Source organism: Papaver somniferum, chromosome 9 (assembly GCF_003573695.1).
Source record: "Papaver somniferum cultivar HN1 chromosome 9, ASM357369v1, whole genome shotgun sequence".
NCBI lineage: Eukaryota > Viridiplantae > Streptophyta > Magnoliopsida > Ranunculales > Papaveraceae > Papaver > Papaver somniferum.
In genome coordinates, this window is record NC_039366.1 from 88,617,689 (window position 1) to 88,689,777 (window position 72,089).

The 72,089-nt window shown below is 37.4% G+C and overlaps 6 protein-coding genes across 8 annotated transcripts in view; 4 read left to right on the forward strand and 2 right to left on the reverse strand.

The window, feature by feature from the left end:
- Positions 1-16,502: 16,502 nt before the first annotated feature.
- On the forward strand, positions 16,503-19,887 carry LOC113307847 (acyl carrier protein 2, mitochondrial-like). Its single transcript, XM_026556307.1, has 2 exons — positions 16,503-16,841; positions 19,324-19,887. The coding sequence occupies exons 1-2, from the start codon at positions 16,629-16,631 to the stop codon at positions 19,498-19,500; spliced, it is 390 nt and encodes a 129-aa protein (XP_026412092.1). The 5' UTR covers positions 16,503-16,628; the 3' UTR covers positions 19,501-19,887.
- Positions 19,888-21,751: 1,864 nt separating this feature from the next.
- LOC113314405 (protein GAST1-like) lies at positions 21,752-22,914 on the forward strand. Its single transcript, XM_026563201.1, has 4 exons — positions 21,752-21,937; positions 22,347-22,397; positions 22,506-22,539; positions 22,656-22,914. The coding sequence occupies exons 1-4, from the start codon at positions 21,869-21,871 to the stop codon at positions 22,835-22,837; spliced, it is 336 nt and encodes a 111-aa protein (XP_026418986.1). The 5' UTR covers positions 21,752-21,868; the 3' UTR covers positions 22,838-22,914.
- A 2,764-nt stretch (positions 22,915-25,678) lies between these two features.
- Positions 25,679-26,395, forward strand: LOC113312250 (putative pentatricopeptide repeat-containing protein At3g23330). The gene has a single exon (XM_026561007.1). The coding sequence runs from the start codon at positions 25,679-25,681 to the stop codon at positions 26,393-26,395; it is 717 nt and encodes a 238-aa protein (XP_026416792.1).
- Positions 26,396-26,399: 4 nt separating this feature from the next.
- On the forward strand, positions 26,400-27,928 carry LOC113312251 (putative pentatricopeptide repeat-containing protein At3g49142). Its single transcript, XM_026561008.1, has 2 exons — positions 26,400-27,348; positions 27,894-27,928. The coding sequence occupies exons 1-2, from the start codon at positions 26,400-26,402 to the stop codon at positions 27,926-27,928; spliced, it is 984 nt and encodes a 327-aa protein (XP_026416793.1).
- A 6,899-nt stretch (positions 27,929-34,827) lies between these two features.
- On the reverse strand, positions 34,828-38,020 carry LOC113313962 (protein trichome birefringence-like 38). Its single transcript, XM_026562734.1, has 5 exons — positions 37,266-38,020; positions 36,229-36,400; positions 35,954-36,132; positions 35,702-35,860; positions 34,828-35,354 (listed from the first exon to the last, which is right to left on the reverse strand). The coding sequence occupies exons 1-5, from the start codon at positions 37,634-37,636 to the stop codon at positions 35,048-35,050; spliced, it is 1,188 nt and encodes a 395-aa protein (XP_026418519.1). The 5' UTR covers positions 37,637-38,020; the 3' UTR covers positions 34,828-35,047.
- Positions 38,021-68,079: 30,059 nt separating this feature from the next.
- LOC113308909 (phytochromobilin:ferredoxin oxidoreductase, chloroplastic-like) overlaps positions 68,080-72,089 on the reverse strand; it is a 4,108-nt gene continuing 98 nt past the window's right edge. The window contains exons 1-8 of one of the 3 annotated variants that reach the window (XM_026557358.1): positions 71,863-72,089; positions 70,463-70,582; positions 69,647-69,741; positions 69,280-69,373; positions 69,061-69,192; positions 68,741-68,845; positions 68,581-68,631; positions 68,080-68,489 (exon numbers count right to left, since the gene is read on the reverse strand). The exon at positions 71,863-72,089 is cut by the window's right edge and continues 98 nt beyond it. In XM_026557358.1, coding sequence (XP_026413143.1) covers positions 68,304-68,489; positions 68,581-68,631; positions 68,741-68,845; positions 69,061-69,192; positions 69,280-69,373; positions 69,647-69,741; positions 70,463-70,582; positions 71,863-72,048 — 969 coding nt within the window. In that variant the 5' untranslated portion in view covers positions 72,049-72,089 and the 3' untranslated portion in view covers positions 68,080-68,303. Of the gene's footprint in view, positions 68,490-68,580; positions 68,632-68,740; positions 68,846-69,060; positions 69,193-69,279; positions 69,374-69,646; positions 69,742-70,462; positions 70,583-71,551; positions 71,715-71,857 lie in introns of those variants that run through there. The other 2 variants (XM_026557359.1, XM_026557360.1) reach the window with 2 other exon arrangements.

Sequence of the window (72,089 nt, forward strand, 5' to 3'; positions counted from 1 at the left end):
GAGATTAATCTCTCGGTTACAATATCAATTTCACAATTCCCGATTCGATCTTTCAACCCTGGTCACAAGATGGTAGAACTCAGGTCCGGATCAGCATCAAACCCTGAGAACACTAGCGCTGAAATTATTCTCGGTGTTAACGTTCCTTCCAGTGGTGTTAATACGCCACCTGTCAACACCAGCAACATGTATAATGTTCCTTCAGGCGTTACGCCTTCGATTACTAGAACCAGAGCCTCTGCCGCGGAAAATGCTCCTTCAGGTGTTACACCTCCAATCACCAGAGCCAGAGCCGCTGCCGCCGCTCCCAATGTTTCGTCAAGTATGACACCTTTAACCGTAACCAGAGCCGCATCTACTCCTCCGTCAAGACGAGAAACTTGAGGAGCCATAGGAAGCCGATCCTATATTACTATTGCTGATTTGATGAAAAGACATGAGTTCTCGCTAGAGCCCAAACGGACATGGCCTAAACTCAGAAGGAGGTACTTGTTTTTCTCAAGACACTAACAGAATGGCTACCACAAGAATCACGCCATCCAGAACCACTGAGGAACACCTCCAATACCCCTAGCGTCAGCACCTCAATAGGGCACACCTTTGTAGACGAAGAGACTCGCCCAGGAAATCCAGCGGAGAGAAATCAACCGTCCAATTTTGTCAAGCGAGAAGATTTGGAACGACTTCTCCGAAACCGGGACAAAAGTGATTCCATGGACATGCATCAACATCAACCCCCGTATCCTCCGGAAGTACAAAGAATCCCTCTTCCACGGGGGGTACTCCTCCCTTCAATTATCTCTGTATGATGGCACCGGTAATGCGCGTGAACATGTTTCTCGATTCTTGGAGTCCTTGGGAGAGCACGAATACAATCACGTTCTCCGTTTGAGAGAATTTTCGAAATCACTTACTGGAAGAGCATACACATGGTACAACAACATTACGCCATACAGCATCTCCAACTGGTCTGATATGGTTACGGCTTTCCACAAGAAGTACTTCTTTGTGTCTGAGCAAATTACCTTCTCAGATCTAGGAAGGATGTTCCAATGAAACAACGAACATCCGAATGATTTGTCAAAAGATTCAGAATTCAAGGACTGGATTGTCATGACCCAAACGTGACCGAACAACAATTGGTGGATTCTTGCATAAATGACATGATTCCCATCTACCGCACCTTACTAGAAAATCTGCGATTCCAGACATTGTCTGAACTTCATGAAGCTGCCAAACGATCGGCCACAACAACACCGACGTTGTTGGAAAGAACCGGGACAACCAGAGGCGAGGACACACGCGAAACTCGAGGAAATAGATGCCTCATCAATAAGTAATACAACATTGGTCCCTCCTCTGTGAGCGTGGTAGACGAAGGAGGAAAAAGAAAGGCTCCAGCGGCAGAACAACAATCCAAGCGCGCAGCGCCAGCACGACAGGAAGTTCCGCCACGGAAGACCACCTCTAAAGCTCCCATGCGACATCAAGAAGCTGGAGAAAATGTCTTGGATTTCTCGTTCCCAATCGAGGAAGTGATTGAACTCTTGGAAGCGTGGATCCAAGACGACGCCATCAGGCTACCTCCTACCAGGCGCCCACCAACCGAAGCGGAAATGGCAAACCCCAAATATTTCCGCTACCACAGATTTGTCCACCACCCGACCAGTGACTGCAATAAGCTAAAGCATATCTTCAAAGAAAAGATAAAAGCAGGGGAGCTTCGATTGGACAATGAAAGAGTTCACAGAGATCCACTTCCAGTCAGGAGTTGCATGGTCTCTGGGGACTCTGTACACGAAACTGTGCAATCCATGATGCAGTATGTGTGCGACATTATCCATCTCTCCAATACACAACGTCAAGATATCTTCACAGTTCTTAATCGTGTTGTATCGGTCAAGCGACTCTTTCCTACTGAAGAAACCACGCCAGAACCCCAAACTCTCTCGGGAAACAGTGCTGGAAAATACAACTGAGGACTGCTGACCACGGTTTATCTGAAGGACGCCGAGATCGACAACACATTAATCGACGCGACCTATGACTTCAATATCGTTACCATCAAAACTCTGAGAGCTGCGGGAGTTTCGAAGCAGTAGGATACCCGTTCCCCAACTGTGGTCAAAAACTTGGAAGGAGAAGCGATGGACGCATATGGCTACATCAACCTTGAAATCAAGGCTGGAGAGACTATAACACATGGAAAATTCCACATTGTCAAAGAACTCTCAAATTACGACATGATTCTGGGCATGCATGGGTACACGGCAACAAAGCGAAGTTAAGAGTATCCCTTTTGCCGATGTCGATACCCGAAAGAATTTCCAACAAGCCGTCCAACTTTGAAGATTACATGTTGTCGTATCAACAACTTACCAATGTAACTCAATTGCCTGGAGAAATCCCGTCGACGTTCATCCGCAGATTCCGAACACAAGTAAGTCTGGTTAAACAACCCTTTCTGCACCCAGTCACCTCTCCTCTCGGCCAGGCATGAGGACTCGGTCCGATTATCAACCCAGGCGTCATTAGGAGATGTGAACGGGACGTTGGGCCTTTCAAGTGCTTCGTCAAAAATTTGGAAGCTGTCACAACCAAAGATGACGAGCTCAAAAATCAAGTGATTGCACAACACCCAAACCCGTTTCAAATTGGAGATGTGGTAGTCAAGACGACCTCGTTTCAAGTCGGTCGACCCGGCCCGCCTAAAGAAAAGGAAGACGAGCCATATCTGGTGGCAGATGTTATCTTGGGTGGTTACTGCAAACTCATCAATACCGACTAATTGGAAGGTGTGACGATTCACTCGCGATGGCTCAAACCCTTCAATACCTAAAACGCTGTACTACCTTCACCTCCAGCGTTCGCCTTTCAACATTTTCTTTAGCATTTTTCCTTTTCATACAATGTTTGTAACTTCTCTAAAATGATTGCGTTACTTGCATTCATGAGTAGAGTTTTCAATTTCAATTAAAGAACATCTTTCCTTGAAAAGTTTTCCTAAACCATCTTAAAGGAAAAATACCAAGTAAACCTAAACTCTCACAAAGTCAATACCCGTCAATTGAAAATCAGAGAAACCAAACCACCACAAAAAATATCTATTCAAAAAATACTAAAGAAGGGAATATGCAAGGAAGATTCTCATCAGACGGCATAACAAATATCTTCTTAAAAAATATCCGGCTTCAAATCTCACCTGACGCTCCTCTGTTTTTCGGGATGTGTGACAACGATGTCGCTACAAGGGAGAGCCAAGAAACAGGTCGGTCGAACCTTTAACCGTTGTTGTTATTTCCCCTGTTTTGAGTTACTATGGGTGATGTCGGCGTTCGGAGGCATTGGCCGCGAAAACAACAGGCTGGCTAGTACCTGTGGCAAATTCCATCCACACTATTTGTGTACGAAGTCTATCCATCTACTGGATGTCCAGGAGGGGAGAGCAACTTATTTTCGCATAAAAGGTTTTTGGATCTTTCAGTATGAAGGTTTTATTAATTCATTTAGAGATGTGAAACCATACAAGATGAATAACGGAATGTTACTTGGCGAAACCCTAACTCCGCCATGAAAACAAAAAAGTGAAAATAAATCCTTGAAATATCAAAAGCCGCTACACGCCGAGGAGAAATAGCAAAAGTGGAAAAATTGGTCGTCAATAGCAGACGCCTGGATCAATAACGCCTCCGTCAGAGCTTTTTCAAGAAATTTCCCCAACACCCTCTCTGGAAGCAACCATTCATCCAGAAGACGCCACAGCAGCAGCGACCTCAGCATTCCATCCAGAAGCCGCCTCAGCAGCAGCTTCCGCATCCTGTCCGGCATTTGTTTCAACAGCAGTCCCAGCGTATGTTTCCATGGCTTCTCCAATGGCTCCAACATATGTTGCCTCCTCCTCCTTGTCCGCCTTGACGGCATCCTCGGCGGTCACTTCAACGTCCCTGACAGCAGTTTCGGCATCCACTCCAGAAGCTGCTTCAGTTTCGTAAACCGTGTCGACACCTTCCTCAAGAGCTTTTCCAGCAGCTTCTTGAGGATGTACCGGTTCGTCCGCATCAAATTCAAGGATTACGATACCATCATGGACAGGGTAATTAAACTGGCTCCCACCTAAAAGTTTCATGGACTCAGTCTTCCGCCGTTTTAACCGAGAGGAGAATCGTTCAGCCCTAGCACTGGGTTGTAGAGAAGCTTCATTATTCTGAGATCTCCCGACGCGCTGAGATGCTTCATCATGTCTCCACTTTTCCTCCCTTTCCATCGAAGCCATGAGAGTCTGAACACACATCTACACTCTGCATAGATGGGCGAGAGACATGCCTTGTATAATCTCGTCAGCCTCACGGAACAAAGAATCAATTATGTCTAATACCACCTCATGAGAAGAAAACTGGGTTTTGTCGACTTCAAAATTTCTCTCCGAAGAGTCAGAGGTACGATCTTCACTGGAAGATCCCATTATATGCTACAATTTTTTTTTTTAAAATGCCTGCACCGGAAATCTACATGATGAAGAAGACAAAATGGGAACTAGGAGAAGAAACACAAGATAGTACATGTGAAGAGGGTGGACTCGATTTTACGATGATCTATATGAGCGAAGGGTTCAATATCACCTCTTATATTCAGCAGATTGATGAAGCCTAAGAAGGAAAACCCTTTTACCAGCCGTGAATTAAGGCTTCAAACACGTGATACCAGCTGAATTAGATATTTGCTTATACGGGATAATTAGGGTTTGACATCCAAGTCAGCAGCCGTCTCTACCGTTCTATGACTTAGCCCTCTAAGCAATGCCAACAGCTTCACGCCCAAGCCTAGCCAGCAGCGCCATGAACCATTCCTTAAACAGTAGCCAAAGATGCCGCACTGGTGCCAACATCCCATGGCCAAGACGAATTTATGCAAAAACCGCCAACACAAGGATCACGGATTCCTCATGCCTTCCACCAAAGGTTAGTTGAATTTCCTTGGCAATCTCTTCACGTCTTGCTCTTTATATTTTACTCTTGTCTGTCACCATCTCATGCTTACCCTGCAACAACGCCACTGTTACATGCTAAGCGGGGACTTAATGTTGATGGTGGTTTTTAGCTTAGGGTTAAAACCGTAAAACCTTGTATCTGACGTCACTCTGCAAGAAAACGGTGTCGTGAGTGCTAACCTCTCCACCAGCATATTTATTTAGCCATTCGATATATTTACATGAAATTTATCCATACTGGCGAATGTAGCAACCATCCCAAACACACTCTGTAAATTTCGGCACCTTGCCAATACAAGACTCCCTGAGTACTTTCCTGTGCTATGTTCCCCGGCAGAACCCTTAATATCGGTATGGCATGACGGATTTATGTTCACTAGCAGCGGAGCAGCATGAACCTCCAAGTACCAAAGTTAAGGCCATCACACGAAATGCTCAGACGGAAAGCACACTGCATTCTGTAGATGAGGATTTTTGTGGCAGCGTACAAAATCCACCCAATTATTGTAACTCACAAAAAGCTCATAAACCCGACTAATTTGCAAAATCAGGGTTTCGCGTCCCGCGTTGTACACTAGAACCCCGTTGGTCGAAAAACTATGCTTAGCCAAACTAAGCGATTAAATCCTCCACAGCGCATTGGAAGTGTGGCCACGCCCTAGATTGCCGGCCCCACTTCCCATCGACCAATCAGGTCGCTCTAAAACCGCCACACTCACACAGAAGTGTAGCCACGCCCATGCCTGGCCGGCCCTCTTATCTTACATTAACCAATCAGGTTACTTTAAACTCGCCACAGTGTTGAAAAGAAGGAAACCGCGCCAGATGGCCGCAAAGACAATTGGTTTCCCAAAAACGCACCAGCACGCCAAAGAAGCATGCCAAACATGCCAAACACACATATCAGGCACACATGCCAGATGCACACGCCAAACGCGCTAAACATGGCCACTCACCCCATGCGACGTGCCATATAGGCTAATTAGGGTTTCGACAAGCCAAACCCTAATTTAGGCAAGATTTCCACACCAACGTGCCAAAATTTCAGTGGCTATGGCTACGCGCGCAACCGCGCCGAAGTCATGCACAAGCCATGCCAGCCATGCCACAATGCTGATAACGCAAGTTAAAGGCGGCACTGCCAATTAAAGATAACCATGATCGACGGCTACCTTTCCTCCTGAGATGCAATCTCCGCCATCCAAGTTCGCCACCAAACTAACAGGCTTGTGGCAACTTTTGAGTTACCATGCCGCCAAACCCTAAACTTTGGTCGCAGCATCAAACACTAAATTGGCCACGACGCCTAATTTCGGCCACAGTGCGAAACCCTAAATTGTCCACGGCGCCAAGCCCTAACCTTGGCCATTCCGCCAAGCCCTAGCCTTAGCCATGCCGCCAAGCCTTAACTTTAGTCACGGAGCCAAATCTCAAACTTTGGCCCTGCTACAACGCCACGGCCACTGGCATGCCACCATGCCACAACTACTGGCATGCCACTATGCCACAACTACTCGCATGCCACGGCTACTAGCATGTCTTTATGCCACGGCCACTGGCATGCCGCTATGCCACGGCTACTAGCATGTCGCTATGCGACGGCCACTGGCATGCCACCATGCCACGGCCACTAGCATGTCGCTATGCCACGACCACTGGCATGCCACCATGCCACGACTACTAGCATGCCGCTATGCCACGGTTACTAGCATGTCGCTATGCCAGAACCACTTGCATGTCGCCATGCCACAATTACTTGCATGCCACCATGCCACGACCACTGGCATGTGGCACGGCTACTAGCATGCCTCCATGCCACGACCACTAGCATGTCGCTATGTCACGGCTACTATCATGTCGCTATGCAACGACCACTAGCATGCCGCCATGCCACAACTACGAGCATGCCGCTATGCCACTACCACTGGCATGCCACAATTCCACGACTACTAGCATGTCGCTATGCCATGGCCACTGGCATGCCAACATGCCACAGCTACTAGCATGTCGTTATGTCATGGCTCCACCAGGCGCTACTATGCCAATGGCGCCACTTCACTATACAAAAAGATGCGGCCATAATCAATGGCCACTCTTCCTCATGAGACGTAATCTCAGCCATCAAAATTCGCCACCGAGCCGTTCAGCTCGTGACAAGTTTTAGGTGACTAGCCAAAACGAGCCTAGCATCACATTTGCTTTTTACCTACGGCAAGCCTCTCATTTTTAACTTGACACACGTAGCAAAGTGCTACATGTTTTCCACGAAAACACTCGAGACATCAAAACATGTCACAAACTGGGGGATACTCATCAGGGTATTGGTCTGGCGGTTTACAGCGTGCGGCGTGCAATACGCCCGTTACAGAAAGTGTCATAAAGCGGGGTGGTTAGTAATGGCAAGAAGTAATGGTGTAAACGTATCCTTCATTATGGAAACATAAATTCCATGCGTTACCCGTTACTCCCTTCTTCCACCACTCAATCTTTTCCACTTCCCACGAGACCAGGGTATGTTTTGTTGCGACTTGTATAAATAGGTCTCACCTATTTTCCACCAAAGAACAAGTTTTGGTCAGGAGAACAATACCACATGAAGAAATCATCTGATATCTTTCATTCAGCTAGTCAGTTCAACTTTCTGATACAAGTCACAAAACACCCACACTTCCAGAATCAACTATTCTGGTCTCAACACTTTCTTCTCTTCCCTCCCTAAGACCAGCCCTTCTCCTTCACTTTGTGACCGAAGCAAGCCTGGAACGACCATTTCTTGGTTTAGGCCAGGATTGTACAGATTGATATCTCGAATCAAAAGTACTCCCGTGCAGTACATTGTTTAGGGTTTAGACTCGTTTCTCACCCACACACACGAAATTACCGAAATCAGCAGAAACCGTTTTCACCCATAAACAGAGGCATACTAAGTGATGATTCCATCTAGGATATATTTATAAGGGGTGTTTATCCATACCAAAATTACTAGGTTACCCTTTGACTAAACTAAAACTAAATCAGTCAACACTACTTCTTCTTCGTTCTTGCAGCCGAACCCCTTCCATAAACCGATTAATCGTTTTTCAGAAGTGGGTTCGACCCAAGATGTTGCGACAAAAAGAGATAAACATAGTTTTGTTCTTTATTTTTTGTTCTGTGGAAGAACAGTTCGGCCCAAAATTAGTTTTCCATTTTGAGCCGAACTCAGACGATAGTAAGTTCGTCTCGTTCGACTTCTCTTTATTTTCGGTCAAACTTGGTTCTTCTAGTTCAATGAAGTTTTGTAGTTTAATGAAGTTAGACCCAAAAAACGAACCTTTAGCTTTACAAAATTCGGCTAATAATTTGGATCTACACTTAAAGCCGAATTTATGGCTTAGGTAAAAACTGAAGTTACACCACAATATTAACAATACACTGTAACTCGAAAAAAAAAACAATAGGTTTGGCTATCCACTGGAAGAGATCGAACAAGCCGAACCATATGCATTTTTTATAACTATATTGTTCGGCTTAAAATAGATTGGCCGAACCGTTCTTCCCGCACAAAGTTCGGCTCTTATATTACAGCCGAACCAAGTATTGAAAATCGGAAGAAGTTTGGAAAAATTCAGTTTTCTGGAGCTAAAAAAGAGAGATTAGACGTCGTATACGGGTATACTTGTATATTATTAGCAGAAGGTTCTTCATTAATAAATCATCCATTTCGAATAACAAAAGTCCTCCAAATCTCAAGAATCCTAGTTTTTTTCACTTCTTCTTCCTCTCTTAAAAACCCCACTCTCTCACTTAAAAATCAGTTTTTTTTGCAACTAATATAACACTAATTAACAACTTAACTTAGTCAATCATTAACATCATTAATTAATCATTATTATTAAAACTAATCATAATCATTAACACCAATTAAATAAGAACAATTAATTGGGGGATAAAAAAAGGAATTGGGGGATATTGATTACTTCCCCCAACCCATGGTGTGTGCTAAGGGGTGATTTTTGGGCATGAAAATACTAAAATACCCTTTGATTAATTAAAAAATATTATGAAAAGACCATTATACCCTTTCTCCTAAAACATAAAAATCAAATAACCAAAACATATCCCTTATTCTTTGAATTCACTACCGGCACTGACCTAGGTTTAGGTTTTTGAAAAAAAAATAATTAATCATTCTTCATCCGTTCTTCGTCGATTAATCGTCGATTCAAAATTTTCTCATCGATTAACCTACTCGAATCATAAACAATGCCTCCACGAAAGAAAATGAATGCCCAATCGAACTCAAAATCGATTGCTCAACAAAAACAGGAACAAACAATTGCTAAGATTGCTCAAGAGCAAGAAGAAGAACAATCAGCGGATTCGGACAATCAACCTCTCGCAACCATGGCTTCTGTGAGAAGGTAAGTGATTTTAAACTACTTTATAAGTGTTTTAATCGATTTATAACAGTGGGTTTAGGTTAGAATCGCAAACCCTAACTGAAACAGTTGAGTTTCAGTGATTACCGGCACTGAAATATGTATGAATACGGTGCCGGTTTTACCTTCCGGCATTCAGTATAGGATGAATGCAATGCCGGTTTCACTCCGCAGATTCACCAGAAACTGAATTTTAGATACCGACATAGAATTTGGGTCGAATTCCCTGCCGGTTCTTGGTACCGCCAGTCATTTATAACTATTCGTGTATGCCGGTAGTGGTCTAAAAACATACAAGAGAGTTTATGAATTTGTCACCAGTAACGACATAGACATTTGGTTCCATTGTATGACGGTTTATAGTACCGACATTTTTTTGTGAAAATTCGAGCATGCCGGTAGTGGACTTAAACCATACAGGAGGGTTTATGAATTTATCACCAGTACCGGCATACATTTTTAGGTTGATTTGAATGTCGGCACCAGGTTACGGCATGAAATTAATTTATTTCGAGAATGTCGGTAGTGGACTAAAAACATACAGGAGAATTACATATGATTACCGGTATTGTCGACAGTCATTGTTTAATGCCAGAACAGACAACCGGCGTGCTTTGTTTCAGTAAGTCAATGCCGGTGGAAAAAATGAAAGTGAGTTATCTCTCATGCATTTCGTGTGATTTTATGATATAGGTCAAAATCCAAGGAGGCTAACAAAAGAAAAACTAAAGATGCTGTCACTAAGAGAAGAAGGAAGGACGGTCTTGATACTCCTCAATCTCTCCCTCCTTGAGGGAAAGATGAAGGTCGTAAAAAGCGTTTGGGGGCTGAGACAAGAGGGATAATTTGGGAGAGTGGTGGTGACCGTAGTCGAGCTGTAATCCGTGACCACGATGATCAAGATGAGCAAGATTAAGAGGAAAGTGAGGATGAAGATAATGTGGTTCCTCCAAGTCAATTAGCAAGCCAAAGCGAAGTTGGTGGGCCAAGTCAACAACCAACACAAGGCAATGGCAAGAAGGAAAATGACAAAGTGAAAGTTAAAGGTCCCCACCTTCCTCATATTAATGACATGATACCTGACCTTGAACGTGGTAGAATTTGGGGTGAAGCTCCGGAACCGAAAACACTATTTGGATACAAGTACTCGTGGGCTCGTACTATCTATCGAACCTATGTAAGTATTTTTTTTATCTTGTGCATATGCATTGTTGTGTATTTATATAAAATATCTTAATTGTATTGTCTTCTAATTATAGGATCATACGAAGGCTGTGCGTGTTTGCCGAAACCAAGCTGCGGATTGTTGGAAATTGTTCGATGAATGTAAAGAGGTCCAACAAATAGTAATGGAATCTGGTTTATATGCTTTGGTTGAAAATTATGTGAAGCCTGATTCCGTGACTGTCAATTTCTTCGTCGAAAGGTATCATGGTGAAACCGATACCATGCACTTCCCTTTTGGGGAGATGACCTTCATCCCTGATGATGCTCAGAATATTCTAGGATTGAATGTTACCGGCAAATCAATTGCAGAAGGAGTTGAGTCCCTGGACCTAGAATGGTCGAAGTTGCACGCTCTGACTAAGAAGCTGTTGGGTTGGGACTACAAAACTTCTGTGGAGAGCTTTTATGAATCCAAGTCTGGTAGGAAAAAGACAATCAAGTTGACGCTGCTTAAGAAGAAGTTTGAAAACACAAAGAAAAGAAGTTTGGAGGATGGATGGGACCCTGAAGAAATTCGTTATACTGCCGCTGCATACCTGTTATACATCTTGGGCACTAGGGTATTCCCTGACACTAATGGCAACAGGGTTAGTGCGAACTACCTTCAGTACTTGGATCCATTGGAAGATGTATATGGTTATTCTTGGGGCACCGCGGTAATGACACATTTGATGATGGAGATGAGAAGGGCCTCTAAGGCTAAAACCAACCAATTTGTCGGGAATTTCACTCTACTGCAGGTAATTTTGTTTTTAAACTTATGTTATTATGTATATTGTTCACATGTACCCTTATCGTGAACTTAGAAATAAAACTTATTGCTTCACCTTGGAATAGGTGTGGGCTTATGTACACTTCCCCACCTTTTTCAAGGACTAGACCTCCTTGAAGATCAAAGACCTTCCCGAACCCGATACGCCTATAGCTAGGAAATACGAGTTCAACAACACTCCGAAGCCCGGTAACATAGGTCGACTGATTGATATGAGGTTGGATTTGGACGCAATGAGTACCCAAGATGTTGTCTTCGACCCTTACAAGGAGGTTAGAGGAAACCGCCAAGTTTTGAGGTATGCTAACATTGCATTCTACCATGGGTCGTTGTTCCACCCAAAAGGATACGTTATGGCCAATACTACACGTGTGATGCGCCAACTTGGATTCAAGAAATTATCACATATCAAGACGGACTCTTTTCAATGTTTTGTTCTTGACCTTTCTCGGTGCTATTCAACTCCTAATCGGTTGCATGTAGAGTATGATCCAAAACCGGATCTAACAGATTGGAGGGATAGGATAAGTGGGATAAGTGGGAGCTTACGGAAAACGATGATGAGGTTGATGCCAACTACATGGAAGATTACCTGCAATAGTCACATCCTCTTGTCGTCCGCCCGGATGACGTCCAAGTTCCACCCCATAAACACCCTCCCGTTCCAACTCCCGCACCGCCACCACATACGATCGCCCAACTTAATAAGACCGTTGGATTGATAGTAAGTATTGTTAATTACTTAGTCGTTTAATGTACACATAATCTTATATTACCATATATATACTAATTATGTGTTGTATGTATGAAACTAGTGGCGTCGGCTTGGAAAGTTGAGGAAGCAGTTATGTTGCAAGTACGATGAAGGAGCGGGGCTATCCAATGAAGAAGTGAAGGAAGTCGTGGAGAAGCTTGATAAAATTGAAGAAACCGACCCTAGTGCAAGGGATTTGTTTGGTGAAATTAGGAAGAAACCGGCACAAAAGAAGCAAAAGACGAATTGATTAACTATTTAGTTGTGTTTCTTTTTCTGGATGGTGGTTGTTACGTCTTGAAAAATTACGAACTTGTTTTCGTTTGTACCTCATGGTTAACTCTTTAGTTGTTTGGTTTGCTTTTAGTTTATGTTACTTGGATTAAGAACATTTAAGCAGAATCCAGTTGTTTGGTTTGTGTTGAACATGTTTAGGTTTCGAGTGATTGCTTTATGTTGAACATGTTTAGATTTCTAGTGGAATGTTATTTTTGCAAGATTTAGTTACTACAGCTTCCGGCATGGAAAAGCTTTGGTTCAACAACGCCGGTACAGGTTCCGGCATGCGAGAAAATTACAATTCATTGTCGGAATCTGGTACCGGCAAGGAAATGTTTCATAAAACCATACCGGAACTAGAAGATTAAAAATTTCATGTTCCTGTATAGAAATTGGAAGGTACCGGCATAGTCGTTTTTCTACAAGCTATGCCGGTTTTATGATTTTTTTCCCAAATTTTCATAATCGACAGAAAACCGGCACTGTAATATTGGTTGCTTCTATGCCGGCAGTCTGCTAGTTTTGAGTATAAATCAATTTCGAATGTTCTTTTATTTCATTCCTAAGAAGTCTATTACATTGGATTTGATACTTTAAACTAAAACATGCTAAAAACATAGAATGGATTACATTTGGGTAAAGATTAACTATTTCCATCCCTTTTCAACAATTGCGGAACCTTTGAACGTTTCCCGAATCTGTTCGAAGACATCGTCCGGGATGGGGGTATCAAGGATCATCTTCATTGGTTCTTCTTCTCTTTCAACATATTCCTTTCCCTTCATATAACACCCATCACACCCATCGATAGGCTTGCATTTGCCCTTGTGGTTTTCTCTTGACTCTGCTAGTTCAATAGCTTTGTCAAACCATTGAAACTCATCGCACTTTGGGTGATTCAAACACCTTAGAAACATTCTTCCATTTTCAGCATCATCAGTTTTTGCAATCCAAAACCGGCATGTCCCATCACAGCTTCTACACTTTGAATAAATAAAAGGACAATCCATGGTTAGATGAGAAGGTGACTTGCAAATTTGACACTTGCAATGATGACTCTGTAAGAGAAGATTATATTAGTTATGCGTCATAGTAGTGTCTATACCGGTTTGTCCATGTACGCACAAATTTTTCCTTGAACTTATCCAACCATTGAGTCCGACCCAGACGGCAGTCGGATAAACTTCGTTCCAATCGGAAATAAACTTCTCCAATCTCTTTTCGTACATAACCTCGGTAAGAGACCAATAAACTTTCTCCCAATCTCTTAGAAATTCCAACCACTTTTTATGATTTTCCGCATGTTCTTTGTCCACTCGCTCCTTTATCTTGCCTCTCTCATCTTCTTCTTCTTCGGGGGATAGTTTGTTCTTTCGAACATCTTCCTCTAGTTGAACAATCATTCTCTTCTTAATATCCGCCTTGGTGATTTCAAACAAGGCATGACAAGTTTTTATTATATTTTGACGTATATGATATGTACATAGGAAATTTTGTGCGTCCGGGAAGACATCGGATATTGCTTTCATTAACGCATCATCTTGATCGGTTACGATCACCCTCGGAAGTTGATTTTCCCGAAAGAATAATTTCAATTGTCGTAATGCCCAATGATAATTATAGTCCCTCTCGTTTTCCATTAAACACCAAGCCAATGTGAATGTTACCTTGTCCGAGGTTTGCCCCACGATGTTGAACAACAACACATTGTATTTGTTTGTCTTGTAGGTACAATCCATCATAAGAACACCACAACCTGTATTTGCCAATTGTGAAAGCAAAGGATGCGAAATGAATATTTGAAGGGGCTTCTCGTCCGACCCTCTTTTAATGATACGCGTGTAGTTGTAATCCCAAGCCATCTTCTCAAATTCTTGCATAACGGACCTCCCTTCCCATTCCACCCTTCTAATAGTTGCTTGTGCGCTATAAATTGTACGTAGAGAAGACACGTTAGACTCATCCTTTTCCTTGAAGACTCTGAGAATTTGTCTCGGTTTGATAAGTGCTTTGGTCAATCTCTTTACATCCTCGAACTCATGAGGTTTCAGCTTCGCAACTAGGGAGTGACCAACAAAATATTTCGGATCCCGGTGGTTATGACAGCCACACAAAACCTCACAATCCCAATTGTTCATGTCATTTAAACGGAAAAAAGGCTTAAACGGGCAATCATTCTTCCTCGTACGAGTCTTGTATACCCTATTAGTCTTCTTTGGATATACATAATCCTTTCTCTTGTGGTTATTCTTCTCCTTGTATTTCCCACTTCTCTCGCAAGCCATCTCAAAACGCCTCTTTGAACGTTCGGTATTCCTCACCAACACACACATGTTCTTAAGAGCCGTCTCTTTAGCCCAAGCGATTGCTTCATTTCGATCTATTATTCCCTACATAAGATCAATTTCACATTTATTAGAAGGTTCATTACTAGCAATCCATTAGTAAAGTATTCTTTGGTCACATACCGGAGGTATTTTATAGTATTCCGACGTATCCCGATAAAGCGGCTTGCATTTGTTGGATCAATATATGTCACCACCTAAAGATCGAACGAAAATTAGTTCCAAACGAAATTAAAACACTATGCTGGAAACAAGTACCGGCATGCTCGACCAATGTTCCGGCATTGTCGAACTTAGCCAAAACTGAAGACCAAATTTGAAACATATTCCGGCATACATTATTCATTAGACAGCAACGCCGGAAAACAAGGTGCCGGCATTGTCGTAATTTATTGTCCCAAGCCGGTACACGCTACCGACATTCCAATTAATTGATATGTAATGCCGGTATTTAGCTCTGGAAAACATTTATTCCTGTATGTTTTTTTGTAGGTGTCGGCATTGTAAATTTGAAACTCAACAACGCCGGTTCCACTGCCGGCATTCTCGAAATTGATGATACCACGCCGGTAACTGGTTCCGGCGTTGATGGTTATTAATTTTCCATGCCGGTTTTTGGGTTTACATGGAAATGTTTCCTGTATGTTTTTCATGCAGTTCCGACATGGTAACCTATCAATGAACCCATGCCGGTTTAATATTCCGTAGTATATTCCTTGGTAGGTAAAAAAGTTAACTGCGTACCGGCATAGTTTTTTGGTAGAATACTATGCCGGATCAATATTCAAATTGGGGGATATCGCTTTACCGGCATGGTCGTAGTATGAATACCATGCCGGTAACGCGTCTGCCGGCATGGTATTCATACTACGGCCATGCCGGCACCGAGGTTTTACAGTTGAAAAAATGGCAGGTTTAAAGAAAAAAATCGATTTTTCAACCTCCTAGCAGCTTTACCTGTGTATTGGGGATGCTTGCATGTTATGCAAGTTTACTTTCTTGTGTAGTTTCTTCGAAAAACTCTCCATACTCGTCAAAATCATCATTCAAGGGTGTTGGCTTAACAAAGAATTGCAATTGAGAGTTGTTGTCGTTAGCTCCTTGTTGTAGTAGAGCTAAAGATTCAGTAGCTGCAATTCTCTCCTCACAATCATCTTCCATTTTCACAAAAAAAATTCCACTCAAAAATATTTTTCCCTCCTTCTACTCTCACCTCACTCACCCAAATTCAAATAAAACACACACTAATCATTTATCAAAAATCTTAAGATTTTAATAATTATTATTAATCACTAATCCTGATTAGTGAGGGGTAGATTAGTAATACGTAAAATACTTAGATAAGGGTGACCCCGAATTGATATCTGGAACCAGTTTTTGTCCTTTTCTTATATCCCCCAATTAATGGTTCTTAAATAAGGGTAATTATGTCATTATCAAAAAGGGTATATAAGGAGTGATGATATTTTTCATTTAGTGACCCTATTTCGGCATTATTCAGTATGCCTCAAAAAAAATTCAGTATGCCTCAAAATAGGTTTCAATAAAAATGAAATTTACTGCGAGCCCAACCCATGAAATGTTAGTGATCCACATCAAAAGTACGCAACAGAAGCCCAGCGAGCATAAACCCTAATGGAACCTATCAACCTGGGATGCGCAATACGCAACACGCGTATTCTAGAAATACCTTGTTAGGGGGAGTCGGGGAACTCAATAGATCATCATCAAAATCCCCTTTCATTTCACTGAATCGAATTAAACCTCAGAAACACAAAAGAATACAAGACAAAGTTACTCTCTCCCTCTCGTTATATTCGTATTCCTAGTTCATTACTCAGTAATGGCGGCAGTAGCAAGAAATGCTCTTCTTAAGCATCTGAGAGTCAATGTCGATGCGAAAAGACAGTTAACAGCTCCATTCGCTATGCTATCTTTGAATCAGTTTCGTCGTCACTTTTCTGAGGAAGTCAGAGGTTCTTTCCTTGACAAGCAGGAAGTTGCAGATCGTATTGTTGGTGTCGTCAAGAAATTTCAGAAGTGTGATCCATCTAAGGTAATACCTATTACCGTATTTGGGTTTCTGTTTTGATTCGGTGTTAATCACATAGTAGACAAATTTTTATATCTTTACTGCTTTGAAACGGGATTTCATCTAATATTATAGGATATGTTATTCAACTGTGCCTGTCCGTAGTAGGGTTTTCACTAATAGCTAAGTTTAGCAAATCAAACTTAGAAATCTAAATTGGTACTGAGGGGGTTTGTGTAAATTATAGATTCGCCAGAGTTCAGAGGGGTGTGCATATGTGTTTTTGGCGATATCCCTTGTGATCTGTGACAAATGACCCGAGTTTAGGTGATTTTAGTTCACAGTGGCTAAAACTATGTTTAGTAGCCTCTTTTCTTGTATTAAACGTACAGTCTCAGTATTTAAATTCTCGAAGGGGTTGTAGAAAGAGAAATCTCAAAGTACAGTATCAATAGTAAGAGCTGTTTCTCCCTCTATCATGGACTAGTGTAGCATCAACACACTCTATGGTGGAACTATAAACAATTTAATGATCAATTGTTGGTTACAGTCTAAGTCTTCTATTGTTGGTTACAATTACTCATGATAAAGTCTGCATGGATAAACTTTTGTGTAGTACCTTGGATACCCCTATTTTGCTCCTTAATTTATGGCAGTGTCTCTCAGCACAGATGTTATCCTGAATCCCATGTCTGTATAAGCGAACGAGATTTTCTAACGCGAACATCACACTCCACAGTCTAAATGTTTAACTGAGAGTTTGTTGGTCATGGAGAAAAACTTCACCAATCCTAGAGCATTGGTAGTTCTCTTTTGTCTTTCGCAAAGGATTATAATACCATGAGTATGTTGTGGTCTTTTGTCTTTTGCAGAGGATTATAATACCATGAGTGTTTCGTGGTCTTAATTATGCTGCCTCTCTAATTCTAATATATTTATACATGTTTTATTTATTCTTAAACAAAATCCTGATACACGTTCTGCTTCATAAAGTCTTAATAAATGGTGAAATGCATTTATCAAGCTATTTGATAAAGTGTGGTTCTGATTTCCACTTACGGAAAGATGGCTTGAAATACTGACATGTCTTAGTTTTTTCCATGTGCTTCCGGAGTTCTAGACTCCTGGCAAAGAGTGAACTATTGAAGAAAGAGTCTTGATTGTCACCATTGTTTGTTAAAGGTTAATTTAGAGTATTGTAACGAGAGCCTTTGATGGAATCATATTTGTTCGGCACCCTGCTCATCCTAAAGCTCCGACTCAATGTCACACCTAATGAACATTTCAAAATTTTATGAAAAAGGATTGGAAGTATTATCTTCTGTAGCGTAATGCTCAAAGTCGCTGACTTCTAGTATATCAGAATCTTTTTTGACTAAACCAAATGTAGGATAAAGTAAAGTAAATAATGTTTCACTGCTTTAGTCTGTCAAGTACGATTCTTATATAACTAGACGTAAGTTATGTTGATGCTGTCAGATTGTGAGTCTTGACCTCACGACTGAGGTCGAGACTCATCCTGATTCATCATTAAAATTTGTTCTCAATAACAGTGGGCGATATTGTCAAGTTTCAATTTTCTTTTTTTCCCCACTGAGGCTGACGTTTTTTCTCTTGTGAAACCATTGGATGCTTAACTGTCTTACTTGTTTGAGTTGTTTCATAGGTTTCAAATAGTTGTTATCAGTGCTTATACTTAATTGAGATTGTCTGGGAGTTGGAAATTATGGAACTACACCTACAGTCATACAGGCCTTTCTTTATTTCTTCCACCTCCTTGAATAGTTTGAACTTTTTGGGTGAATAATTGCTAACAAGGCGTTATAACTAAGAATTCTGAAGTTCAAGCATCCAGCTTATCATTCTGGAAGGGTTGAGTTGATTGAGACCCTTTCAGGGTCTAGAGCTCTGTTAGGTAATATTGTTAGAGTATTTGGTTTGCGATAATTATGAAGACAGGAAATGTGTAGTGGTATAAAATATCACTGACCAATAAAGCCCAAAGAAGTGGAAGACTGAAAATTATGAAGACAGAAAATGTTTGGTTTTATTCCTTGGACCAGTGTTAGCGTTCTAAACCTTACAGTGGATTTTTTGGTCCTAAATTTTGGTATGAAGTCTACAAATTTGACATATTGTATGGACCTCCCTGACCTGCCTATGTGGTGCTCTAACTCTCTTACTGTGTGCTTCTCATTTCGGGGAGGATTTAGAATAAAACATGTCTATGTGTTTGACTTAATATGTTTCATAATTTTTAATATACGGCTCTTCTAAAATACTGCTTGCATACCATACCAAGACCGAAAAACAAAACAAAATTTTCTACAATTGTAAACTCCCAGCTGAAATTCATGTTCTCGATTCTCAGGATATAATTTTACACTCTAAATATATTCTCAACTCTCAAGAATACTGTCCTTCTTGTCATTTTGTTGGGGTAAATTATATTGTTTCAGTTCAGTTATATAATAAATTGCTTTGCATGCTTGGACAATGCTCACAGGTTACACCAGAGGCCAATTTTCAGCAGGACCTTGGACTTGACAGTTTAGACACTGTCGAGATTGTAATGGCTCTTGAAGAGGAATTTGGTTTCGAAATCCCAGATAATGAAGCTGATAAGATCAGCTCGATCAATGTTGCTGTTGACTTCATTGCGTCACACCCTCAAGCAAAATAATCCTGGCTAAGGATATGGCGGTATTCATTTTCTCCCTTCTCTTTGAAAAAGTACTTTTGTTTGTTCTTTTAAAGAATGTAGAGATAAAAGAAGAAGGCTGAACTACAAGGGCCTCCATTTTCTTCTTCTAGATTACTGCTACTACTTTTTCTGCTCTCCTCTATTTTTTGGCGTTGGTGAAAAAGTGGTTCTTGTTATTGTGGTACCTTTCTCTTGAAGAAAACAGATTGGCAGGAAAATTTGGCTGTAGATTAGCTTATGATTTCCTTATTCTTCTTCTTCTTCCTTTTTTTTTTGATCCTGGTGCAAATAAATTTCTACTGTATTTGGAGACTGTTATACTAGATTTTCTTCAGATATATCAGTTTCATTCGCTAGTTTTAATTATGCGAAGATGATGTGTCTTTCACACTAGATACCAGCGATTTGAATTTGTGCGGTTAGTTATAAAATGGTTAAAAGGCGAAACTACCTCCAGGCCTTGGTTATAAAATGGTAAAAAGGCGAAACTACCTCCGGCCTTGTTAACTGATTGTATACAGCATTGGCTTAGTCAGTTTTCTCCTTTTATTTTAAATAAAATCAGGTTATTGTTAAGTTATTATTGAATATTAGGATGGAAAAAAAGATACGTATGGGTTCACTGGAACTTATGAATCAAAATATGAGATGGAATTGTTTTGATGGTCCAAATTTTACATAGCTTTAATAATCCGTTGTTTCCGTCACCCTTGTAATACCCGGGTGGTGAAGCTGCATCTCCAGTTTCTGTTCTTCCTGTGAATCGCTAGCTTTCTAGTGGTCACCTCACCTAATAATACCCAGGTGGTGAAGCTGCATCTCCTGTCTCTATTCTTCTTCCGGTGAATCGCTCGCTTTCTAGAGGGCGATGAAATTTCTTACTAACAGACTGTTGACTTAGTCAACTAATTTGACAATTACGTCTCTGACTTATATCATCTCATCTTACGATGGGTAAACCTTTTCAATCTCCACCGAATTTACTTGCTCTCGTGTTATTCTTTTCCCAAATCAGGTGTAAAATGGATTCGTTTGCATTTAGCTAATACAGTAAAACTGAACTGTAGTGGAGAGTTGAGAGGGAGAGGTTGAATGCGACTACATGAGAGTGAGACAGAAGAGAGTATGTTAAACGTTAAAAAAGCATCACGGGTGGGTGGTTTATATCTCTCTCTCTCTCTCTCACGCAGATAAAATCGAGCTAAAATTACGTTGGGACTAGATTAAGCTGTTGGCATGCTGTATAAAGAGAGGGGTGCTCAGTATTTACGAGACGAGGATACTCACAGAGTCACAGTCAACAGTCGATCAAGACGAATTCAAAGATGCAACAAAAAATGTCACAAGCACAGATACAGAAGTTGATTGTTCATAGTACCGACGTGATTTTTCTGACTAGCGCCATGAGTCGTGAAGCAACCAAAACGACTAGGAGTTTGTATCTGTGTTATTACAATGGCGTTCTCATATGTATACGTTGTGTTGTGTTCATACATGCAAATTATTGAAAATAAAGAGAGCGTAAGATGGTAGAATGCGACAATGTGAGATCACATGTGAACTAAACTCGCTTTCAGCTATCACTTTCTCGGTCGTGAATAGCACATGGATTTGATAAGAGGTTTGAGGTCTCTACTTTTTTTGATTCGTAATGTGATATCATTCCTTGTCTTTTGTACGTACTTATAATAAGATGATCATGATATCCTTCTCGTCTCTACATATGTGGTGTACGTAAGAAGATCCAACCAAATCCGAAGCACTGTTAATCTGTTATGATCGGGTCCTAAGGATAAATTTACCCCATTTGTTTAAAGAATGATGGAATGCTTCCTACCCATCCAAAACAGTTAATAAGAGGCAAATTTGACAGTTTTGCATGAGAATCGAAAAAGCTGTTTTCACTTATGTCTCTATCTCATCTATCTGTTTCTGTTTTCTGTTTATCCAACTACTGATATCTAACAAAAATGCTGATAACACGCTGCTTGCCCGCATCTGGTATGCATGCAGCGATGTGGCATACTATTGATCCTCCATTTTCCTAATCATTTGCATTTACCCAATAAATTTTTGCTCAACAGTGATTAAAGTAACCACGCAGAAGCGTCAATGCATTGCATAGCTTACTAGGACTTAAATTTACAATACAATAAATAGCATTGGTCTCTACTACGTACTTCTAACTACGAAGTGAACTACGTACCAATAAGTCGGTCACTCAACTTCCTATATAAAGTGTCTGTAGAGCCTCTAACGTTCCTCTCCCACAACAACAAACACTTTCAAGTCTTTCTCTCTCTCACTCTCTCACGCACACAAACACCAAAACACACGCACATCAGCTATGGCTAAGGAACTACTAATCTTGATGCTTTGCTTTGTGACCTTATTGGTTGTTTCAGCAGAAAACCAGGTAACCTAATGCATGGAATCTCTCCCTCTCTCTCAGTTCATTCCTTCAAATATTGAGCGTTTTGAGTCTGCCATATAGATTCCCAATCGTGACACATATTTCAGCTTACTGCACGCCTCTTACTTTTTTCCTTGCATTGATTCCGAAAAATCTGAGATAGCATTCTCTGGTTCTGTTTCGCATACAAGTAACTTTTAGCATTCCATTCTTAAGTTGCAGAGGATTGAGTTAGTGAAAAGCTGTGCATACATATATGGTTGGTTACACAGCTGTCGCCAAATCCTAGAACAAAAATTCCCGTTTGGGATCATTACTACTTCTATAAGAAAATTGCAGTTTAGTACCCCCAATATGCATATATGACTGGTTCATTGAAGTGAAGTTTAATTGTTTATGAAATTTGTTTCAGGCAACTATAAGTCCAGCTGCACAACCCATGCCACCAAAAGACATCGACACGGTGAGTGAGATAAATAAGCATTTTTCGAATCTTTAAAGTTAGTTATTTTTTAAGAAAACTACTTCTTCCAATCCCTGCTAACTGATCTGGGTTTTCAATTGCATGCAGTCCGGCTTTACTCAGGGTAGTCTTCAACCACAAGGTTAGTTGTAATTTGGTGGCAACCATTCGTGGTTCAATGTATTTGGAGAACCTAACTCATCATAACTTTTTCTTTTACGTTTTGTTTTAACGTTCATAGTGAACAAATGAATGCAGAATGCGCGCCACGTTGCACCAAGAGGTGCTCCTTAACAGCTTTCAAGAAGCCCTGCACTTTCTTCTGTAACAAGTGTTGCAACAAGTGTTTGTGTGTGCCACCAGGCACTTATGGGAACAAGGAGATGTGCCCTTGCTACAATAACTGGAAAACCAAGCGAGGGGGACCTAAATGTCCATGAATCCTAGTCTCTCCTGTTGATATCATAATCTAGAACCGAACTTTCCTGTAATAATTGACCTTCAACACCCACAAAAATTAAAAATAAAAATAAATTACCAATGAAAAGGGAAGGGAAGAGGGTTTTCTTATGTATATGTAAATTTGGTTGTGTTGTATCCATTTTCTTTGGTTGTTGTTTTTTGAATTTAGAGTGTACCAAATACCAATCTAGTGAAATAAAAGTTCCATCAGTATGTTTAGATGCTCAAAATCCTTACATTAGACAAATGTCAGACCTAGAACATAAAAAAACATAAAATGGGAGAATTTATAAAGTACCCCGTTTAATTGACCTCGTTTATTTGTACCCTGTTTTTTATAAAAATTTTAAAGTGCCCAAACTGTTTAGTTTTCCATCCTAGTTAGCCAACACTAGTTTACTTTCTTTAATGTTTATTTCTTTACTCTTTACTTGTTATTACGTTTACCTTCTACATCATTTTTCCAATTTGTCGAGTTCGGTTCAGGATCGTATCATCATTTTCAGGTTCGTTTAATCATTCCCTGAAAGGGTTCATCATTCCCAGTGTCTTGGTTTTTTCGGTTGGTGGAGAATCAATCTTCTACAATATTTTTCCGGTTTGTCGAGCTCGGTTCAGGGTCGTTACCACTTTCAGATTCGTCGAGCGTAGTTCAGGATCGTTACACCCTCTTTCAGGATCGTCGAATCATTTATCCTCTCTACCAAGGAGACGTAGTTCATGGGTAAATAGGACTTTTAATTGGAAAGATAACTGTCACCTAGCATTTAACTGGATGAAATTTGCTTTTTGAATAAAACAGGGTACTTTAGAAAATTTGTAAAAAACGGGGTACTTTATAAAATCCTGGCGAAATTGGGGTATACCCAGATTAATTGGGGTATACCCATTTTATTCCTATCCGAACTAGTGTGCTAAGGGGTGTCTAAAAGGTGTTAAAAGACCAAATTGCCCATACTAAAAAAACATGTCGACCAAAACATATTAAAAAAAAAATCAAAATCTTTCTTCTACACTCTAACTATAAATGTGAAATCAAAAAAAAAAAAAAAAAAAAACGAAGAATCAAAACGAACCAAAAGTCGGCGGGTATTTTTTGTCGACCTTGCCGACTATATTAAGGTTGAATACCATGCCGACTTTTCATCTCTGAAACTAGCAGTTACAAGGTCGGCAAGATATCCATCTCCATACCGTGCCGACTATATTTTAATCGGCAGGTTATGAAATCAATACCTTACCGACTAATCATGCATTTGTAACACCTTCTCTGTATTTCAAAAATCCTATAGTCGACATAGTATTTTTTTATCGACCATGTTGGCCATAAGTTGTCGGCATGTTCTTCATCCGCAGACCTTGCCGACCAGATATAGTCGGCATGTTCTTCATCCGTAGACCTTGCCGACTTTTCATATTTTCAGAACTGAAAATGTTGATTCCTTCTATAATTTTGAGTATAAAATCGCCCAGCAACTCTACAATCCCATATTTATAAGTCTCTGGGTAGTACGGTTAGCCATTTCCACTACAAGTAGAATTCTTAAAAAAAAAAAAATCTCAAAAATCTACCCACATCCATGAGTTCAATCTAAAATAAAACCTAATTTCAAAATTAATTAACTAATTAACTAATTAAATCAATTATCCTAATCACATTTATTAGTGTTAATTAATTAAGGGTAGATTAGCCATTTTTGTAAATATGTGGATAAGGGGTTTTGTGTTTTACTTCAAAATGACCTTATTTTGTCTCATTTGGTATACCCAATTAATTTGGGTATATCCCAATCAAGCCAGGTATAAAATGTCCCAAAAAAAATTGGAAGAAAAAAATGATCTGATATATATTTCTTCTCTTTTTTTAAGAAGGTTATTATTGGGGCGTCACACTCCAATAGAGGGGTTTCACTTGGATTCTTAATGTCCAAAAAAGTGGTTATGGGATATCCTAACACATATACAAAATGTCAAGATTACCCTTTAATTAGAAGTGATTTTACATCCAGGTTTGGATTAATTCCAACCGTAGAATTTTATTTGCATGTAATTTTACGTCCAGGTTTGGATTAGTTCCAACCGTAGAAGCTCATTTTACGCCCAGGTTTCTTTTAATTCCAACCATAGAATCCGATTTTACGTCCAGTTTTCTTTTAATTCCAACCGTAGAAGTGATTTTACTCCAGGTTTGGATTATTTCCAACCGTAGAAGTGATTTTACGTCCAGGTTTGGATTAATTCCAACCGTAGAATTTTATTTGCCCAGATTTGAATTAGTTCCAACCGTAGAAGCTCATTTTACGTCCAGGTTCCTTTTAATTCCAACCGTAGAGGTGATTTTTCGTCCAGGTTTGGAATATTTCCAACCGTTGAGGTGATTTTACGTCTAGGTTTGGAATATTTCCAACCGTAAAGGTGATTTTTTACGTCTAGATTTGGATTATTTCCAACCGTGGAAGTTTATTTTACGACCAGTTTTTCTTCCCACAAAAACTTTGTCCCGGAATTCACCAAGTATACAACAAAATTCATTAATTTAATTTTTAGCTAATTAAATTAAATTAAAATTAACTAAATAAGGATTGTTTAGTCATTACAAAATTATTTGAGATAGGGGTTTTTGATATTACTTATGGGTGACCCGTTTTTGTCCTATTAGGTGACGCCCTTCTAATGGAATGTGACGCCCCAATAATAGTCTTCTTTTTTAATTCTCAAAAGACACCCCTGTGAGTCTGTGACCCAGTCATAGTGTCATTTCTTTGATTCTTTAAAATTCCATTTGATCGAAAACTCAAAGTCCATTGCCTGGACTGGTAATGCTAGCACATTCGATCAAACGCAGTAGCTGTTATTCCTTCAACTCCATATTAAGAACCCTTCTAAAGTCGGGCAACTTTGAGAAAGCCCTCCACCACTTCGTACAATTCAGGGACCAAGGCTTCCTTCCAGACAACTACACCATCCCATCACTTCTCAAGCTTTTGCATGATCTTCACCAGCCTCTGCACTATCGAGAAAACATCCATTCGTTTGCTATAAAAAATGGGTATCTCAAGGACATCTTTGTCACTACTGGGTTTGTCGAAATGTACTTCAGTTTTGGTTGTGTTGCTTCTTCACGTCAACTGTTCGACGAAACTCCTATCAAAGATGTTGTTTTATGGACTGCCATGGTTTCTGGGTTTTCTCACAATGGGTCAGGGGACCTAGCTGTGAACTTCTTTTCACAGATGGTCGGAGAAGGAGTGAAACCAAATCGGATAACTCTCACCAGTGTTTTAGCTGCTTGTTCGCAGTTAATGGTGCCTAATTTAGGCAGGTCTGTCCATGGGTTCTCCATCAGAAATGGTATTTTTAGTTCCGATGTTCTTCTGGAGACTGCTTTTGTTGATATGTATGCAAAAAGTAGAAACTTGACATATTCGTCTAAGGTTTTTGAGCGGATGAGAGACCGGAATTCTGTTACTCGGAATGCTATAATTACAGGTCATGCTAACAGCCAGTTTCCTGAGCGCACATTTAGACTTTTTTAGGGAAATGATCTATGAGAATTTAAGAGAACCAGAATCATCTATTCTTGCATCACTACTGCAAGTTTGTGGAGGAACATCAGATCTTCGGCATGGGAGAGAAATTCACGGTCATGTCACTCGTTCTTGTAGGAACATGAATTCTTATATGATGGTGGAAAACAATGCTCTCATTGATATGTATGCAAAGGCTGGGGATTTAAATTCAGCTGTATTATTATTTGAGAATGTCAAAAACAAAAACTTGGTGACTTGGACCACTATGATCAGCGGGTACGGAATGCATGGTTTGGGTACAGAAGCAGCGGAAGCTTTTAATGCGATGAAGAAAACGGGTATTATACCAGATGGAGTTACTTTTATTGCTCTACTCTCAGCCTGTAGTCATGGGAGACTAGTTGATGAAGGTTTGCAACTCTATATATCAATGCAAAGGGACTACAAAATTGAGCCTGATATGAAGCATTTTGCCTGCATGGTCGATATCTATGCACGTTCAGGTCTTCTTGACCAAGCTTTCAGTTTTATAAAGAAAATGCCTGTTGAGCCTTCTGAATTTATATGGGCATCCTTACTTTCATCTTGTAGGACATACAAAAATGTAGTATTGGGTGAGCAGGCAGCTATAAAAGCATTGGCTTTTAATCAGTATAACACACGGGTTTACATACTTTTATCTCAACTCTACGCAGATTCAGGACAATGGGAAGATTTCAGTAAGGTAAGGCTGGTTATGAAAGATCTGGGGCTGAAACCAACTACAGCACAAAGCTGGGTCGAAGTAGAGAGGAAGATATACATATTCACAGTAAGGGACAACATGAATCCATATTCAGAAAAAATGTACAAGCTATTAGAAACACTGACAGAAACGATGCACAAGGAAGGTTTTGTTGCATATCGATCATCTGGATGTCATGATATTACTAAGGAGGAAAAAGAGCACTACAAGAAAAGTTGGATTAAGCGACCAGTCATTTTTGGTTGGAAAAGCCCATATTGAGTCGCTCTAACCCTTAAAGCGACTTAATTTGGCTCTCGCTCTCGAGTTGCAAAAGGTGGGATTTCTACAAGTCTAGAGCAGTTAGGCAATCGCTTTAGTAATCAAGCAATTATCACATAGCGTTTTTTTTCTTAATTGCTTCATGGCTAGACCGAACTTCCTAGAGCAAGCAAAATAGTGATCGCTTTAAAGCTAGACCAACCAAAATACAGCAAGTAAAACGCTGATCACTTCATAGATAAACCAACGATAATAGAGCAAGTAAAACGCCGATCGCTTCATAGATTGACCAACCATAATAGAGCAAGTGAAATACCTGAAGTTGGTTGCTTACATTTTTGGGCTACCAAATTTTTTGCCCTGAAGTTAGTTCCTTACATTTTTGAGCTACCGAAGTTGGTTGCTTACATTTTTGAGCTACCAAACTTTTTGCCCTGAAGTTGGTTGCTTACATTTTTGAGCTACCAAAATTTTTACCCGTTGCATCTATTGTTCTAGTGCCGGAAGTATCTGGCCGATTTCGATTTAGATAATCCCAAATTGAAATTAAAATTAAAATTGATACTAAAACAAATTATGAACCAAATTAAAAACTGAATCAAGTTTTATTGTATCACATAGATCAATTTACATCATTTCTTTAAAAAAAAAACAATCTTTACAGGAACAAAAAGATCAAAAATACAAACTAATCATTACATTTTCCTTAATTTTGAAACAAAAGATGAACACTCCTTCGACTTTGTAGCACCAAGCTCATAATAAGAGATTCATACTGCCATCATTCTTGTGTTTAAGTTCCTCTCTGATCATTCATCATTCAAGTGTAAAGAAACCATCAAATCCTGAATCTCCACAACTTGTAGTCTGCTCTTTGCCCAAATGGATAGGTGCAGTTAGAGGATATTTGGTAATTAACACCTGTGGAATTGCCAAGAGATTCAAACAAGTTAGTTTTCACGAGAAACACAAAGAGATGAGATTGATACTATGAACTTAACAAACTGCAGAAAAAAAATGAACCAGAATAACAAAAAGCGAAATGCACAGTTAGTTCTTACATATAGGATCATTTGCTTAAGTGTTGCAAGCCAGAAGTTGCACTCGTCTCACTCGCTTGTGGTCATTTGAACCTACATTACAAACAAATTCATAACCTGTAATGAGCATCCAAGGTTCCAAGGTATTAATTGGAAACTTGTAGTTGCCTCCTGTTGTGCAACGTAATTTCTTTTGGTCCCATAAAACCAAATCATTTAACCATCTTCAAACCTCTTCTTTTACACAAATACGACAATCTTTGTGTATTTTGGTAAATTGTGCCCTCATTATGTGCACTATGATAAGAATTTGCATAGAACATACAAAGACTACATATGAATACGATTTTCTAGAGCGGTTCTCTGCATGAAAGTGGACTGCACACGAGTTCCTTATGTGGTCACAAAATAATACTGAAGATAAGTTTATCTAGACTATTTACCTGGATCTGTAAGTCAGTAACAAAATCACCATTGTCCAGCATGGCAAAGCTGAATAAGCTTATCAGATGCATTCTTAGATATGTCCAAAATGTTAAGAAGACATATAGCTCTTGATTAAGTTTGCTTTCTCCTTTACAAAAACATAGACCAAAAGAATATGTGGAGTTTTGAGTAAGGGAAAGAGTTGTAACCTACCAGGAACTTTGATGTATCAACTGACTGAACGGTAGGTGGAGGAGTTGCAGGCGCTGTAGTTGCAACTGTTTGTGATGGCTGAGCAGGACTTGGAGCTTTCATCGTGCACCCATTGCAGGTCGTTGAGAAAATCCTGCTGCAGTGTTATTCTCTCCTGGCATAAAAGGCCTTTGCGCAGGTATAGGTGCAGGGCCATGAGACACTGTATGGCCTGGAGTGGAACCCATTTGAGCAACAGTTGCAGGAGGAATGTCTGTCTGGAAACAAACAAAAAAGGATTACAATTGAGATAATGAGAAAAACAACAGGACCATTGTCGATAGGGCTTAGGAGGCATAGTTTTGTCTAAAAGAAACAAAAGCAATGACTTCCTGATCTACAAAAACTAGGAACAAAGAACCAAAATCTATACCAGTCTGAACCATGTGCTGAAAGACACCAACACCACCACCCAACGCTTCCCCAGCAGGTGCTACCATCTTTGTTCGGATCTGTAAATTAACAAAAGTAGTACATCTGAGAAACTAATCCATCTTAGAAATTTTGTATAAAACATAGTTAAGTATAGTAGTTAAGATATAATAAACGGAAACATGTATACAGTGCATTATAAGACAGCAAGAAAATATCCATTTTTAAACTTTTGGGTGAACTTCAGTAATGGTTTAATTCTTTAATCCACAATATCCGTAATAAATGGCCAAAGATAAAAAGTTTTAAAAAACTCGCCCTAAATGCATAAATCAAATGATAGGACTTGTGGAATTTTGTCATTATTTGGTTCAGGAGATATTAATAATTAAAAACAAAACTAGAAGTTAATAGTTGAATACGGGCATGTCCCGTATCCATAGGCAAGCAAAGAATGGTTACAGTGATTCCACCATATCCATAGGCAAGCAAAGAATGGTTGCAGTAATGCCAGATGCATCACCGGCAATAAACCTTTCAAAGTTGGTAGCTTCCTCATTCCCAGTCCATTCATTTTTGAAAATACACAATCTAGTTAAGATAATTCAAGCATTGTTTTGAAATTGAAAAACTTGAACAAAGATTAAAGTATATCTTATACCTTCTGCATCTTTATCTGCTTCTTTATCAGCCTCAATTGAATCATACCACCTCAAATCCCTAGATTCATTAGCTGCGTTTACTGCCGATTCCAAGACTTCAATCACCCAAAACAAAAACACAAAAAACATTTCAGAGACCAGATAAAACTAATTAGACATACTTAAGCAATCAAAGAAAGAAACCACAGATTTTGATGAAAAAATGAGAGCGAAAAATTAATAAAAGAAGTAAGAAATTGGGGGTTGGTTACCGTATCAAGGAGATTGAGACAGTGCCGATGATAACCAATTATACTAAACCAACAGCTACACCCCATTCTCTGAATCCACCATCAACCTTCTCAAATCAACAACAAACACCAGACTTCTTCTCTGATTTCTTCAATAACCCAATATCTTGATTCTTCCATAACTCTCATTGTCTGACAAATATATGGTGTCAATATCGAACCCAATCAAACCTAGGGTAACGGATTTCATAAAAAATGCAAAATTTTCAGAATCTGATAAGAACCAAAATCCCTAAATGCATCGAATAAGAAAAGCCCTAAACAAATTTTGAAAAATAAATTGAAATAACAACGAATCATACTTTCTTGATGATACTGAAGTTTGAAGAGAGTTAAAAAGAGTGATTTCGTGTTACTGGTTTGGTTGAAAGAGAGAGAAAGACATGTAGGTGGGTGAGTTGTTAGTGTGAGAAACGGGATCTAGTTTAGCAAAAGATGCAGGAGAAGAGTAAATGGAGATGGGATAGAGAAAGGAGGCAGAGAGATAGATTTAGGGTGTTCACTAGAACCCATGAATCTACCGATAGCAGCGACTGCATCTCAATCTTCATTTCCAATCCATTCATCATCAATTAATCGATGTGAGATTTGGTTTCGTTTGTTCAGATGTAGAATTTGAGTTTTTTTCTGAGGGAGGGGAAGATGAGAGACGAGAGAAAAGTGAGTGAATGAAGATAAGTGAGAGAAAAAAAATCGTTTTATCTAAAAGAATTTGAACGGCTAAGATGTGGTAGGAAGGGCTCATACGGATTATGAAAATATTTGGACGGTATAGATTTATGTTAAGAGTGTCATATGGATCAAGGAAAGTGTGTTTTATTTGTGCTTTCTCTGTGTTAATACGAACTCATGTTTTCGGTTTAATTATAAATCTTTGACATGAAAAAAAATCCAAAAAAAATATTAATAAATTTAGGACATTGTTATCGACATTCTGATATAAAAAAAATCCAAAATATGCATAAGATGAATCGGGAAAATGAAAAATGAATTCGATAATTAGTGTGTTTCTTTGTGCTTTCCCTTTGTGTTTTTGTGCTTTCTCTTAGTGCTTCCGTTTTGAATTTCGATTAGTCACATAGGTCATGAAGTAATTTTGACAAGTCATACGGGTCATGATGTAGAATTAGTTCACACTGGTAAACTCAGTTATAAGATTCCTAGAGATGGACCACGAAATTCAGAATGGTTCTGTCTTTAAACTTAGCTAGATACATCATCAAAATTTATGAATATAAAGCTCGGTGTTGATTCGAACTTCAAATGTGGTATGGCAACATATAAACTATGAGCCAAAAATATTCGGGAGGGTTTTGACTTCAAACTTAGCATGATACATCATCGAAATCGATAAATATGAAGCTCAGTGTTGATTCAAACTTCAAATGTGGTATAACGACATATAGGTTATGAAATTAGAAGCTTCGGGAGGGTTCTGACTTCAAAATTAGCTGGATACATCATCAAAATCGATAAATATGAAGCTCGATGTTGATTCGAACTTCAAATGTGGTATGACAACATACAAACTATGATCCAAGAAGCTCCAGGAGGGTTCTAACTTCAAACTTAGCATGATACATCATCGAAATCAATAAATATGAAGCTCGGTGTTGATTCGAACTTCAAATGTGGTATAACTACATAAAAATTATGAACTTAGAAGCTTCGGGAGGGTTATGACTTCAAACTTAACTGGATACATCATCAAAGTCGATAAATATGAAGCTCGGTGTTGATTCGAACTTCAAATGTGGTATGACAACATACAAACTATGATCCAAGAAGCTCCGGGAGGGTTATAACTTCAAACTTAGCATGATACATCATCGAAATCGATAAATATGAAGCTCGGTGTTGATTCGAACTTCAAATGTGGCCATGAGTGAACTACTATAAGTCGGAAACTTCGTAAGAACGATGAATCCATCCATTTACATGTAAGATTCCTTTGGAATATACCCTAAAACCTTAAAAAATCTATTTTCTGGCATATTAAAAATATATTTACATGTAAGTGCCGACGGTGTGTTTCGTAGGAGATGAGAGGTGTTTTTCGAAGGAGAGGAAGAAAGAAAGAGAGAACCAGATATGAATTAGAGTTCGAGTGGTTGAGGGATACAACCAATAATGAAAATTAAAATGATCGACGGACCACATTTTGTTTGATCCACTCATACGGATCAAGAAAAAGATCTTGACATTATATTTGGGATGCTCATACGGATTGAGAAGCAAGTGTATTTCTGTTTGTGCTAATACGAACTCATGTGTCCGGTTTTGTTATCAACATTCGACACGAAAAAAAATCCAAAAAAAATATTAATAAATTTAGGACATTGTTATCGATATTATGATTAAAAAAATCCAAAAGAATGAATCGGGAAAATGCAGTCTGTCTCTACTTCTATTTCTTCGGTCTCGATTTAAAAATAGATTCCTGATTATAAATTAGAGCGGACTTGTTATCCGAAACCTACTGTTTGGTTTATACAAGTGCATCTCAATCGATCGACCTTAATCAATTTCGCCACATAGTTATCTAACAAATAAACCGAATTTTCGTGGCTTCACTTAATTTCACTTGTTATTTGTCAATCTTACCCAATTTCAATCGGCCTCACTCAGATTTTCCCAAAATCATTAGGTTCTTTATTATCTATCATTTTAATTGAATGTTCATCGACCTTAATTAATTAAAGACATTATTTATCAATCTTGTCCAATATTACTGGATCTCACTCAATTTTTCTTAGATTCCATGAGTTTATATGGTTATCGATCAAATAAACTAAATTTCCTTCGTTTTGACTTAATTTAACATGTTATCCATCAATCTCACCCAATATCGTTGGACCTCACTCAGTTTCTCTTAGATAGATTGGTTTATCTAGTTATCTATTATTTTAACTGAATGTCCATCGACCTTTGTGTATTTAACCCTTTATCTATCAATGTTATCCAATTCGCTCGACCTTACTCAATTTCTCTTACATAAATTGGTTTATCCAGTTATCCATTATTTTAACTGAATGTCCTTCAGTAGTTCACCGAGGATGGGAACTACCGACAGTAAATCGGGAAAATTGACCAAGTTCCACCGATTTTTTGAAAAAAAGGAATTAATGATATAATTTTAAAATTTTCAAGGTTTTGATAAAACACCTAAATCAATTTTATGTTAAATCATAAGAAACAGATTTTTCCGATTCTTCCTTTTCTCTGTCCCAAATATTTTTTAATCACGAAATTAGGATATAAATAGTATTTAAGATTATACAAAATTGTGCTAATTACAAAACGAACAAGGAATACGATTTTTCAAATTTAACTGGCCAATAGAAAGCCAAGAGCTAGGTAATGATTGGAAACAAATTCGATAATTACCTTCGGTTTTCAGTTAGATAGAATTTCGAGTAATGTATTAGAAATGGACGGGAATGAACAAGTGAATTATTATCGTAGAAAATATGTAAAACATATAAATTTTGGATTGAATACTACGAATGTGTATAAATAAATTGAATGAAAATGATTAGCAAAATGAGAAAGAATGGGAAACCCACCTCGTAAAATTACTATAGAACTTCTATTGGAAACCCACCTCGTAAAAATTTTCTACAAATCAAAATTAAACATCTCAACATCAAACATTAGATTGGTGATCGCTTCCCTTTCCCATTATTAGCATCATCCACTTTCCTTTTCTGAATTGGTGGTCGCTATACCTTGGTTGCTCAGACAGGTTTTTAGCAGCCAAACATATTTTGAATTGCTGATACATGGTAGCTTGAAGTAAATAGCTACTAACCTACTATTCCACTCGCTATGTAGTACTGGGAAAAATGATGAAGCAACCCACAAATTTAATTAGTAGCTACGATTTAATGGGAGCATGTTAATAACATCCAAAGTTTTTAGTAATTGCAAACATGGTTGTTTAACTATTAAAGCGACCAAAATTTTGAGATCTTGCTAAGATTTTGGTCGCTTAAACCAAGTTTTCTTGTAGTGGAGGGTAATTTATGTGGTCACACGGAGAAGCTGGCACTTGCTTTTGTCCTGATAAAGTCTGAAGGCCATCGGGGTGTAATTAGAATTGGAAAAAACCTGCGAGTTTGTAAAGACTGCCATGTTTTCTTCAAATTTATTTCGAAAATTAAAGATTGTGATATCATCTTGAAGGATCCAAATCGTTACCATCACTTCAAGCAAGGCAAGTGCAACTGTCGCGATTTATGGTGATCGGGTTAAGGTACATTCTTTGTTCTGATTCACTTTTCATTAGTATTTTGCTTTTGTTATATAGATACTTTTCTCAGGAATATGAGATAAAAAAATCATACACTTCTAATTCAAGAAAATAAGATGATCATCTACGTATTATTGCTAAAATACAAAAGATATGAATTTTCTTATTTCTTCTTACATATTGTATGAAGATAACAGAAGTCTTTAAATATGAATATTCTCAATGATCAAGAGAACGTAGCACTAAGCTTAATTACCTCTTGTTGGTCAATAATCGATCACTATATTGACGTAAAGAAAGAAAGTTGTTGTTCTGTATATGCGGTTGATATGAATGAACTATGAGTAATTTTTCTATTCTAAGGGAACAAGGAAGAGAGTTGTGCATAAAGAAGCTGATTCCAGGTATCCGGAAGACCTGGAAGACACCAGTGAGTACAATCCATATTTTTGAAGCCATTAAATGCACTCGGATGTGCATCTTTTCTGAGTTGTGAAAGAGTTGTAATGTCCAACAAATGAACTATATTTTTCGAGAGAACATTACTTAAAACATCTTTCACAATTGTTGTTACAGATGGTAATCCAGCAGGATAACTACAACCAGATAACGGCTCCGTCTGATTTGAACAACTCTTTATTCCAGGTTGATTCCAGTCATGGCCACTGATTTTGCCAAACAAATAAAGTTCCATTAGAAAGTTGCTATTCACTGATTGAATAATGTGATAGCCATATGCAATAGTAATCAATATGATATAGCCTCACACTCCGAAGAGTCCGAACCCCGTAAATAAAGTCTTGGAATCGAAAAGACTTTAAACGTGGTGAATATAATGGCGACTAGCTAGACCATCGTCATCAAAAATCTGTAAATCAGATGTCTCCTTGTGAGACGCTCATTGCGATATTGGAGGTATTTTTAGATACTAGTCTAGGCCACATTCTTAGTCTAATAAATATCCTCATTTATGAGTTCATGTAAATAGGAGTGTTGATATGAAAAATCTTACTTGTAATGCGATGGAGAAATTCCTTGGAAGAAGACTTTTGTTTTGGTAGAGTTAACGTCTGTGGTAACCCACTTTGCCCATGTTGTTAACGCTAACCGGAAAGCAAGCATACGATCCATGTCCTTAGATATTTTGTTGCCATGTTGAACGTAGTCCCATCTGCATTATGCATGACAAGCATTAACTAATCAACTTCACCTCAGGATTACTAATGTTGAAATTTAGGCTGTTTGATGAGTTTAAGGAGTGTACGGTTGTTTGGCTCCTCTTCTACCCCACCAAAGCCAAGTATTAAAAATCAAAACGTCCATATTTTTCCATACGTCTCCACCATTTTTAATCGAGTCAAGCTTCAGAACACGACCAATTTTTTCACTATCCGTGTCGACTAGCAAAAGAGAACGATATAGTATCACTGAAACTCCATAGTCCTAGACAAACAAGAGTTAAACATGTTACCTTTAGATGCATTTGTAGAGTAGTGGTAAACAATAGTAGGAGTTTGCGAGAAATGGCAGCAGTCAAACCTGAAAGGTATACATGTTGGTTGTGTTTGTAGTCTTTTGGACGATGTTTGCTCGAGGAACTGCAGAATGCAGGAGGCAAACAAGTGACTGCCAGAAGTTGAGACTTAGAGAGTCTCCTACAAACATAATTTTCTTTCCCTTAAACCTCGTTAAGAAATCTTTTCCGTCAAACCTGTAATTTTTAAAAAATAACACATCAGTCAAGTCATAAGGAGTTCCTAGAGTTTAATTAATCCCACACCCCTACAAATTATTTTTTTACCATTCTTCATTTCTTGCTCCACCGACAATAAGTAAAGGCGCACGAATATTGTTCAAGTCTGACTAATACGGCAGCCACATCAATCTAAAATTGATACAATAAGTATTTTAACTCCCTACCGGCTCAAGTTTTAACTCCAACATTGGGCTGACGCAATTCTAAAATCAAGTTTGGATTATTGACATTTATGATGTTTTTTTTGTTTTTTCGGACTCTACCTTTTGAGTTAGGGATCCGTCACAGGTACTACGCTTAGCATTGGACATGTTACTATTCTTGTTCTTGTTAAAAAAACAAAGAAAAAGAAAGAAAAAGAAAGAGTAAACTTTCTGGTGACAGTACATGGTTTCACATGTACTCGGTCACTTTTAATCAACTTTCAGATAATATTTTATTTATGTCTTTAATTTAATTTAACAGCCAAAAGAGCCCTTTGCCATTTTGCCCACGTACCCATTTTCTTACTCAATCACGTTGTTCAACTCAGAATATGTGCTCGACAAAAAGACGACTACAACCACAAGTTCCACAACCTTATCAGTTGTTGAGTTTGAATCAATCTTCCCTTCCAAAAAAAACTGTCGGTCATAGTCATCAATCATGACACCAATTAAATGCACCAAGAATCATAAATTCACCACCACTAATCATTAAGACATTAAGCTTTTGATTATGAAACTGAATGAAATGCAGCCACTGATCTTATACCATTACAATGGTGATTATACTGTGTTGATTACTGTTGAGATAGAGAGAGAGAGAGATAATTAAGTACCTGGGCAATGTACAATAGCTGGGCTGCCATCGATATTTGAGATAAAGAGAATCAGGTCTGCCATACTTGATACAGTTGAACTCTCTACGAATGAACGGACAAGTTGTAAGATTATAGAGTGGGTATGAATTATCAAAAACCCATCTCCCTTGAAAAATATCACAACTGCTGCTGCTTCTTCTTCTACTGGTACTATTACCAGCAGCACTACTTTCCCTTATCATGAAACTACTGCTAATCCTCCTGCTACATGTGTTACTGTTTTCTTTAATACTCTTTCCATTGGCTTCATAACTTGTAATCATCAATAAGACGCTCAGAAAAACACAAAACCAAGTGCTTCTCTCGTGTAATCTTCTTCTAACACCCATTTCTCTTGATACTCTAATTTGTTGATCGAGATCTAGAAAATTAGTGATGATGATCAATTACCAATTGTGAGTGCAGACATGCAGTCAGCAGTAGTTCAGTCACTCAGACTGCATGTTTGTCTGTCTGGGGAAGAGAGAAAGAGATTAGAGATCTTGAGAAAAGGGGAAGATGAGTACGCAAAGTAACAGTAGTAGTAGAATCTGGGTTTTTATAATCCGAATTGTGTGAGTTTTGTACGTAAAATGTTGATTTCTCGATCCAATACTTTATTTGAGTAAAATACAAAGAGCGTTTCAGTGATACAATGCGTCAGTAGTTGCACATGTAAATCCCCTTTTTTAATACTATGTTGGATCAGTCGACCACATCGAGGTTGTTTTTTTCTTTGTTGGTTGGGGATTCAGGTCACATTCACCCCAAGTCGCTCTGTGCCGAGAGTACAACTGTACAACCTACTGGAGTATTACTATATTTATGATATTTGGGAATGTGTCTGGTTGGCAATTTTCTACCACACTATTGACCGTGGTCTACATAATGTGGGTGTAGCTTCATTAATACTATCAGGGAGAAAGGGACAGGCAAACCTATCTCCAATGGAAGTTCCACCGCTCAAAATTATGGGCCTACGGAAATACTATTTGCCATGAATCGAGTATGTTTGCTATTGAACTTTCAATTATTTTATTTTATTTTTTTTGTGAGGACTGGTTAAAAGTTTTAAAAATAAAATGAATTATTACAACTATCACTTCTTTTTATTTTTTCTGGAAAAGAGGCAAAGCCTCGTATATTCATAAAATAATTGTTGCAACGAGTCAACTCGGTTATACGACTGACAAGAGGATTCAAAACAAACCTAGATTCAGCAAGCAGACAACCAACACAATTACACCATTTTACAATATCAGTTGATAACCTATTTTCAAGAGAAGATCTACCAATCCCGTTTCAATTCATTAGTAACAAGACTAGTTTAAATGGCCTGATCTGGATTAAAAGTATCATATCCAAATCAATAAACAAATCTACATTCAATAGATATGTTAGGATCCAAAGATCCAACCATTTTTCAAGGTTTTCTTCAAAGCTATAGTAAGATAGTTGATAATGGAGTAACATGATCCATAGATCCCACCAATAATCACTGATTTTTCCAAACATACAAAAGTACAGGTAACACAAATAACCAAAATCGGTTATTCTAGGGCTGAATCAGGCTGGATCGGTTGGAGGCTTCATCGAACTCGGTCTTCTGAAATCATGTGTTGTTGGTGTCTTTGGTGTTCTTGTTGCTACAGATGTCTTAGGATAAGTTCTTGATGTTGCTGGTGTTATAGGTCTCTTGATGTTGCTGCTTTTGTTCTTGATCATCTTTAAAACAACCTAACAAATCCCTAATAAAACCCAGAAGCAGGTTTAAGATTTGATCTAAAAAGCACAAAATAAAACAAACCCTAACTAAATATTTAGTGTTGAAACAAGAAGAAGAATCAAATAGTGAAGTATTTTGAAGATCAACGAAGGCTTACCTGCCCAGATCTCCTTGTAGAGATCTGGGCAAGAGAAATTTCAGTGAGAGAAGATTTCGCTGATCGGGTGAGAAAGGAGAGAGAGAGGAGATAGGGTGCTTTGAGCAGGAACCCGGTGAAAAGTGTCATCATTACACGACGATAAAACTAGAGAAGGTTTTACCCCCAATAAAGCATCGTCCACGCACTTAAGCTCCCCACCAAAAGTTACCTTGTTCCTTTCTTTCCAAATTTGTCATGCAACTGCATATGGAATCAAAATATAATTTTGTTTTTCCTTCTTAGTTCTGTCTTGCGATGGGCAGTTAACCCATGCTTCCATATTTTCCATTAAGCTAGTATGAAAGTACCATGAAATCTTGAATGATTTTATAAATTAAGACCATATATCTGCCTAGCATACTCACACTCAAGTAACATACGGTCTTTATCTTCCTCGTTGCACAACTTGCACCTAGTATTAGGAATGAATACTTTTGTGTTATAGGTTCATTAGAGTAGGTAGCGATTATGGAATACTGACCAAAACAAAACAGATACTTTGGGAGGTATGTCTTCCTTCCTTAAGTGCTTTGAAAATGATATGGCAACAACTGATCCTTGAGAAGAGTTGAAAGCTTCATAACATGTATTGTTCGAAAAACTTACCTCAGAGCTACCAAACCATGAAATTGAGTCCTTCTCAAAACCAAAAATAAGTGGAGGTCTAATCTGTCTCATTAGCTGAATATACTTTTCTTTCTTCCTGTCAGATTAAGTGTTAGGATGCATGGTTCCCAATTGCCTTGACAATCAATACAATCTGATACATACTTCTATTTTGAGTTGCATTTTTTTATAAACCACAGGGTATAACTCTTTAAGTATGTCTTCATCCAACCAATTATCATGCCTGAATAGTATGCCTTCACCATTACACATTTTGATTTCCATATTTTATGCATTCAATTTCTTAGACTTTAATATTCCTTTCCAAAGTCCCCATCCTTGAGATATATTCATGTCAACAGGAATCATAGAATTTTCATTGCTTCAAGTTCTTTTCTCCACTATCTTCCTCAAGATGGTCTTATTTTCATGTGCATATCTCCATACCATATAGAGTCGAAGAGCTTTATTTACACTTCTCATATGACGAACCTAAAAAAAAATCCTGAGGCGCCAAACCGCATAGGCCATAACTCCCCGATGTGCCACTCTGATGCAAGTGATCGGGCCAGTAAGCTTCTCTTCGTGCCAGGAAAATACATGTCAATTTTCCTTCGAAAACATGCTTAGTATGCATGATGCCTTAAACATGACTTCCACACAATTCCAACTTACGCTTATTAAACGAAGGGTATAAATCCACAAAGGCTAATACCGATGCATTATTACATGCATCACAGTCTTTCGATTCTTGTCCAGACATAAGTAGGGGTGTAAATTGGGCAGGTCCGGGCTACCCGGCCTAATTATTAAATGGGACGGTATAGGATGTACAGGGTTATTTATCTACAGTTAGTACCCATGGCCTGCCCAAGCCTGCTATGTAATTTGGGCTCGGGCGGGTAGGGCGCGGAGGGTCTTGAATATTACAAATATATATATTTATTAAAAATGAAAAGAAAGTAACGTAATAATACACAAGTTTTGCTTAAGATTAATAATCTAATACGAGATTGAGATGGGAACAAGATAAACCAAAACTTATTGATAAAAAAAAAAAAAAAAACAAACTTTCTCTGATTTTTTTGAATTGAATCATCAGATAAGGACACGCCTTAGATTTTGCTCAATATTTTCTCTATAAGGTGAACAAATTTAGATTCCTATGGAGTAAAAGTTAAAATACATAAGAGAACTATGAGGGTTGACTATATTAACTATCTGTACCAAGTATATTCTAGGATAAAAAAAAAAATGAAAACAACCATTAAGGCAAGGTAAATGGATAACAATGACGGACTAATAGGGCGGGTAACATTGACGTGCAAACAGGGAGGGCACTGGGACGGGCAAGAAAATTTGACTTGTGGCATGTGCCCGTCCTCTTATTTAAATGGGCTAGGTCGGGCCAGCCCGTAATGGGCCACGGGTTGTCATGGGCTGTCATGGGACAGGGCGGACGGTACTGGGCCTTGGGCTTCCGGGCAAAATTTACACCCCTAGACATAAGGTATAACTTTGACTCGCACATAGGCCATTCCAAGCCTTTTGTCAACTTTTTTTCTTCACTTTGACATTGCTGAATGCATGCACTGATCTTGATCGTACCAAGGATGCATCAGTTATACTCATGTCGTACTTGTCTTGCATCATCCTTGTGGTGCATGTGGCTTATGCAAGTTCCGCTAACTTGCATGACCATTTAGTTTCCTTCTTTGACAATGCCAATTCGAAATTTGTGCATGCCTACATCGAACGACTTGATAGAAAGTATAAGCATACATAGATTGGACTGCAGCTTACCTCATCAAGTATGGAAACAATCCTCTCTTGCATCGCCTTGGTGAGCCAAATGATATGAGTTACCATAATGTATCAATCACCTCGAAATTAGATGATATGGACGACAAATTGTTGGACTATTAATGTTGCAAATCATTGCGGCTGCCTACGTACCCTCCTCCGTACCTTGAAGGGATCAAGTACTGATCGTAGATAATCTCTGTCGGAAAAAACAACTAAATCCAACTCGTTTTGCAAGGAGAAAGGCAACTAATGTCTCCATATAGTTTGTATAGGCCATGAAGTCCTTCGCAGACAATGCACAATAATGTACATTATTGGCCTTTCCTTCACTATGCACCATGGTGGTGCATCACAAGTTTACAACGCTGTAGTGATGATGCCTAGGCATCATGAAGCTCATGAAACTATACAATGATGTTTTTTCATCATATATGGTTTATGAAAAAGCGGGGGTCTAACAACCACACCCAATATTTCGATTAGCAATCTGTATGGACTAACTCCAATATACTTTTAAAAGAATCAACTAGAAAGTCAGACTCAATCTTAATAAGAGTATATCAAAGAGTTATATCTCTCTCTTTCTCGATTCAATACTTTACTCAAGCAAATAGAAATCTGTGAGTCTATTTGAATACAAGAGAAATCACTTGAACGGTACCAAAGGCCAATGTTCAAGGATCAAACAACAACCAAAGGTTGGATTTCACAATTGATTGATTCAACGCACAACCTGTGATATTTTAATTATATAACAAAATATAATGTGAAAAAGAAATAACACAGACACCAGAAGTTTTGTTAACGAGGAAACGGAAAATGCAGAAAAACCCCAGGACCTAGTCCAGATTGAACACACATATATTAAGCCGCTACAGACACTATCCTACTACAAACTAACTTCGATCTGGATTGTAGTTGAACCCCAATCAATCTCATACTGATCCAAGGTACAGTTGCGCTCCTTACGTCTCTGATCCCAGCATGATACTACGCACTTGATTCCCTTAGCTGATCTCACCCACAACTAAGATTTGCTACGACCCAAAGTCGAAGACTTTAATAAAAAAATATGTATCACATAGAAAAGACTACGATAATAGATAAATCTGTATCCCACAGAAATACGTACGAGTTTTTGTTCCATCTTGTGATAAATCGAGGTGAACAAGAACCAATTGATAACCCAGACTTATATTCCCGAAGAACAACCTAGTATTATCAATCACCTCACAATAATCTTAATCGACTAGCGAAAGAAGATATTGCGGAATCACAAACGATGAGACGAAGATGTTTGTGACTTCTTTTATATCTTTCCTATAGGAGAAATCAATCTCAAGCCAATCCTTATGCTTGTACTTAGTACGATAGAAACAGCAAGATCAGATCACACAACTACAAGAAAGTAGTATCGGTCTGGCTTCACAATCCCAATGAAGTCTTCAAGTCGTTAACCTACAGGGTCTCTATAGAAACCTAAGGTTAAAGGAGAATTGACTCTAGCTAATAAAACTAGTATCACACAGGAGGTGTGGGGATTAGGTTTCCTATTTGCTAGAGTTCTCCCTTATATAGTCTTTCAAATCAGGGTTTGCAATCAATGTTAGCTTAGTAACAAAGCATTCAATATTCACCGTTAGATAAAAACCTGATTAGATTCAATATAATATCTTTCAACCGTTAGATCGAAACTTAGCTTGTTACACACAAATGAAATGCATGTTTATCTAGGTTTGTGTAACCGTACCCAAACATGTACATCTAGTTGGTTCAACAGTAGTTAACCAAATGGTTAGACATATGAGCACTTTCATATCAACCATATTCTTCTTTACCACAACTAGTTCAAATGACTCAAATGAACTAGTTAGAGAGTTTTTCAATTGCTTAGATCTTTATAATAGACACAATTAAAATAAAAACTATTTGATTCACTCGAATCGATTCATGAACTTTATAGCCACGGTTTGCAAACTTGCATTCTTTAGCTTATATAAGTTTAAGTTCACGAATAATCGTTTTTAGAAAATAACCAACTTAAGTACGCGGACTGGTGCGCGGACATAAGTACCCGGAATAAGTTTGTTTTCAATTCACAAACTCCAGCATAAATTCTCGGGATGATAACCTCCGACAGTACCCGGACTGGGTATGCGGACTTGGTACGCGGACTCTAGTTCCGGTTTTCCTGAGCAGCAAAGTACGCATACTTTGGTTCAAGGAATAAGGACTTATACATGTATGAGTTACCACACAATGCTTATATCCAACCATGGTTATATAATCTAAACTCTCATTTCAATCATCGAAACATTCTTAGAGGACGTTATATAGTTGTCGTTCACAAACTATTTTTCGTCAAAGCCATTTTCAAGTGATTGAAACTTAACGTGACTTTCGTCACTAGTAAAGATGAACTTGGCCAAAGAGAAAGCTTACAAATACATATTTCGAGAAATAGATAAGCGAGATAAACTTGGCTCGAAATAGCAAATGTGTATAATCAAAGTCTATATAGCAAAACGAATTTTGTCTCAAGATAGGAGATAGAGTAGATAGACTTTTGAGTGATAGATAAGTTCAAGTCGCCACATACCTTTTAGTCGATGAAGTTCCACCATTTCCTTGAGTAGTTCTTCGTCTTTGTATGATGATCTCCATGGAGTCTTGAGCTCAACTACACTTTCTATCCTAGTCTGAGACTTAGCTAATAGTAGACTAGAAATCAAGACTTATAGTTTTGATCACTAACATTTACAAACATGCTTGAGATAGCAACGCATGCGAGTTTGACCGAGAAGTGCTCTAACAATCTCCCCCTTTGTCAGTTTTAGTGACAAAACTATCAATACATACGAAATACAAAAATAGATAAATAAACTTTTGTAGATTCTCTTCCACATGCCTGGTCTTCTTGGTTCTTCAACATTACTCGAAATCTTCGCCACTTCTAAGTACTCCAATGATCCCAAAGGTTGTAAGTTTAGTATCACCGTTGTTGAAAATCCGTAGTCATAACAATGAGAAAACAAGAATTCTCAATCATTGTTATACAATATCATAGTATTATTATACAATATCATAGTATTATTATATCACAACTTCGACAACAATACTACGGTGATATGTATCACTCCCTCTTAGTCAATACTCCATCTCACATGGAAACCACTCCCCCTTACATAATGATCCGAAAACCGTATGTACTTGTAGTGTGAACTACACATTAATCCTCCCCCTTTTTGTCAATAAAATTGGCAAAGGTACGAAAACTAGTGGGATCCTAATGAAATTTCCATAGAGACATTTCATGACCAAAAGCAAGTACATATCAACTTTTTTAGATGCAATCATATAGTCGAAGCTAAATGCCTTCATCAAGGAGTTTATAAAGATACAAGATAACCCCTATAATATTCCACATCCGCACTCCACACAAATATTTGGAAATTAAGCACAAGTTAAATTAAGAACTCTCCCCCATAAAATGTCATTCCCGAAAGAACAACAAGAGCGGCCTTACTTTCAAGAGAAAAGAAGGATTTCTTTGGACATAACAAATCACATACGAATATGAATTTGAATCCAAAAATACTCAATTAAATTAACCATAAGAAAACCCATTATTAATTCAATCAGATTGCACAACTAAATTACCACAAGAGTGTGATCAATTCAATTGGTCATGCTCGACATAAGAGAACTTATGTATCCGCACAGTATATACATAAAATATGGATCAGGGAAGATCAATACTGCAGAATAGACAAGGATTCATTCTATTTTCCATCACTATTTGCACAATGACATACAATAGACATAATCCTCGTAATCAAAAGTTCATCCTATCTTCCATCAATACTTGCATAATGACATAATAGGCTTAAAACTTTTGTAATGTCAAAAGTTCATTCATTCTTTTATCAATACATGCATATCGACATACGAAAGACTTAACTTTTGACTATGTATGGGACAATCATAGTTCACGGATGCAAACACATATATACCATCACAAATTTGCAATATATAAAAACCATAAAGATTAATACTGCAAAAATCATCTTCCAAACAACTTTTTAGAATTTAAGAAAATAAACCTAAAAAAAACATGAAGATGAAAACGTTGGACACAATAATGTCTATTCCAAACTCTAGTTATTCTTCTAAATAAAACAAGAATAAAATTCTCATAAGAAGATTTCCTAGGAAAAATAAAACACAATTTACTTATTATATTTCATCATCAGAAACACTCCAAGATGCTTGAATCATGTTCAATTCTTCCTTGATCTCGGGAAACTTAGTTGCAACCAGCGACAATTGTTCTTGCACGCACTTCACCCTTGCATTGACATTACACACACCCTTGTGAATTTTCTGAAGAAGACTCAAGGTGGTAGGGTCACAAGAATCATCAAGGGAAACATCTATTTGTCATTTGCACACATTCTCCCTTATACGTTTGAAAGTACAGGGACGAACCGGTTTGGGAACCCCTAGAGAATTGCCAATTGAATCAAAACCACGTTCAAGCCCAATTTTACTAATCAATCAAGGTTAACCTAACTTCTTATTGGGTGAAGTCATCGATGTCATTTGATAAATGATGAAGCCACAAATATCGAGACTTGGAACACCCAATTCAAGGAAATAGACCAATTCCGCAAACTCGCGACTCCACCGAGAATTCTCAATTGTGGAGGGACAAAGATTAGAGATACCGAGTTTTCCGAAAGATATCAAGGCAACACTAAGAACATTAGTAGGAAACTTTCCTTGATTCCACGCAACTTTCTTACCACAAAGACCAAGATAAATGTCTTCATGTGATGGTCGTTCATCACTTGGCCTAGGTAGACCAAGAGAAATGTCTTCTATTTATGATGGTTTTGAATTTAATTTTTCCGAGATCAACATCATGAATGTTGGCATAGAAAATTCTTGTGAGAGTATCAAATCCTTGACCAAGACCATCAAAGATGTTTCCAAGATTGAATTTTTCAAAGCAAACTAAATCCTCTTTATGTCCACTAGAAAAATCCAATTTCTTTTCTACAATAAAACCCATAGATGAAATCCTTTCAAAAACATTAGTATAAGAATCATTGACAAACCTAATCCTAAGAGAATTTTGGTCCAAGGGAAGATTCATGCTAGAATAACTCAAGCCTTTTGAAATTCTTTTTGAAACCTTAAGATTCATCATGAGATCAAGAAATTGGAAGGAACCAAGAGGAAATTACTTACTTGGAATGAACCTTGAACACCCTTCCTTTTAATCTTCCTCCAAAGAAGTTTTAATGGTGGAAACACAAGAACCCTAAGGTGTTCACGTACGCAGACTGATGGGATGAAGAAGAAGGTGCGTGTACTTCTTTTTTTATAAGACCCAATAATGGGCTTGGACCCGTTTATGAACCGCGACCCACAAAGGGAATGTGGGATTTTCTTTGAAATTCGCCCATCAAGGTTGTGCATCTCGAGACAACACAATTTGTGAGAGAAGAATGCAGTAGAAAGCTCTATTCGAAATTTCCAAAAAGGATAGAATAACATTCTTAACCCAACTGTACACAAATCAAACCATTTGTTGCCCCATCTCAAGATATATACAAATGGGGTAGTGCCAGGCTTGTTACCAAGAGGCATGATGTCTAGAGGAATCCTCGTGCAACATTTCTGGTTGATATTTGTGAGCAGTCCCAGTGGTATAATCAAAGTAATTATGATAATCAGGGTTGTCAGAGCTTTCTATCTTCCTTTTGATGTGACTGGAAAGAAATTTCTTCTGATTCCTTGACCCTGTGTCAAAAACATGAGAACTCGCATTGGATCTACTTGTGTTGACAGAGTGTTCAGTCCGTACATCGTTATTCCATAGTTTTACATGTACAGAACTTTTATCGGGTCGATTCTTAAACTTAACAGAATTAAGTTTTTCTAAGAATATATGAAAACGCTTTTAGACGCTCTAAATAGATCTTTGTCAATTGATCCATTATGATAGTATTTCTCAAAAATATTAAGAGTTAATCTAGTGAGAGTCCATATCTTTGAGCGTAATGAACGTTTTCTCAATCTTCCCTTCTTTTTATTTTTTTCTTTAGATTGTTTCTCATCATCTAAGTTTTCCAAGTTCTTAGATGAAATGAGATTATTATAAGAAATCGAAGGTTTTGTCCATAATAATCTTTGAACAATCTTTAAGAAATTCTCGCGTGCGTTACAGATGCCAAGAGCAAGTTTTCCAAAGAAATTTCCCATAGGCAATTTTTAAGGATCAAACAAACACAAACTTATAAGGTTTATAGTGTTTGCCTGCTCTGATACAAATTGAAAAAGTGGGGGTCTAACAACCACACCCAATATTTCGATTAACAATCTGTATGGACTAACTCCAATATACTTTTAAGAGAATCAACTAGACAGTCAGACTCAATCTTAATAAGAGTATATCAAAAAGTTATATCTCTCTTTATCTATTCAATACTTTACTCAAGCAAATAGAAATTTGCGAGTCTAATTGAATACAAGAGAAATCACTTGAACGGTACCAAAGACCAATGTTCAAGGATCAATCAGTTTCAATCAACAACCAAAGGTTGGATTTCCCAATTGATTGATTCAACACACAACTTGTGATATTTCAATTATATAACAAAATATAATACGGAAAAGAAATAACACAAACACCAGAAGTTTTGTTAACGAGGAAACCATAAATGCAGAAAAACCCCAGGACCTAGTACAGATTGAACACACATATATTAAGCCGCTACAGACACTAGTTATCAATGGGACTAGGTCCCGGGGTTATTTTGCATTTGCGGTTTCCTCGTTAATAAAACTTATGGTGTCTGTGTTGTTTCTTTTCCGCATTATATTGTTTATCTTTATAATTGAAATATCACAGGTTGTGCGTTTGAATCAATCAATTGGGAAATCCAACCTTTGGTTGTTGATTGAAATTGATTGATACTTGAACATTGGTCTTTGGTACCGTTCAATTGATTTATCTTGTATTCAATTAGACTCACAGATTTCTATTTGCTTGAGTAAGTATTGAATCGATAAAGAGATATATAACTATTTGATTGTTATAAATCACTATTTATTTACTAAGATGCCCTTCGTGTCTAAGTTTAGGGTTTACATATCTTGGACATCAAGCCTTCTATCTATATAAGTAGAGGCTTAAACATTGTATTCTATACACATATGAATAAGAAATCTCTCTCTCTTCTTCCCTCTATTTTGTGTCTCTTTCTCCCCTTTCTCTATTTTACAAGATTGATATACTTTATTAAGATTGAGTCTAGTTGATTCTCTTGAAAGTATATTAGAGTTAGTCCATACAGATTGCTAATCGAAATATTGGGTGTGGTTGTTGTACCCCCGCTTTTTCACAACTAAATAGAATTTCGTAGACTGATTGATACGAGAATAACTTGGACGGTACCAAATGCCAATGCCCAAGTGTCAATCAAGTTATATCCAACAATCAAGGTCGGATGTATCAACTGATTGAACTGTGCAAAACCTGTGGTATTTAAATTATATAAACAAATATAATGCAGAAAAGAAATAACACAGACACCTGAAATTTTGTTAAGAGGAACCCGAAAATGTAGAAAAACCATGGGACCTAGTCCATATTTGAAAACCACACTGTATTATGCCGCTACATACTCTAGCCTATTACAAGTTAACTTCAGACTGGAATTTAGTTGAGACCTAACCAAGTCTCACACCGATTAAGGTACAGTCACGTTCCTTACGCCTCTAGAACCATGTCGGATTCTGCGCACTTGATTCCCTTAGATGATCTCACCCAAAACTAAGAGTTGCTATGACCCAAAGTCGAAGACTTATAAACAACTTTGTCTCCCACATATATGTCTATCATTTATTCTTTTTGTTCTGTCTTTTGATACAAAGATCAAGGTGAACAGGAACCAACTAATAATTCGGTCTTATACTCCCGAAGAGTAGCCTAGAAATATTAGTCACCTCACAATAACTTAACTGATTAACATAAGAAGTTATTACGGAATCATCTGAATCTGAGACGAAGAACTGTTGTAATTACTTTTTATATCTTACCTATCGAAGATAAATCTCAAGTAAATCTTAGAGAAGATAAAACTCAATATGATAAAACAAGTAAGATCATAATACGCAACTACAGAGAAAATAGTTGGATATGGCTTCACGAATCCCAAATTAAGTCTTCAAGTCGTTAACCTAATAATGGTTTTGGAAAACCTAGGTTAAAGGAGAATCGACTCTAGTTCTCCTTTAGGACACATCGAAGTGTCGGGATCGGGTTTTCCAGTTGCTAGAGTTCTCCCTTATATAGTCTTTCAAATCAGGGTTGCTTACAATCAAAGCTAAGATAGCTTAGTAACAAAGCATACAATATTCACAGTTAGATAAACTCCTGATTTAATATTCAAGTTAAGTCTGCTTAGAAGTTAAGAAATTTATCTCCACCATTAGATGGTATTAGCTTGTTACACACATGAAATATACTTATATTTAGATATGGGTAACCGTACCTAAATGTGTATATTGGGTTGGCTCAATAACAGTTAACCGAAGTTAGCCGTATGAACACTTTTGACTTAGTCGTATTCATATAACACTTCTACATCAATCAATCAATCATGATAGATAATCAAATGAATCTAATTGTGTTTCAAATAGAGTTGTTCAATTGTTCACTATCTCATAGAAATATGTACGAAAAAATTGAAACGAAATCGGTTTGATTCGTGATCGTACAAAGTACTTATACAAGAATAAATTCATTAACATTAAGCCACGGTTTGCAAATTCAATTTGCATTCCTTAAATCATAAATGTTTTAGTTCATGAGTATGGGAATCATACATTACCGATTTTAGAACTTAACCGATGTGTTTGCAAACTGGGGACGCGAACAGAAGCTCCGGAACTTGGCCTAGTCAAGCCGTTCGCAAACCTGGTTCGCAAAAAACCGTTCGGGACCCAACTCAGGTAAACCCGTTCCCATACTAGGTACACAAACAAGAGTTCCGGACCTTCTCAGGTAAATCCATTCACATACTAGGTACGCAAACAAGAGTTCCGGACCTGAATCATCACAATACAATTCGCATATTGGGTATGCATACCGTATTGTATCCAGACATGGGTAATCGTTCTAAACTCTTATTTTAATCATTGAAACATCCTTAGAATACGGAAATGGTAATCTACACATACCATTATCTCCAAGTAATTTTCAAGTGATCAAATGATCAATATGAAACTTCCCGAGCTAACATCAAATGTCTGTCTCACACAAATCATGCATGTATGATGTTCAAGGTAACTTTCACATGATCATATTTTGACTTAATAGTTAGTTTCCAACAAATAAATTATTTCCAACTAAACTCGTCAAGAATACGATGAACATAGTTAAAGCTAAAAGCTTCTAACACGTATGTTGAGAAATAAACTCGGCTCGAAATATCAAATGTGTATAATGTAAAAGTCTATGTAGTTATACGACTTAGTCTCATTAGAAGATGAGTGATAGATAAGTTTTAATCTCCCATACCTTTTGTTGATGAAGTTCCTCCAAGCTCCTCAGTAAATCTTCTTCTTCAATTGGTGAACGCCATGAAGTCTAAATCTCAACTACACATTCTATCCTAATCCGAGACATAGGTATAAGTAGACTAGAAATCAAGTATATAGTATTGATCAACTAAACTTGACAAACAACCTTGAGATAACAACACTTGCGAGTTCGACCGAGCAGTGCTCGAACAAAATAAATCTTCATCTCATGCTAATGACGCATCTTTGAGCACACGTCATCTAAAAAGTGTGGGCATAACATCTCAAGTTTCTAATGCTCAAGCCACCTGCCTTTTTAGATACAAATCATCAGTTTATTTTATTTTGTGCCTCAAAGAAATACCCTCATAATGTTATTCATTTTTTTCTCTACTTGAGATGGCAGTATGAGTAAGGACTAGTAGTAGATAAGCAGGCCAGAGAGGGTAGAATTTATTAGAGCAATTCTACCAGCTTTGTTGAGAAAACTTTAGGTCTTCCATTGAACCAATATGTGTTCCACTGTATCAAAAACAGACTCTCATAAATAATCTCTAGAATCTAAGTCTATTCCAGATATATCAATTGAATTTAACATTTATGTTTGGCGTATTATGCAGTTAAGGTTTTGTATTATGGATTTTTTTTATACTTTACATTGGCATAGATTTGGTAATATGAGTACATCCCGTCCTTGGTGAAATTCAATCCCAACATCGAAATCATAACTAATTTTCCGAATGACCAACCTAGAGGATGCAAGTACAAATTCATCGGTTGTCAGGAGAAGAAGATACCCCAATAGCTGATAAATATTCAATTTTCCTTGATCAACATGAGTGTGGATGAGGTAATCTTCGATCTATGTCGAGTAGAGAGAAAATAGCACATACTTCTAAGGTTTAATGAAGCATCATTTTACAACGTTCCCTTGTTTTACCCCACTGAATATTCAATGTACTATCCTTCAAGAGTAATGCGACAACTTGGTTATGTTCAATAACACAATTCCGGTATGAACCATTCTTAAAGTGAGTAGGTAGGAGTGCATCACGACCCAAAAAACTATTGAGGTAATTCACTTTCCATGGCTAAAATCATAGAGTTGATGTCAGTATTTTGGAACTTGTAAACGAAGGTTATCAAGATCATGATAATTACGTACCATGGTACTCCCATTTTGCTCATCCTCGTGCTGAGAAAAAATCGTTCAACCGGTTCGGAAAAAGAAGAACACCATCAAAGACCCACCAACGAGTCTTAACTTTATTATAAGTATTGTGTCTCTCTTATTGTTTTAAGATTTATGTAGATTATATAAGTTTATTAACTATTTGTTGATTAATTGAAAAAAAAGGAGAACTTAGAGATACTTATCAAGATGATGTGTTGCGCGAGAGACAAAGGAAAGGAGATCCTTTGTCGATTGATGAGCAAAATAAGCACATTTAGTTTGCTAATAAGATTGATGATGAAGATGTCACTGAAGTGTTCCATCGAAAAAGTATTCAACTAAAGAGATATCCTAGTCGTAAAGGTGGATCCTAGGGAAGTCAACGAGACGATGGTGCTAAACGAGGTCAGGGTTGGGGGACGTGGTTGTGAACGAATTTCTAGTTTGTTTCTTTATGTTTTAGACAAGTATATTAAGGTTAACAGTTGGACAAATGTTTCCTTATGTTTGCTTGTCATGGAAATACCTACTTTCTCAAAATTCTGGTTTATCAATGAATGATTTTTTTATTTAGATTATGTTTGTGATAAATGTTAACACTTTTGTATTTAAAAGAACAAAGTCTTCAATCTTTCAATAGTTGTACCATGACGATTAAACCAGGTTTATCATTCTTTTTTATGTGCATACTAACGACTCTAAAAATACAAAATTTGAGTTACCAAGGTCGTCATGATTTTGAATTTCTGATCGTGGGGACCCTGGATTAGTCGTAATTGTATCAAAATTTTGATCATGTCGACCAAAGGTGGATGGATTTGAATTTTATTCTGCAAGAAAATATGTTACTTATCGTCATGGTAACAACATTACGATCATGATGAACGTGTTGTAGTCGACATTCTATTAAACGACTATCATGACTAGTAAAGGTGAATGAATTTGAGTTTTCCTGGATGAAAATATCCAATTAATCGTCATAGTAAAAATATTACGATCATGATGATCAAACAACAATCGTCATCATATAAAACTCAAAACGTAACGACCAATGTCACCTAAATTTGGTACATTCCTAGACGAAACATCTTATTGGTCGTCATGGTCATAACATTAAGAACATGACGTGCAATGACCCGTCCCTCCACTGATATTGTCCCCACTTAGCCACTGCGGATATCCAGAAGTGTAGGGTTTTCAACGGGCATCGCTGCGGTTATCCAACAGAAACTTTTCGGATGGTCACCCGTCCCTGGATTACTCCCGCCCGAGCACGCTTAAATGCAGAATTTTCTGCCAACTCTGGAGCCAATTATGTTGAAAAGGTCTCGGTGTTAGAAAATGACAACCCATTACTTATATTCCATTCGGCCAACCACTGGCGAATATCGGGGTATTACATGAAGAGTTTCCTATAGTCGTCGTAACTTTAACCTTAACGACCAAAGCTTCTTAAGTTTGAGTTTCTCCCGCGAAAATGCGGGGTCTAACAACCACACCCAAGAATTCGTTTGGCAATCTGAGAGGACTTGCTCCAATACACTTTCTAGAAAATCAACTAGACATTCAGACTCAATTTAGAGTAAAGTATACCAAAGAGTTTAATATCTTTGTTTCACAATGTAATCAGCAAATCAAACAGATAGAAATACACGAGCCTGATTATTATGTGAAACAACTTGAACGGTACCAAAGACCAATGTTCAAGTGTCAATCAATTTAAATGAACAACCAAAGGTTGGATATTCTAATTGATTGATCTAAACGCACAACTTGTGATATTTCAATTTAAATCAACAATCAAAGGTTGGATATTCTAATTGATTGATCTAATCAATAGAATCAGGCAAGATCAGAACACGCAACTACAAAGAAAATAGTTGGGTATGGCTTCACAATCCCAATGAAGTCTTTGAAATCGTTAACCTACAGGGTTTCGATAGAAACCTAAGGTTAAAGGAGAATCGACTCTAGTTATGCAACTAGTAACACACAAGAGGTGTGGGGATTAGTTTTCGCAGTTGATAGAGTTATCCTTTATATAGTTTTCAAATCAGGGTTTGCAATCCAAGTTACCTTGGTAATAAAGCATTCGATATTCACAGTTAGATGAAAAACCTAATTCAACCAAGCTAATATCTTTCAACCGTTATATCGAACTTAGCTTGTTACACACAAATGAAATGTACCCTCATTTATGTTTATGTAACCGTACCTAAACGTGTATACCATGTTGGTTCACAAATAGTTAACCGAGGTTAGCCATATGATTATTCTCATATCAACCTTATTCATCTTAACCATAACTAGTTCAAATGACTCAAATGAAACTAGTTAAAGAGTTGTTCAATTGTTATATTCTCATAGAATTATACAAGAACACTATTGAAGCAAAATCGATTTGATTCACTCGAATCAATCATGAAAATTATATCCACGGTTTGCAAAGATTGCGTTCCTTATTATATAAATGTTTGTATTCATGTACAAAACCGATTTTAGAACTTTAACCTTCAAGTATGCAAACAGGTACGCATACTTGAGATACCAGACTAAGATTGGGTTTCGCCAGTACGCAAACGGGTACGCGAACTTTCAATCCCAGCAGAAATTCTCGGATATGAACTTGTACGCCAGTACGCAAATGGGTACGCATACTTAGGTTCCCGAAATTCCCAAACCAACCGGTACGCAAGCGGGTGCGCATACTATGGTTCCCGTACATGGATTACATATGTGCAAGAGTGCACAACATGACATATCCAATGATGGTTAAGTTTTCTGAACTTTTATTTCAATCATTGAAACTTTCTTAGAGGATGACAGTAGCCGTTTTCACACACTATTAGCATCAACGCAATTTTCAAGTTATTGAAATAATCATAAGGAAACATTCCAAGACAAACACCAAATGATTGTATCATACAAACCATGTAAGATGTTACTCGGCAATTTTCACATGATATAAGATGATCTTGGTCCAGACGAAAGCTTGCCAACACATATTTCGAGAAATATGTGAGCGAGATAAACTCAGCTCGAAATCTCAAATGTGTATATAGAAAACTATATTGTAATACGACTTATGTCTCAATATAGGAGATAGAGTAGAAATAGACTTTCCAAGTGATAGATGAGTTTAAATCTCCACATACCTTTTGTCGATGAAGTTCCACAGGCTCCCCTTAATAGTTATTTGTCTTCAAATGATGAACGTCGTGAAGTCTAAGCTCAACTACACAATCTACGTCCTAGTCCGAGACATCTATAAATAGGCTAGAAATCAAAACTTATAGTTTTGATCACTAACATTGACAAACATTCTTGAGATAGCAACACATGCGAGTTCGACCGAGCAGTGCTCTAACAATCTCCCTCTTTGTCCATTTTAGTGACAAAACTGTCAATACATATGGATTACAAAATAAATAAAAATTGTAGCTTCTCATCCAAATGCTTGATCTTCTTGGCATCTTCAACACGACTCGAAAACTTTGTCACTTCCAAGTACTCCATGATTCTAACGTGTTCAACTCAGCATCATAGTTGTTGAATATCTGTAGCGATAACAATGAGAAAACAAATGCTCTCGATCATTGTTATACATTGTCATAGTATCATTACACAGCATCAAAGTTCAATTGTATCACAAATTTGACAACAATACTATATTAATATGCATCACTCCCCCTTAGTCAATACTTCATCTTGACATGAAAACCACTCCTCCTTACATAATGATCCGTAAACCATATGTATTTGTAGTATGAAACTACACATTAATTCTCCCCCTTTTTGTCAATAAAAATTGACAAAGGTACAAAAACTAGTGGGATCCTCATGAAATTTTCATAGAGATACTTCATGACCAAAAGAGAATAACATACCAACTTATTTAGATGCAATCATAAAGCCGAAGCTAAATGCAATCATTAAGGAGTTTATAAAGATACAGGATAACCCCTATAATATTCCACAGCCGCACTCCCCACAAAGATTTGGCAATAAAGCACAAGTTCAAAAAGAACTCTCCCCCATAATATGTCATTCCCGAAAAAACAACAAAGGCAACCTTGCTTTTACAAAAAGAAGAAGGATTTCTTTGGACATAATCAAATCACATGAAACACATGGATTTGAATCCAAAAATCTCAATTGAATCAACCACAAAAATGATCAATTCAATTGGCCATGCTCAACATAAGAGAACTTACGGAGCCTCACAGTATATGCACAAAAAGTGTTGATCGGTGATCGACCAATACTGCGGAATACACAAGGATTCATCCTATTTTCCATCACTATTTGCACAATGACATACAATATACTTAATCCTTGTAAACAATAGTTTTATCCCTTTTTCCATTAAAATAATGACATAAAAGGCTTTAACTTTTGTTTGTCAAAAGTTCATTCTATCTTTTATCAATACTTTCATACCGACATAATAGAGATAACTTTTGAACAAGTATGGGACAGTCACAGGTTCACGGACGTAAACAACATATCCCATAACTATTTGCAATATATAAAATCATAAAGATTAATATTGCAAAAAAACATCTTCCAATAAACTTAGAATTTAAATAAATAAATCTAAAACATGAAGATGAAAACGTTGGACATAGCTATGTGTACTCACAATAATGGATATTCCAAACCCTAGTTATTCTTCTAAAAACACAAGAAATAAATTCTCATAAGAACATTTACTAGACAAATAAATTAAAAACAAAAACAAACTCTAAAGACCAATCATGATCACAAGCACTAATCAGAGTTCAGGTACGGAAGCTTCACAAGTTCCAAAGTCTTCAAGCTTGCCACAGACTGTATAAACTGCATCTTCGGAGAAGATATCCTCATTGAGAAGATCCTTAACATGTGGCTTCATGAGAACAAGGTCGGAGTTAACCCTTTTCAACTCAGTTCGCATCATGTTAAGATCCTTTACCGAGTTCTCAAGCTTCAGTTGAGTCTTCCCAAGGTCAGTAAGAAAACCATGAATCACTTCAGCAGAGACCATCTCAGCATTTTCTCGATCTTGATGAGAAAACGCATAATAGCATGAGGCACAGGATGAGTTCGTCAGCTTTAACCAAGGTTTTTTATTCTTTAATACAAATTCCAAGTAAACCGAGTCATCAATTGAATCATCTGGTAACTTACAAGGGTTTGAAGGTGACCCCATTCTTGATACTAGGAAAAAAGAGTATGCGTACTCTCTTAAAGGTTTTTTTGGATTTTATAAGGTTTCACCGGAAACAGAATTTAAGGTTTCCTTAGTTGGTCTGTGACAAATAAACGGGGTACTCGTACGAACGCAACCTTGACCACCACAATTGTAACATGCCCAAGAAGGGAACAGACAAACAGGAATGTCGTTTATTCACCAAAGTGTTTGCTACGTGAATAATTTCACAGGGATAAGCTCAATAAATCTTATATTCTCACTTGAGAAGGATTCAGAGCATATAAAGGTAGCAATTTTTGACACAACAAAAATCTCAAGAAGAAATTAGTAGATCCCGCCATATATTAGAACAAACAAATACTTATGCACGGTTGTTTGTGAAAGATAATCCAGCTAAGAACGATAAGAAATTAGCATAGAGAATCAGAATACATTTGCCATAATTATACCTGAAATTTATCTCACTCAACCATGAATTTTTGTGAATGAGAATTCATCCTTGTGATTAATTAACACAAGTATGAGCTTTAAGCTCATTAAATGAACGTTATTTCTGGTTAAACCTCTTTTTCTTGAATTCTGAAGAGAAACCATTATGATGTGAAACATTATCATACAATTTGCAATCATCAACATATGATGCAAAGTTTTTATTCATACCTGAAGAATTTTTCCCAGAGGGAATTGACAGCATGTTGATAATTTCTTCGTATCCTTCAACTATCCCTTTTAGATTGATTTCCATCTCTCCATTGCATCCTTCTTCTGGTACTTTTTCAACATCATCAACAACATAATCTCCATTCTTAATTGAAGAATCTCCATGAGTTTTTCTTCGACGAAATGGTTTAGGAAGACTGCTACGTTTTTGGACATTTGATGAACACATTGAACTGAATTTCCTGGTGGGGTACACAGGGTGAGTACTAAAACCAATTGGTTTAGACATACGAATGTCAGTTACACCTTTGAGGATTAAATCTAAGGTGTGTTGAAGACGAATAATAGAACTGTCATTCAACCTAGGATTCCTCTTTTGTTCACCAAGCCCTTTTGAGTCACAAAAGAGACACACTTTTTGATCACCATAGTGATTAGACAGAACAGTCTTACTACCATTGTTGGGAGAATTCTTCCTTCCATGTGATGTGGATATTCCTTGATTAGAGGAAGGCACGGGCACATCTTTTCCAACGGGAAGGGATTTCGACTTTGCTTCTGAATCAGAATTTTTTCCAGTTAATACAGAAGTAGTTGGTATACTAAACTCTTCGGAACATTCTTGAATAAAGAGTTTACTCAAAAGAAGTTCAGTCTCCAAAGTATCCTCTTTGAGTTTTTCCTCATGCAAGGTCTGTGAAGGACAGACAGAGGCCTTTCCCTCACGAAGGAATTTTAGAAGAGAGTCACGTTCATTTACCATACCAACAAGAACATTGACTTTGCGCTTCAACCTATTGACATTATCATCCTGGATTTTAACAAGTTTTAAAATCACTGCACTCTCTTTGGCTGCATTCTTTTCAACTTCAGAGTCGGACTCGTCGGTAAGGTAGTCAGGAAAACACTTGTAAACGTATGTCTGTTTCCTTGGAATACTGGGTTCATCTATATTTAAGATTGACAAATATTTCTCTTTAATAGACTTTATACAAACATAACTTTTATTTCTGGCGATGCGTTTATCTGAGAAAATATCGTCCATCCTCAGATCGCTAAAAACACAGACTTATGAGGTCTTTAATGTGTTTGCCTGCTCTGATACCAATTGAAAATGCGAGGGTCTAACAACCACACCCAACAATTCGTTTGGCAATCTGAGAGGACTTACTCCAATACACTTTCTAGAGAATCAACTAGACAGTCAGACTCAATCTAGAGTAAAGTATATCAAAGAGTTTAATATCTTTGTTTCACAATATAATCAGCAAATCAAACAGATAGAAATCCGCGATCCTGATTATTATGTGAAACAACTTGAATGGTACCAAATACCAATGTTCAAGTGTCAATCAATTTAAATCAACAACCAAAGGTTGGATATTCTAATTGATTGATCTAAACGCACAACATGTGATATTTCAATTATATAACAAAATATAATGCGGAAAAGAAATAACACAAACACCAGAAATTTTGTTAATGAGGAAACCGCAAATCCTGAAAAATCCCGGGACTTAGTCCAGATTGAACACCATACTGTATTAAGCCGCTACAGACTCTAGCCTACTACCAATTAACTTCGGAGTGTACTGTAGTTGAACCCTAATCAATCTCACACTGATTCAAGGTACAGTTGCGTTCCTTGCGTCTCTGATCCCAGCAGGATACTATGCACTTGATTCCCTTAGTTGATCTCACCCACAACCAAGAGTTGCTACGACCCAAAGTCGAAGACTTGATAAACAAATATGTCTCACACAGAAAAGTATATAGATTGAATAAATCTGTCTCCCACAGAAATACCCAAGAGTTTTTGTTCCGTCTTTTGATAAATCAAGGTGAACAGGAACCAATTGATAAACCGGTCTTATATTCCCGAAGAACAGCCTAGTATTATCAATCACCTCACAATAATCTTAATCGACTAGCGAAACAAGATATTGTGGAATCACAAACGATGAGACGAAGATGTTTGTGATTACTTTCATCTTGCCTATCGGAGAAATTAATCTCGGGTCAATTATTTCAATTTTACTCAATACGATAGAATCGGGCAAGATCAGAACACGCAACTACAAAGAAAATAGTTGAGTCTAGCTTCACAATCCCAATGAAGTCTTAGAAGTCGTTAACCTACAACGTCTTAATAGAAACCTAAGGTAAAAGGAGAATTGACTCTAGTTATTCAACTAGTGACACACTTGAGGTGTGCGGATTAGTTTTCCCAGTTGCTAGAGTTCTCCTTTATATAGTTTTCAAATCAGGATTTGCAATCCAAGTTACCTTGGTAAAAAAGCATTCAATATTCACCGTTAGATGAAAAACCTGATTCAACCAAGCTAATATCTTTCAACCGTTAGATCGAACTTAGCTTGTTACACACAAATGAAATGTAACCTCATTTAGGTTTATGTAACCGTACCTAAACGTGTACACCATGTTGGTTCAAAAATAGTTAATGGAGGTTAGCCATATGATTACTCTCATATCAACCTTATTCATCTTAACCATAACTAGTTCAAATGACTCAAATGAAACTAGTTAAAGAGTTGTTCAATTGCTATATTCTCATAGAACTATACAATAACACAATTGAAGCAAAATCGGTTTGATTCATTTGAATCAATCATGAACATTATAGCCACGGTTTGCAAAGATTGCATTCCTTATTATATAAATGTTTATGTTCATGTACAAAATCGATTTTAGAACTTTAACCTTCAAGTATGCAAACGGGTACACATACTTGAAATACCCGGAATAAGATTGTGTTTTTCCAGTACGCAAACGAGTACGCTAACTTTCAATCCCAGCAGAAATTCTCGGATATGAACCTGTACGTCAGTACGCAAATGGGTACGCATACTTAGGTTCCCGGATTTCTCAAACCAACCGGTACACAAACGGGTACGCATACTATGGGTCCCGGACATGGATTACATATGTGCAAGAGTGCACAACATGACATATCCAATAATGGTTAAGTATTCTAAACACTTATTTCAATCATTGGAACTTTCTTAGAGGATGACAATAGTTGTTTTCACACATTATTAGCATCAAAGTAATTTTCAAGTTATTGAAATAATCACTAACGAAATATTCCAAGACAAACACCAAATGATTGTATCACACAAACCATGTAAGATGTTACTCGGAAATTTTCACATGATATAAGATGAACTTGCACAACATCGGTTGCGCTGGTTTGGGCATCTCCAGCGAAGACCGCCTGATGCCCCTGTGCGAGTAGGTCGCATCAGGCACGTTGAAGGAAGGATGCAACGCAGAGGCCGGCCGAAGATAACTTGGGACGAGTGTGCAAAGAATGATTTGAGCAACCGAAATCTTTCACCAGAGCAGGCGTTGGAAAGACAGACATGGAGGGAGGCAATACGCGTGGAAGAGGTGGGTTTCAGGTATGTAAACTAACAACCCTCTCCTTTATTTCCTATAAATTTCTTTACAACCCAATCAGCAAACACGTAAAGGTAACCCTGTAGTTTGTGAAGGGGGGAATCCCCCTGTAGCGCTGCAGTTGGCAGGATTGTGAAGGGGAAACACCCCGTAGCTTCTGCAACCGGGACATGGTGTAAGTATATCCGCATTAATGGTCGAGAATTCGTAATCCCATTAACACGGTGATTACTGTCCATCTGGTCCAAAAACAAAAACAATCACGACGCGGGTAGCGTTAAGTATTTTTGCTTATCGTAGTGCAAGTTGTGCAAGGCTCAGACAGGCTGGCGTAAAACCTATGTCCGACTCTTAGGAGATATTCCCTAGTCGACCCGGTACTTGCTACTGGAAAAGACTTTGGATTTGGATTTGGATAAGATGAACTTGGTCCAAGCGAAAGCTTGCCAACACATATTTCGAGAAATATGTAAGCGAGATAAATTCAGCTCGAAATCTCAAATGTGTATATAGAAAACTATATCGTAACACGACTTATGTCTCAATATAGGAGATAGAGTAGAAATAGACTTTCCAAGTGATAAATGAGTTTAAGTCTCCACATACCTTTTGTCGATGAAGTTCCACAAGCTCCCTTAGTAGTTCTTCGTCTTCAAATGATGAACGTCGTGAAGTCTAAGCTCAACTACACAATCTATGTCCTAGTCCGAGACATTTATAAATAGGATAGAAATCAATACTTATAGTTTTGATCACTAACCTTGACAAACATGCTTGAGATAGCAACGCATGCGAGTTCGACCGAGCAGTGCTCTAACATCCTGCATGAAAACATCTATTAGTCGACATGATTTTAACATTACGATCATGAAAACCAACCCTAGTCGTCATTATAAGTAAAAGTAAACCATGACGACGTATTCAGAATTTAAAATTTTGTGCAAGTACAACTGCACTGATATACTCTCCCAACGGATATTTTTCAAACTATCATATAAACATACTTGTTTTCTCGACCAAACTATACACGCACACACCTAGTTTCATATACTCTACAAATATCAATTCACCATCTACTCTTTCTAATTCTTACCTTTGCATACAAGCATGTCATCATTTGACTCAAATAAAAATTTGGCCATAATCAAAACATGGTACAATGAAACCTGACGTAAGATGTGTCCAAAATGAAATGGTTGCACCCAAAATATTTAAGGAGAAGATATATATATCCAATATGTATGATATTATGCAATGCAAAGAGAATACATCTGCAACTTATACACGATATGTATTAAATTAATCAAAAAGGGATAGTTGATTATATAACGATAGAACAAAAGGTCTTTAATCGCAACCATTTAGGCTTGTCGATCCAACTATTTGTAAGTTTATTTTACATAAGCTAAGTTGTTTGATCTTCCAATTAAACAATACTAACATTGTAAGTTTGTTTGTGTTTTTTTGTTTGTTAGTTTGTGTTGGAGGGATTAGCAAAAACGCACTACTTGGAGGAAAAAGAGAATAACTCATATTTAATGAAAGTTATGAATTCATGAGGTCCAAAATTCCGCAGTCCGCACCGGACTATATGGTAGGTTTTGTTTTTGGGGATGAAGATTAGACTTATAATAGATTTTGAGTAGATTTTGTGGGTAGATATCTATGTAAACCCTCAAGAGACTATAACTCGTCCACTAGGGTCGCCTCGGGATTAAACGGCTTGGTGTAATGCTAAGTGCATCTACGAAAATGAGTTAGATTTTAGAATTTGGATCAATGTACTAATCAATATTGCATAAATAAAATAAATTACATCTTATGAATTTCACTTTTGTTGGGTTAATACTACACAACTTATCGACTAAACCAGGATCGTCATTGTGGTTCTTGTGAAGAATAACGACTCTAACAAATAATACATGTACCAAAGTCGTGTAATGGGTTGTCGTAGGCACAACAAATTAATTAAGATATTTCTCACTAATTAACTAGTAATATAGCGGTCGTAAGGATCGTTCTCACATAAAGTTGTGTAATTGATGAGTTATTTGGATTAGCAAACTAAGATAAAGTAAATGGATTAAAGCAATAAGAAGAAAGATATGATTTATGGAATCCTTCGCTATTACCAAACATAAAGTCGATTAACATACATGTTTACCTTTCATTAGAATCATATATCACCAACCGTAGAATAACAATAAGCTCTAGTATCCCCAAAACTCTTTGTGTCACTGGATATGGAAGTGTTTGATACCAGATTTTATCCATCTGAGCCACCATGAATAAGCTCTGAAGGTGTAATCGAATGCATTAGGGTTTGTGAATTTAGGTTTATCCTAACATCAAACACATAAGCTCGGTCTGCATACTAGTGTCACCTTCACACACGATTTCTCCACATAATCCCTTTGCAATGTCTCATATTCTCTACTTGTGTAGGAGGTGTTCAGCTATTACACGTTTCTCGCAATCCTCTACTAGCAATAGAATGATCAGTAGATTAATCTAGCATGTACTCCAAACAATCTAGAAATCAATCATAAACTTTAGATATAGTGAAACAAATGATAAGATGATTAAAACTCCAAATGAACTTGTATAACTAACAAAGCTTCTTGTTTAGAACATTTTATTCATCCATAATCAACAAAAGATTAGCTACTCATGATACAAAGAAAGAATAAGTAAAAGATATCCCATAGTTTCCCGCTAAAGGGGTAAACCCTAAAATAAAGATGTACCTAGCTTATCCTCTATCTTTTGGTGATGAAACCCTCAATAAAAAAATTTCGGAAATTCTTGAGAAGTCTCCTTAAATATCCCAATAACCCTAGGGTTTAGGAATGCTTTGGAACTAAGTATTCCAACTTTGGACAGTATTTTCATCGCTTTGTGGATATATTTTGGCTTGTTTTAATAAAATAACATGACGATATATTTTGGCACTATCAAAAGTCGTTTTTAATAATACGATCATGTCGACTGTTTTTAGCCTGCGTGTTTCGGTTCAGTCGAGCTTGACGACTTTTCATGGACTAAATTCTGAAACATTGAATTCTTTCGGTCATTTGAGGAGTTAAACCAATAAAATCATGTGCAATTCCATTTTCAAAAGTATTTGACTAGAGTAATTCATTTTGTTACAAAACTCTGAGCAAATATTTCTTGTTTTTAGTAATATTAGACATAATTATTTTTTATTTAGGAGTTATTTCATTGTTTTCAAGAATTTCTTCGCTATTAGACCGATTTTATCTGCACTTTTGATGGACGCATTTATGTGTCTAATATAGCCCAACTGTATATATTGTTAGTACCCATTTTTGTACTTATTATGGTATTTTATTTATTTGTAGGTGTTTTTGAAAAAATAAGGTTTTGCGGCGAAAGTGACTGAATATGTGGCATTTGGATCTCTGTAAACAGTGAACCGGAAGTACCCCGAAAGTATGCCGGAAACGTCCCAGAAATGTCCCGGAGGAACCCAGAAAAATTACTATTCCCCCCCCCAAAAAAGGGATGTTTCCACCCCAGTTGCTAAAGGGACACCCAACAGTGGTTAGGGGGACACCCTTTCTTCACGATTCAAAAAATGGCGGGAAAATCTTATGCCATGCACACTTCACTGGCAGTTTAGGGTTCGATCTTGTGTGGGCTTTGAGCGAGATTCAATCGTTGGAAATGATTGGTATGGACCTAATATAGCCTAACAGGCTTGGTACAATGAATTGGATCGAAAAACTTGGGATGAACAATCCGTTAGAGAAGATCAAAGCTAAACAGGGACCGAAGCATCCTGGAAAGAATATATGTGGAAGATACTCGAGTAAAGAGGGAAGATATTGTACCTAGAAGGATATATATCGAATCCTAGAAGATAGAAATACCAAATATCTTCTATTAACGCATAATCAGAGTTTGAAAGGAAACAGAGGCGTGCAAAAGGAAACATGGAGAATAAAATCTTCGGTGACTTGCAAAGAAGAAAAGGGAGTTATTACAAAGATATTCTCGGGATTTACGTGTCCTGTTGTGTATATAAGGTGCTTGGGTATCACAGTAGAGGGTGTTGAGAGTTGGGAGTAGAGAGGAGAGCGCTGCAGAGGAAGAATCCACCATTTTTCTCTGTTGTTGCTGCTGCCATTGATGAAGATGAAGAACACGAAGAACAGACATCCAAAAACCGTCGTTCTTCAACAGTGACAACGACCAGTCCCTGTGGGTCGTAGTCAGCTACGCAGACAACAACAGTAGTCTTTTATCGTTTTTTGTAACGGTGTGTGCAACAATTATAAACGTTGCAAACACCCGATTTTCATCATTTTCCCTTTATTTCATCACTGTGAACCATTTTTGAGCCATAAATAATTATTTTGAGAGCATTTTTACTATGATGAGTTAAACCCCAACACTGGGACGACGGAGGAGGCCGAGCTTCATACATGGGTAATTTTATTAATTCTTTTTAAGACTTTTGCATTAAAAATTAATTGAAATATGATTTGATTAAATTGGGTGTTATTTGATTAGATGGGTCATGCTTAGCTTAGGTGATTTGATGTTCCATGCTTAACATTTACAATCAATTTTTTGAGAATCTACTTTGGCAAAATAAGAGTCCATATAACTTATGTTTTGAGCGATTATTGTCGAGAATAATTCATTGAGCCCTATTTTATGAAGATTGGCCGAATCATTAGTCCCATTACCTCTCACCATTGTTAATATTTTATTGTATATATTTATCTTTTTTTTATTAAGTCTAAAAAATTATCCTTCACAAATCCGAGAGTTTGAACCTTCATTACTACAACCCCCATTAAATCTTTAATCAACTTTCATGATGTTTATTTCTAATGATTTGTTTGTGTTTGGTTATTTTGATACAAGTACATCGGCGATTCGGCACGGGCTACATCAAGTTCTTCTTCATCAGAAAAATAGATCTAGGACTTCCGAGTTATTCATTGTATATGAAGAATTTTTCGGCAAACCACTCCTCAATCATGGGAGCATCTTTTTTCCTAGAAAAAAAATCTATCAAAATGGTCGAATTATAATTTCGAGTACCATTTCTTATCCAATCTGAAAGTACAAGTTTTGGATGCTATCATTCCAGATCGCTCTTTCTCTTCGCCGTCCATTTGCGCTTTGCATCATTTTTTTTTGCATTTGTTTCATGTTATGATGTACTTGTTTTTCTTGAAAATCATCATGTAAATGTTTCTATTTGGAATGAACTACTTATGGTTTGACGATAAAAAAGAAGGTGCTAATTAAACAATGGCAAGTTTTGCCATTATGAAAGATATGTATGCTTAAGGCCGTGTTTGAGTTTATTTTGTTTTATTAACTAGTCTACAATTAGTTTTAGTATCCCGAATCGCTATAAAATCTCCTTTCACACGTTTTTTTTTCTCATTATATTTTGATTTGTAGGTTTAGTTGTTTTATCGAATTAATATTTTAGTGCATGTTATAATTTGTTATTGATGTCTTTTTCATTTCTTATTTTTACATTGATTTCTTTTTCAATTCTTATTTTTACATTGCAGGTGATGATAGTTTAGTTTGATTTTTTTTAAGCATGTTAATAAGGAGCTATTTTTACATTGCAGGTGATGATTCTTATATGCATATGAAATGAGAGATTTTAGGAGACACGGCGGAACTACCACAATACTACTTTAGATATTTGTATACGTAAGTAGGGCAGTTAATGTTAGGGATCAAGTATACAAATGTTGCAGGTGCAGCTTTCATTTGCATAAATGTGAATGTTCAACAATCCAAGTGCTCACCCAAGGGAAGTTGAGTGCACGGAGAATATTTCTCATTCACAAAGTAAGCATGACGTTGTCCTTTGCTGTTCATTTCATTGCTTATACTCAAAGAACTCTTATATTTTATTGCTTCCCTCCATATCTGGTATTGTGAAAGGGCTAATGTTTAGTGCTAACGCAAGCTAAAGCCACAAATTAATCCTCTCAAAATTAAGACATTGATTAGCCTATTAAACCCTGTTAATTACTTTCTAGGACATAACAGATTGCTAAATTCTAAGTGCTCCAATTATTAAGTGTTTACTGTTTGTTATTTGTTTCGGCACTAGCTATTACAAGGCATTCTGGAGACTGAAGATGTCCACAGCCATAATCAGAAAGCTAGACCTGACTGCAGTGGGAATCAACCGCCATAAATGAAAATGAGCACCGCCTTAAATTTCATCAGGATTCTTCCTATCCTATCACCAGGGCAACAGATCCACATTGTTGAATTTCAAAATCCAAATACTATTTCTTACTAGGGATAAAATTCAACCACTTGTGCAACCCTGTATTCTAAAAGTATGGTGATAATTTCGGTGTTCACCATATTCTTCTGTAAAAAAAGAAGGTTACAGAACCATGAATATAACCTTTAGAGTGAAGCTTTATTGGTACTTCATACAACCGTGATAACATACAAGTATACAACTTGAGTAGTCTAAAGTTACAACGTATGGTTAATTTCAGAAGAAAAGCGGAGCAAAGAAATTACAAAAATTTCCTGAACTAGCAAGAAAAGCCAGTCCAAAACTTACTCTACAACTCTATAAACATAATACCTACAAAGATGAAGACAATAAACAATCACATAATATTTTCACCAATAAATTCACCTCCAGTATCCCATGGCCGAGTTTCAAAAGACTTCCCAACCATACTGCGCTTCTCACTGATTGATCCATCCTCTTGCTGATACTCAGGAAAGTATTCTGCAAACGTTTTAGCTCCTAGTGTAGTTACTCCATTAAAGAGAAAATCCCTCACCAGGTCCTACACAATTGACCAAAGTATATGGATTAATAAAACACAAGGAAAAGCTGGTAATCAGACAGAATCTCCTATTAACCAAGGAGGAGGATACCTGTGCATCACACTCCCCTATCAACCTTTTTAACAGTCGATGACCGGGATCCTGGTTTTGAGTAATTACATCAATCAAAAGAACAAAGAAACAACACATGATTCCAATGTCAATTTTGACGAGCAAAGAGCAATTGAATCAAAGAAAGGCAAGGAGCTACCTTTTCTGCTCTCCATGTCAGATATCTATGCTGATCCCCAAGGTTACAGATAACACGAGAAGCATCTGTCTCCTCTTTTGCTTGGTCCATTATCTCAAGCCACGCCTGTTAGTAATAGTAAATAACATATGTTTGTGTTTCTATTGAAGTCATAGCCAGCTTATAAAAAAATAAGAAAACCAGTAACGAGAAAAAAAATCCAACCCCGAAGTTCATAGGGACTGACAGGTTACTTTTATCTGATAAACGGTGTTCGTCAGGTCGTAATAGACTGTCATTCAACCAAAATCGTACAATAAAAATATGTCAGATTTAAGTACCTTGTAATAATCCATGAATGCTGAAAATAGAAGATCGTGATTGTGTTGGCTTGAACTGAACTTGGTCCATATGACAATTGGTGAAAAGAATTTCAATGACTCACTTGTTATCTTGCCTCCCCAAGGTAAAAGCTGGAAAAACAAACATTCAAGGACCTCAAAAGTGAAATATGATGCTTCTCTGAATCTATAAGCACGTGTTTGAAAAAGATCCCATACCTCAGCATATTTCAGCCCAAGAGGCATTAAACTCTTGTAGTACTTCTCCCTGTAATTCCTTTCGGTGATGACATCATGCAAAGGATTAAGATCCCTAGAAATGAGAAATTAAGCATAAGCTCCAAAATGCTGTTGTAGGGAACAGGAATCCAAAGATTAGCCACTCATTTAAGCAGAGAACAGTGAGACTTGCTCCACTAAAGAAAACTTGAAAGCAGAAATATTGCTATATAATCATACTACGACAGAATGAAATTTATGTTGTTGTTTATTTTCTGATTAAGAAGCAATCAACAGAATACGGAAAAACAAAAAGATTGCATTAATTCGGAAACAAAATTGGGCAAAAATGTGAGAACTAACTCACAAGACAACTATATTCACACTGCCAACAGTGACACAGTTGGCACAGAAAATAGGTAGGTCAAACTCTGGTTCTGGGAAAACTGCAAAATCCATGACCTGCAGGAAACAAGGTAAATAAGAACTAATTTAAAAAGAAGTGAGATGTATTTGATTTAACTTCTAAGCAACTGATAGATGATTCAAATATATCCACATTTTCCCAAGATGCCTAGCGGCTAAAATTAAAAGCATCTTAATATACTCTGGTACCATTAATATGGTTAACATTTGAAAGACGCATAACAAATTCTGCAGCTGATAGGGTGGTATACACCATAAGTTAGCAACATAGCAGGAAATATAGAAAAGAGGACTTATGATCAGTGCTTGGCCAGTTAAAAGGAATTGTGCATCTTGTAGAACCACATAGGGAGAAATGTGTTATATATATTCATAAGGAAGCGAACAAATAAGTGGAGGGGAGCATAAGCCTAGACCTCCATCTAAGAAGGAAAAAAGTTTATTTGGAAACATACAGTCCGCAGATTAGGCTATTATATAAAACTCGAGTTCACTTTTTGCCTCATTTGCATCTCAATAATTGGGGAAGAAAAAAGAATGAAGTGTAGAACCCCTACACCTCGTTGGTGACTAAGCGGCAGCAGTGTCATGTATGCATTGGGTATGGGTGTCACAAACAGGAAGCAACATTAAGTGCAAAAAGTCAGATTATCCAAACATGTCCAAGAGCTGTAAAATATGAATTCCAATTTTCCATTTTTTTTTTTTTGAAGCATTTTCCAAATGTTATGCAAGTAATGTGCAATCTAAAAGATACCTGCATAGAATCACTCCCATCGATAGTCAAACCACGAAGCAGTCTAATCTTGGAAGATTGAAAGGATAGCATTTCAAGTTCTGTTTTCTGATCAATGGACTTCATGAGATTGAACTTTTCCTGGGAAAAAATTACATGGTAAGGCTGTTATCAACAATAGAGAAAAGTACAATTCATCACAAAACAACCAGCGATGGTTCGAACCTCACAGTATAAAGCCATTCTATATCCAGCTGACCACGAAACAAAAGAAATATAAGAAGCAACACTGCATCTAGTTCTATCTATTACTATTAGCTATGAGGATAAAGAGTAAGATTAGTGATATCGAATCGTCACAAAATATTCTCAAACATGTTATAGCTCCACTTTGTGACCTTCCTAGAGTTGTATTACAAACGCCCTTTTCTCTACATTCCATCTATGTAAGGTATCAATTCGTCCAGTTTACATGCATTACTATATATTTTAATGTACTTCCTCCCAACTGATTTCCCAATTCATGGGAATATGAATGTACGATTTATACAGGTGCCAGAAGATAGGACCAGGTTAAAGCAACGAGTTTGCTTTCAAAGGTCAAAACTGGCCTAAAGTTGGATAGAAATCAGGAACGAATGTAGGATCAACAGAAATTCATGTACCAATTTAAAGAAAGAAAATTTGCAATCTTCATTTCAATGCGGCAAGGAACAAGTACATCTAGCTAAAGGCATCATTCATAGCTAAGTTTTCCTAGAATCAAATCAAGGATCATGTAGGTGATCCCACAATTTCCTTCTGTATGTAATCCATAATGTTACTTAATTTCTGGTCTCAGTCTCTCAACTGTGTCATAGACAACTAACTTAACCAAGAGAGAACAATTTACAGGTGCTAGAATATGTTTACAACTTATTTGCGCCGCCGATGCCCAGATCTGGGTACTTAATAATTTTGCTAAATTTGACATACTATCCTCACATCTTAGTTAAATAGTGGTACTGATATCTGGAAAGTGACTACATGTAATAAAATACAAGTAATGAAAATATAAAATACTCACAAGTAAAACCTAACCTTGAGTTGAGTCAATAATAAAGTACTCACAAGTAAAACCTACTACATGCAATAATCACAATTGCAACTCTGAATTAGAGTTTGGTAACTAGAAATTCATTTCCATTAGAGGCCTGTTTCCGTTTCTGATGCTCCATTGGTACATTTTTTGAATCGTTTCCTCAAATTTCTAATGATTTTCTAGAGAAAATTTTAAAGATAGCATTCTGAGGCTTTGCATTTGATTAATGGGGATACCCAGAAACAAAGAAAATCACTTGGTGGTAGTGGCCCAAAATTCAGACATATCTTATACAGAGTGAAACTGAGAGAGACAGAAAGGTGAAGAACACCCACCTTACCTGTAATGGCGAAGGAAGTAAGTGAGTATGGCGTTGGGTTTCTTCTAAAGCGAAGTTAACGAATTTCTTGTAAGAGAAACCAGAGATTATCGGCGTAGAGGAAGATGAGTTCCTCTTCGTCTTCGATGAAGTAAAATGTTTTTGTTTGGGCACAGAAAACGAAAATATCTGCAATGAAAACGCCATTGTTGATGCACAGCTTCTCAAGAATCCTCTCTTCACATTCT

Excerpts from the sequence above, each read along its gene's own strand:
- LOC113307847 (XM_026556307.1), top strand. The coding sequence starts at position 16,629 with ATGGCGGCAGTAGCAAGAAATGCTCTTCTTAAGCATCTGAGAGTCAAT. Across the intron at positions 16,842-19,323 it reads AGAAGTGTGATCCATCTAAG|GTTACACCAGAGGCCAATTT; the intron begins GTAATACCTATT and ends CAATGCTCACAG.
- LOC113314405 (XM_026563201.1), top strand. The coding sequence starts at position 21,869 with ATGGCTAAGGAACTACTAATCTTGATGCTTTGCTTTGTGACCTTATTG. Across the intron at positions 21,938-22,346 it reads TTGTTTCAGCAGAAAACCAG|GCAACTATAAGTCCAGCTGC; the intron begins GTAACCTAATGC and ends AATTTGTTTCAG. Across the intron at positions 22,398-22,505 it reads CACCAAAAGACATCGACACG|TCCGGCTTTACTCAGGGTAG; the intron begins GTGAGTGAGATA and ends AATTGCATGCAG.
- LOC113313962 (XM_026562734.1), bottom strand. The coding sequence starts at position 37,636 with ATGGGTGTTAGAAGAAGATTACACGAGAGAAGCACTTGGTTTTGTGTT. Across the intron at positions 36,401-37,265 it reads AGCTATTGTACATTGCCCAG|GTTTGACGGAAAAGATTTCT; the intron begins GTACTTAATTAT and ends TAAAAATTACAG. Across the intron at positions 35,355-35,701 it reads ATTTCTCCATCGCATTACAA|TGGCCATGACTGGAATCAAC; the intron begins GTAAGATTTTTC and ends TGGCAAAATCAG.
- LOC113312251 (XM_026561008.1), top strand. The coding sequence starts at position 26,400 with ATGATCTATGAGAATTTAAGAGAACCAGAATCATCTATTCTTGCATCA. Across the intron at positions 27,349-27,893 it reads AAAAGAGCACTACAAGAAAA|TGCCGGAAGTATCTGGCCGA; the intron begins GTTGGATTAAGC and ends CTATTGTTCTAG.
- LOC113312250 (XM_026561007.1), top strand. The coding sequence starts at position 25,679 with ATGCTAGCACATTCGATCAAACGCAGTAGCTGTTATTCCTTCAACTCC.